At 36.7% G+C, this 61,124-nt stretch overlaps 1 protein-coding gene across 9 annotated transcripts; it reads left to right on the plus strand.

Moving 5' to 3' along the window:
• The first annotated feature begins 1,009 nt into the window (after positions 1 to 1,009).
• ZNF280D (zinc finger protein 280D) lies at positions 1,010 to 51,511 on the plus strand. 9 transcript variants are annotated; one of them, XM_053954614.1, is made up of 18 exons: positions 1,010 to 1,186; positions 4,482 to 4,598; positions 5,789 to 5,940; positions 10,122 to 10,187; positions 10,300 to 10,670; positions 16,646 to 16,763; positions 23,222 to 23,331; positions 24,940 to 25,169; positions 27,115 to 27,272; positions 27,732 to 27,832; positions 27,927 to 28,073; positions 28,628 to 28,762; positions 30,236 to 30,480; positions 31,593 to 31,733; positions 33,384 to 33,446; positions 33,994 to 34,112; positions 34,293 to 34,329; positions 49,019 to 51,511. In XM_053954614.1, exons 3-18 carry the CDS (start codon positions 5,796 to 5,798, stop codon positions 49,650 to 49,652), a joined length of 2,820 nt encoding a protein of 939 aa, XP_053810589.1. In that variant the 5' UTR covers positions 1,010 to 1,186; positions 4,482 to 4,598; positions 5,789 to 5,795; the 3' UTR covers positions 49,653 to 51,511. The 9 variants fall into 9 exon arrangements, 7 of the variants coding, with proteins under 7 accessions (XP_053810589.1, XP_053810587.1, XP_053810592.1 ...); XR_008433195.1 differs by lacking the exons at positions 1,010 to 1,186; positions 4,482 to 4,598 and adding exons at positions 1,537 to 1,801; positions 36,636 to 36,733 and having other exon boundaries at positions 49,019 to 49,106; XR_008433196.1 differs by lacking the exons at positions 1,010 to 1,186; positions 4,482 to 4,598; positions 49,019 to 51,511 and adding exons at positions 1,537 to 1,801; positions 36,636 to 36,733; positions 38,224 to 38,257.
• The last annotated feature ends 9,613 nt before the right edge of the window (positions 51,512 to 61,124 follow it).

Genomic DNA, 61,124 nt, shown 5'->3' on the forward strand with positions numbered 1-61,124 from the left:
AGGGGACATGTAAAATGAGACCAAGTTGTAAAATGAGACCAAGATAAGACCATGCAACCTGGCTTTGAACATGTCCAGAGATGATGGGACAGCCACAATTTCCCTGGGCAATCCATTCCAGAGCTTCACCACCCTCACAGTAAATAATTTTTTCCTTAATATCCAATCCAAACCTACTCTCTTTCAATTTGAACCCATTTCCCCTCGCCCTGTCACTGCATGCTCCTGGTAAACAGTTTGCCTCATTGTTCCCGGAAGATCCCTTCACTTTCTGAAAGGTTGCAAATAGGTTACTACGAAAATCTTGTCTTTTCCAGGCTGAAGAATCCCAAAGCTCTAAAGCCTTTCCTCATAGGTCTCCGTACCTCTGATCAAGCTGGTGGCCTTCTCTGGACTTGCTCCAACAGGTCAGTGTCCTTCCTGTGCTGGGACCCCAGAAAGAGATGCAGTACTGGAGGTGGAGCCTCACCACAGCGGAGGGGCAGAATCCTCCCTCCCATGCTGCCCACGCTGCTTTGGATGTGGCCCAGGCCACGTTTCGCTTTCTGGGTTTTAAGTGAGCATTGACAGCTCATGTTAAGCCTTGAGTCCAACAGCACTTCCAAGTCCTTCTTGGCAGGGCTGCTCTCGATCTGTTCAGTCCCCAGCCTCTGTTAATACCGGCTGGTTTCCCTTACAGCATGGCAGTGACCGTGTGCCCTCAATAAAGCAGAGAGCAGGCAGCACAAGGCTGGGCTGGGGCTGCTGGGCATGAGGCCTGGCCCACGGCAGTAGTGCCTTACCGGGTCACGAGGCCCAAAACCAGCAGCAGTTCCTGCTAGCGGGACTGTGAGGCGCGGGACATGGCGGCGGTGCTATACCAGGCTGTGAGGCCCGACACATGGCGGCGGCGCCGTGCCGGGGTGTGAGGCCCAGCACATGGCGCCGGCCCCGCCCCGGCCCGGCCCCGCCCCGATCGCGGGCACCGCGATGTGTCCGACCCGCGGTTCCCGTCAGGCAGCGCGCGGGGCCGCGGCCGCCCCCGCCTCCCGCCCGCGTTCCCTCGGCGGCGGTGGCGGCGGCGCTGAGGTGGCGCCGCGCCCCGGTGAGGTGAGCGAGGCGCCTCAGCTCACGCTGCCCCATCCCCCGCCGGCCCGGGCGGCAGGGAGTGGCGGTCCCGCCGCGGCATCTACGGACGCGTAGCACGGTAAGGTCAGCCCGCTCCATGCCCCCGGCCCGCCCTGCCGCGCTCCCTGGGTGGCGGGAGCGGCGCTCGGCGGGGACGGACGCGGGGGGATTGTCGCCGGCGAGACCGGCGCCATCTTAGGTCGGAGCGTGGCCTGGCGTCCCCGAGCGGGGCCCCCGCGCTGTGAGGGCCCCCGCGAGCCGCCCGCGGGCCGCGCTGGCACCGGATGGTTCTGCCCTCGAGGGCGGCCCGGGCAGGGCTCGCTCCGCCCGTAGTTGGCCGCGTGGGGCCCTCCATGGGCCCCGGCAGTTAACAGCAGGAGCGGTGCTGGCGGCGCGGCTCGGCTCGGCTCGGCCTCCTCCCCGCCGGCCGCGGTTCTGCCGTGCGGGCCTCGCCCAAACCAGAGCCTCCAGCTCGAACCGAGTGCCGGCGGTCACCCGCGCGGGGGGCGGGACGCGGGGCGGTCAGGCTGGAGCGGCAGCTGTTCGGCTGCCCTCGGGACTCGGCTGCTCCCACGGCCTGGTACCACTGCGGCTCGGCGGCGTGAGCTGCTGGCGGGCTGGCACCGCCGATATTGCCCTTCCCTAGGCGGAGCTTGTGCCTTCTCATGGCACAGAGGGCAGCTCGGCCGCTGAGGTTTGTGTTTGAGGGAAGTGGGTTTATACTTTGTTTTTTTACAATTTTCAGGTGCAGTTTCAGCTTGATCATTGTTTCTTTGCTTCTAAACAAATGCAGCCCTCAATTAAAACCCATTTGTTTCCAGTCCTGGTGGAGCTGTGGATTGCACACCCTTCATCAACTAATGTGTTGCAAAGTTATGCGTCTGTATGGAACTTTATCTGAAAAATACATCATGTAGTCCATTTTATGATCTGTGTTGTAAATAAGATAAGCTCTCTGGGCATTTGAAATGTAGCTATTAAAGTGGGGGGAAAATTACTTGAGTAACAGCAGGAGGCGAGGCTGAGGTCACTTGGTCTGTGCAGCCTAGAGAAGAGGAGACTGAGGGGAGCCCTCATGAGGGGGAGGAGGAGGGACAGACACTGATCTCTGTGGTGACCAGTGACAGGACCCAAGGGAATGGTTTGAAGTTGTGCCGGGGGAGATTTAGGTTAGATACTGGAAAAAGATTCTTCACCCAGAAAGTGGTTGGGCACTGGAAGAGGCTCCTCAGTGAAGTGGTTACAGCACCAAGAAGAGTTTTGTCAGTGCTCACAGGCATATGGTAGGATTGTTAGGGATGTCATGTGCAGGACTAAGAGTTGGACACGGTGATCTTTGTGGGACCTTTCCAACTCGGAATATTCTGTGATTCTTTTATGAAAAGGTGACAAGGCTAGTCTGAAAAATTTCTGGTTCGTGTAAATGTCCTCACTCTTTAAGCTCACTACCAATTTCATTTTAGTTATTTGATTTTAAGCCAGTCCAAGGAAGTTTTGAGAATTGGAAGGCTCACTTGAGCTTAATAGTGGAACAGACAAGTTCCCATTTGAAGATAACTGGATTTTCAATAATTCTTAAGTCTTACTGTGGCTGCATCTACTGTGATTTTCTATAGCGCCGATTTCTGTCCATCCTTATGGTGCTCTTCTACAGATCATTCTGCTGTTTTCACTACAGCTATTACACTCTTGATACATTTACTTAGTGTATCATTTTTTGTTCTTTCTATGCAAGTGCTTTTAAATCCTAACTTTAAAAAAAGAGGTTATAAATACAACTGGCTTTTAATAAAGTTAGGTATTTTTAAACCTAACTGCCATTATAAAGATGACTAAAATAGTGCTTTTAAAACAGTTCTTTCATCAGAAGCTTATTGCTGTTTACGGCCACAAGCTCTCATTTGCAGGTTGTTGATTATTTGTACCTGCCTACTGACTTCCATGGTTGTGCTCAATTTTAGATGGGCAGTTGCTTTTTAAAGCAATATCTTAATATAGTCTATAATGTTATTTTTAAAGTGTTTTAAAGAACTTGTTCACGATTTTGATGCTTTACCTTACAATACTGGTTTCAACACTTTCTTTGAGTCTATGCGTACGGCATGGCATTGGATTTTGGACCTCTCAGTTCCATGGACTGCCTTTAAGGAAATGTGTGTATAAACATGAATATATGCTTATGCACATTAAAAAATGAGGAAGACCGAGTCTATTGTTAGTAGGTTTACTTTTCTTACACTGGTGTCTACACCACCACTGGGAAATATTTGAGCAGAGTGGGGGAAGGATTCACTGTTGGTTTTGTCTTTGAGAGCACTGCTAGCGGGATTTCTAGAATACATCTTGTGTGTTAATGTAGTTAAAGAAGCTAAAAATTTGGAAGGTATTTGTACTCTAAAAATGGATGTAGATGTTTCCTTTGGCAATGGAGACTACTTGCAGGAGCTGTTCCTGTGCATTTCCTCTAATCCAGTCAACTACCCCTTACTGCAGTTTTGATTGTTCAGGTTACAAATTTTTGACCTCTTAGGTGTGCTGTTAAAACTGTTACTAGGTCAGGTTATTTTTAACCTGCCCTGCTTCACACCATAGTTCTGTGCAAAGTTGGGCTGGCACAACTGAGGATGCAGTGCAGGAACAGGGCAGGAACTCATTAGGCCAGCTTTCTTCTCAGGAAAAAAAAAGTCATTGAAAGCTTGGCCTCAAATTATGGCATTGTAATAAAAAAAAAAAAGTTAAAAGATGTAAAATGAATCGCGATACTTGCCTTTTAAAAGATGCTTTAAATTTTTAGTCACCTTTAAGAGTATCTTAATGTGTACATCATGATGCACAAAATGAAATATCCATAAGAGGTATCACTGGTTGGTGTCACTTTCTAAAAGCCCATGGCTATGTTATCAAATTTCTTTTAACTGTATTTAAGAAGAAAATCAGCTGTGTTATAGTGTAGGTGAGGTTATCACATGTATCTTGTTAGGATTCTGCTGACATATCATTGCTTGTGCCTATTTTGTGTTTTCAGTATAACTTGCATTGCATCCTCTGAGCACGTTTTAAAATTTATTCCTTTTTTCCCCTGAGGTCAAGTAAAACTCAATTCCTAAAAACACTGCTCATTTATGTTGTCTGTTCTATAAAAGAAGTCTCTGAAATAGTAATTTATTTTGCTTAAAGCCTCTGTGTTACTAAAAAGAAAAGTGTTCTAAAGAATGTCCTACAGAGAAGAAAAAGTTATAGAATTAGGCTTGATTCTCTTTCCAAGACCTGGCATGTGGCCCGTGTCATCTCTGTCAAGTGGAAATTCACTTCAGAATCTACCTCTTTCCCCCATACAATAATTTAGTTTAGTGTCCTGTTCTCTTCTTTCCTAGCACCATGTCTGACTTCAGCACCCGAAGCTGGTGAGGAAGCAAAGGAGGAGTTCAGCTTTGTGTAGTGAGTCTAGTGCTGGCCAGACACATAATACCCAGCATCAACAGAACAGGCAGGTGGGGATGCAAGCATCATCAAGTCACCCTAGAGCATTTTGCTCCTTTATTTCATCTCAAATCTTAACATGTGGTAACACCAGCAGCCCCATTCTCATACAAGTAGAGGATGATGGTCTGCTCCCCTGTGATAAGCTGTTACAGACTAATTATTTCTGCAGTCTTATTAGATTATTGGTACTCCATGTAAAGAAATAGCAAAATTTCTTATTTGTTTCGTTGTTCAGAGATACAGTCAAGGTTATGTAAAAGAATGTTAAAAGAAGAAAACTTTATCGGCCATCTCTGTTTATTTAAAAATCAAAATCAATTGTGATAAGACATGCCGATGTAAATTTGGTTAATTCGAAAAGGTACATATTTTTCATGACTAGTTTTGTACATGACTTCTTTTAATGCAAGAAAACATCTATAGGCATGAGGGACTCCATCTAATGAGATCTATGCAAATTTTTTTTCATGTCTTAATTGCTAATGGAAAGAGTATGCAATGCATTGTAGGTATGGCTTGGGGATTTTGCTGTTGCGAAGTTCTTTTGTTTGGAGTGTTTTTTGTGGGTGGTTTGCTTGTTCTTGTTAATGTTGTTTTGTGGGTTTTTGGGAATTTTGTGTAGGTTTTGTTGGGGTTTAAAGAAAACCTTCCTTCCTTAAAGAAAACCTTCCTTATGGGAAGCCCTGTCAAAATCTTAGAAAAATTGGGAGGCTGTGGGTTTGGGTGGGGTTTTGTTTTGTGTGTGTTGGGTTTTTTAAGATGCAAAGAGAAGAAAGCTGTAATCGGTGTTTCACTAACTCAGTTATGTGCTTTGTAGAAGGCCTTCACTTGTGAATCACTTACCTGGAATAGGAGTATTTTTTGAAAGACACCTTTCACTGTGGTGTCAGAGGCTTCCTCTGATAGTTACTGGTGTTTTACGCAAAAATTGCTTAAATTCTGTGTAGGATATCTTTGGTCTTTTCTCTTTAATAGCAAAGATGAGCATCCAGGTAATAGTGAGAATGGTGACGCAGCATCAATCTTTGAAGATCTCCTATGTCAGGTCATGTTCAATCTGTAAAGAACATGGAGGGAGGGAGACCATTCTATGGGAATTATTGACAACTGCAGTATTCCTTATTGAACAGTGAAATATTTCATGAAAGTACTGAGTGTTTTGGTATATGTGTTTTTTGTTTTTTTTTTTACTGTCTAGTCTCAAGATGGCAGAATTATTTATGGAATGTGAAGAAGAGGAGCTAGAACCCTGGCAAAAGAGAGTGAGAGAAGTGGAAGAGGATGATGGGGATGATGATGATGAGCCAATCTTTGTTGGGGAAATCACCAGCTCAAAGCCAGCTACTACATGTAAGGCAACACTTTTCCATAATTTAAAACAGATCTTTCGAGGTATAGAAAGTTAAACTTAGTTTGGAAGTATAGAATTCTTAATAGTACAACTTAAGACATTCCCACACCTTAAAGCTATACGTCTCTGTCTTACTGAAAATCAGAATTCTTAAGAAATTCTGTCTTAAATCCCAGGTTTACACAGCTTTTGTTACTTCTAACCTTAAATCTCTGAGGTCAAAATAAGGACATTTGAAGGTTTTAGCATTAGCGACATGTTGTAGATGTCAGCAAACCCAATGGAAACAATGATGATGTCGAACTCCGGAAGGGTGAATGATTTCTTTATTATAATTATGCTATAATATATCAATATACTATATAAAAGGGGATACTAAAAACTACATGCTACTTTCTCTGACTATCATATCTAACTAACTTGCAACTCGTGACCCTCTCGCAAGAGTCCAGACACAAGTGGATCTGATTGGCCATCAGGGCCAAACAATCCACCGTGATCCAACCAAACATTTGCTCTAGGTAAACAATTCTCCAAACACATTCCACAAGAGAAAAACAAGGAGCAGAAATAGAAATTGTTTTCTCTTTCATTTCTCTCTGTGCACCTTGATGAAAAATCCTGAGAAGAGAGAGAAATGTGCTTGCCACAGCAACAGAGTTTAAAAGCCACTATATACAATGCTGAAATCATGCATGCAATTGCTTACAGTATAGTTAAAATTTAGTTCTATATTCGGGAGTGTCTCCCTCCTAAAAGAATGTGCATGAATTTAAGTCTTCCTGTTACACTCCTTTTTTTTTTTTTTTCCTCCACTCCTCATTTCATATGTTGGTGAACATCATTCTGACAAAACCAAGGTAACTGTCTTCAGTGTCTATAATAAAAGTACAGTCTGGAAAGTGAACTAATATGAAAATACTGAAAGCCTGTCTGTGAAGTACAAGATTTTTATTGATAAATTTACCCATCCTTTGTGAAATAGAGTTTTTTCATCAAGTTCCTTAGTTTTCTCCTAAATGCAGAGAATGCAGGGAGTGAGGTTAGGTGGTTGTGATGACAGGAGATGTGTCAGGATTCCATGTTTGTCCTATGCTTGGGCTTTGGCAGGTAAGTAAAGAAGATAATTTTTTTCTTGTTATTTTAATTAACTTTAGTAATGAAACTTTTTTTTGTGTATCTGTCTTGTAGTCAATTTTTTTAAGAGCTGTGACCTAAGGTCTCCCTAGCAGTCACATACCAAAGACTTTGCCTGGTGAGGTTTACTCCTCACAGTTTCTGCCTTATCTCTGCTAATGCTTGTATCCAAGATTTCCATAGTAGTTTCTGGAGGTGTATAATTTGCAGTAAAGGATGTCAAGACAAAATGTTACACGAGGTTGTTTGTCACACTCTACTGCGTGGATTTCAGAGCTGTTATTAGCTGTTCAGTCATTTTAGTTCACAGTACTTTCATCTTGCTTCTATTACTTTTTTGCTTACTAGGATAGCAAGTTTAAGGTTTCTTACACAAGGTTAAAAAAGTGAAAAAAATGATTTTAATTATGAGAAGAATACAGAATCTGATATTTAAGTACTCTCACCAGAAAATATTTTTTTTAAGAGTGAATATTTTAAAAATACTCTGGATACTTTGAAAAATTTGAAGAATATTTTAAAATTATTCTTATGTTTTCTGCAGTTACAAACATATAGAATGTTTGAAAAATACCCTGTTTTCTGGAAGGTCCAGAGACCTCTGGATTGCTGTTGATCATTGGCAGTAGGTCATGGCATACAACAACTATGAAGGCACTAGCATGTGTTGGAACAATAAACATGCCAAGTTTGATTGCAGTTGTTTTAGCCTCGAAGTTTTTTTGTAGTGCAAGAATAGAAACAATTCAGGTGAAAACTATAATTTTGGTATGATTCTGTGAACTTCAAGAACTTTGGTAAAAGATGGAGACTTAAAAGTTTGCTTCTTATTCTAGTGCTGTCCATACTTGGTCCTGACACAAGTAAAATCACTTATGGTATAACTTGTTACTTTATCTTTTTTCCTTCCCTTTCCTCAACTTTTCTCTTTTTAATCTTCTACTTCACTATCAAAAACAGCTATGGAAGAATGACTTCAGTTCTTCTCTGGCTTGTAAGTAGTACTACCTGGCACTAGTCAGGCTTCAGTTTGTTATTGGTGATAGGCAAGATACCGTGAGCTCAGCTTTGCTTATCACTGTTTAGTTTGCACCTGATCAGATGAAAAATTGATGACAAATAGAAACTCACATATAGGGCTTAATTTTTCTGAAAGGTGTGGTTTCTACAACGCATTGCATTTTCTTAGCCTTTTGCTGACAGTACAGTTAATAGTTTTTGTACAGACTGTGTGAAAAACTTGAAGGAAATAGTAAAAACCCCAACTTTGGCCTGCTGTCAGAGAGCCGTATAGTATGAAGTGTCCCTTCTGATCTACTGGAGGATTGTTTTGGCTGAGATGAAAAGTAATTCACACTTTGTTCCCTTTACCTTTTTCTGCAACTGCTCATTTTTCCTGCAGTTACCGCTTGTTGTTCTTGCTTCCTGTTTCATAATGATATAAACCTGTAATTTGTTACTGTTTTAAAATGTTACTCTGCATGTCAGCATGCTTGTGCTTCAGTGCTGTTTTACCTAAATGGGACAAGTAACACTTTGATGGAAGAGGGGAAAGTGCACATCAAGTCTGTGATGAATCAGTTGAGTCATGTAAATGTAGTTTATAATTTCAATTAACTGGCTTTCTGAAATGTTCTTTTTAAAAGCAATAAAATCTATCTTTGTAATTCAGAATGTGTGCACATGAGTTGTCTTAACTATGCTTTGTAAGTCATAACTTCTATAAAAGTTTTTCTTTTGTAGATAGATGATGCTTTAGTTTAATTTCACTCTGGAATTCATGTATGAGGTATAGATTTGTTTACATTCACAAAATGTATGTATTCAGCTAAATACAAAAAAAAATTAATCCTGGTTTGTAGTTACTGTTATGTTAAAGTAAAAATAGTATTACTATTACAGGACCAAATTTTGTCATATCTTAAAAAAATGCAAACCTGTTTGAATATGTTGGTTGCAGTTGCTTTTTTATTAGTATGATCTAAATGCAGGTGGCAGGTTGAAAGCTGTAGTGTTCTGAGCTCTACTGGTATTAGATATCTTTATCAACTGGTGAAGTATATACTAATGAGCCACTGTTGGTGGAAATAACCTTAAGGTTGTTAACACAACGTGTAGATACTCTGAGAGCTATTGTTTGAGAACCTGATGTCATTTGACCCTGGTTTGAGAAGTTACTTCAAGCCTTGCGGGTTAGATATTAGAGAATCAATCTAATTTTGTATGCATATTTTCACAGGTCAGAGCAAGCAACTTGTCAGCAGCACTAATGGAACTGAGAATCTGGGAGTAGAAGAGTATTTTGATTTGATGAATATTTTTGTAACTTTCTGAAATTGTCAGAAATCCCAGAGTAAGACATAAAAGGTCGGGGAATAAGAGTGGCATTAGTTAGGGAGTAAATGTAATTTATGAAATTGCATGTGCTTCTGCTGAGCTAGTACTCTGGATACAGACTACCGTGTAGGATATGTAAGAAAATCAGTGCTCTTGTAATGCAATTCTAATACAACCCCTTTGGCTGCTGATCTGTTGATTTTCCTTTCACATTGGAGAACGGATATCATGAAGTCTAAAATCCAGTTTGTAAGTGCTGTATTTTGCTAATACAGAAGCGAATGATATCATTACTTGTTTAGAGAAAATGCTTCCTTTAATGTAGAGCAGTTCTAGTATTTGGAAACATTATATATATGTGAGAAAGAGATGTAAATGAATGCACTATAATCAGCAAATTGAAATGCTAATGCCATGTCCTTTTTTTGTTGTTGTTTGTATTCTTCCTGTGTGTTAACCTGTGTCCAAGAGAATAAACTTTGTGATTCTTAAGTGAACTACCTTAACCAAAGAGGAGTGGAAGAACATATCCTAATTTGTACAAATGACACTTGGTTTTGCCAGGTTTTTGTTTTAGAAATAACATTTTAATTTATAAGCCATATCCTAATTGGCATAATTAGTGTATATAAATGCAGCTTTTAAATTTCAAAAGCAATGAAGCTATTAATTTATTTGCAATTAAGATAAATGTAACTTTTGACAGATATATTGAACAGAGTCAACCTCAGCTCACCACGAAGGGGGATACAGAATGGTGCACCCAGTAGAGGTACTTTATTGTCCTAATATGGTAATTACCAAAAAAAAAAAAAATCCACAACACTTCTGAAACATTTGACTGCAAAATTACATAAAGATAACTTTGGAATCCTTTGCAACAGGTACAATCACTACATTCAAGTCTGAGAGTCAGCATTACGTGACGCCTGCCTCCAGCCCCGGTGCCATGCCTGCCCCGTCAGTCTTTCAGACTGTGCCCAGACCTGCGAGCAGCTCGGTGGCAGTTCAGCCGTTGGCTGTAGCAGTGAATGTTTCAGGAACTTCACAAACACTGCAGAGACCAATTGCTGGATGTTTGTCGACGCAGCAGGTGCTTGGGTCAAGTTCTGGAATAGCACAGCCTGTTAGCAGACCTGTAACCATTCCAGTGACAACACAGCCAGTATCAAGAAATATCACAGTTCCTGTAGTGGCTCAACCTGTATCCAGGCCAGAGACTCCTGCAACAGCACAGCCTGTAATACTCAATCAGGTAAATCGTTATTCATTTAAAACATAAAAGGTGTGATTACTTTTGAATAAATTAATGAAGAACATACTGACTCAGTCTAGTGCTTTAAAGATCTGGACTAGATTATAAACTAGCATTATGTAAGCTGTAAACATTCTAGGACCAAAACCTTGCACTGGTAAATTAAAATACATATTTGGAGATAGTGATTTGGAAGATGCAAATATGATGGCTTTAGTAAGAGCAAAATGGCATTAAGTGAAAATCCTAGACACTAGAGAAATTAGTACTGTTTAGATTCTTTATATTCCATGGAGAAATGTTGCAAATTCATTCTCTAAATTTTGCAGATTTCTGTGCTCAGAGATTAATCTTCTGCGTTGATAACTTAATTTCATTTTTAAATAGCTTGCATTTATTGTGCAAGGCAACTTTGTGGGGTTTCCACATGGTTTTGCAGTGCCTTGCCTTGGGATTTTTGATTCGTAAGAGAATGCTGTAGTAGTAGTTCCTTAGGTTTTGCTTTTTCATTCATGTGGCACATGAATGAAAGCATTGTGAAACAGTAGTATGGTATGAAGTTTAAGCAACCAAAAGTTGAACGATGGCAGGTGAGGCAGTTTGACAACATACTTGTTTTGCTTGAAAAGCCTAAGGGAATTGTGCACATAGGTATGTGTCATAGATCTTCCTGGGTTGCCACAGAACCCCAAAATGTTGCCATGAGGGAGTTGAGTTAGATGCTGGTTTGTTGCCTTATCTGTTGGACATATGTGAGAGAGAAAGAATGAGGATTAAAATTCCATATTTGTATGAGGCAAACTATGATGCAGTACCTTCATTGAAAATAATTTACGCTGAAACTGTTCAGACCATGTACCTATAATATTAGCTACTATTGTCAGGTCAAAATGAAGCTTGACAGTATGCACCATCTCCATTGTCCATGCAAATACACATACCTGAGGTTGTTTCAGTTGTTAGTCTTTTGGTGTAAATAAAAATCATGCAGCCTAATGGATTCTGCATTTGCTGAGCAGGGCAAGCAGTCTGAATTAACAGTTAATTAGGCCATTAAAACATGAGGATTGGAATTGGGTGTTCTTAAGACTTGTGGCTAAATAATTGCTGATGAGAGGCTGCATTTTAAGAAAAACAGAACTAAAACAAAGCAATCTAATCATTGCCTATCAACTGGCTAGCTGAATCTTTGGCAAATTCAGCAGGAAAAATACTTGTACTTCCAATTTTGAGTCTTCAGCAACTGATTGATAGTTTGCAGAGAGAAATTGTGGGTGTGTCTGGTGAAGCGGGTCAGCTAAATAAGTCTGTCACTAAGAGGCCTAAGAAATTATAGAATTAAAAGTCCAGATATCAGTAGGATATCCAGGTTGCTTCTTTAGTCATCTTTATTAAGCAGGACAGATTAGTACAGAAAGGTTTGGAACTTTACATGATGTACACACATATTACGAGTCTGAAGTTTTTTATAAGTTTGCTGATGACATAGTATGCATTATTAAATCCTCTAAAGGTGTGCTAGTATGTCCTGCAGAATCTTTTCTGCAGAAGAAAGCCCTCTCCTTTACTTCCCTCAACACACATGCTCATGTTTTTGTTCCAGACAAAGCTGGTAGGGGTTTCTACAGTGTTTTTATGACAGAATCCCAGAGTAAACAGAGCTAGGAAAGCTGAACTTTTCCACGGAGTATATGTAGGCTGGATGTAGCTCATCAAGACAGTGATTTCCTTTAAAGAAAGCCTGCAGAGTGTACATCTTTTTGTGGGACTCCTTTCTCATTCATAGAATTTATGTTACAGATGAGGCTTTAGTTAAGTATTCATAGGGCTACTTTGTCAAAATCTGCAGGTTGTTTTTCCATGACAGAGTAGAGAAACAGCCGTTTGAAGAAGTTGCAGCCATAGGACATGGAAGAAGTTCTCTAACCATGTATTAATCAGTTCTGTCTATTCCAGGTTAGACTGACATGCTTTAGAAAGTAATGCATCCTGATCTGGGATATCCCCTGCAGATTCTGTGGTCTCTTAAAGCTTCTGCTGTTTGTTGAAGTTGTGGTCTTACACACTTTCTTTACAGTGTTAACATTTTGATCATGGTTTTCATAAACCCTTAATTTTTTTGAGGTGTCTTAAATGTAGCATCCTGTTCTTTGGATGTTAAAAAATTCTTGAGTACCTTGAAGAAGAGTTCTTTGTTTCCATTTTTTTTCCTTCTTAAAAAATGGTGAATCTTCCATCTCTTCAGCTTAACTTCTAGATTGAGAACTGTATTTTCAGTTTCAGCATTATCTGGATTTTTTTTTTGTTTATATTGTTATTACCACTTGATGGTGTTACACTTTTTATACAGGAAGAAACTTGTCTGTGCCTTTTTTTTTAGAGAGGTACTATAATTTAGTGTCTTGGGCAAAGTTTTGTGATTTTTAATCACTCCTGCCACATGATGTCATTTGCTGTTCGTAGCGTTATATTTATACTTACCTATATTTTAGCTCATATCTTTAGTTTGAATTTTATTCCTTCAAGAGCTCCTTAGGGTTTTTTGATTCCTCAGCTGCTCCCCCATCTAGTGTTTATTTCACTGGGGGCTGCTGTTTTATAGTGATGATTTTCTGCCTTGGACTTTCTGTGACATTTTTGTTCACGCATGTTCTGTTTCTTCCCAACTTGATTCTTTCTAAGTGACAAAAGCTTCAAATAAGTTTTTCTGCGAAGTGTTTAACAAATGGATCTTCAGCTTCCAGGTGTTGAAAGTTACCTTTGGAAATACCATGTTGAGAAGATCACTGTGATGTATAACTAGACACTCATAGGACCCCTTTTTAGCTGAACATCTTTCAGAGTGCTTTTGCATTCAAAATGCAGTGCAATATTTTTTAATCTCAGGATACCAAAAGATTTTTTTTTCTGTGGGAACTGGCTGCTTTTGATTGCCAACTGGGTTGAAACACATATCTCCTCAATTTCTCAACAGGTCCATAATTTGCCTCTTGTCAGTGTTTGGTATTCCAGTTTGATCATTGAAATACCCCTTTCTAATCACAAGCTTGATTCTCTGACTTCCTAAGTAAGTCAGTCTGGTTTTTGTGTTGTTACTGTATTACATGCTGTGTACTACTAACTGCTGTGCAGTTCCAGAAGTTCAGAGTTGATTTTTATTTCAGTCATACAGTTTGCAGCAATTTTAATTCAGTCAGAGCTACTGTTGTATTTCATAGCATAGGACTATCCTCTTTGAGAAAAATTTGTCCGTAGCAGTGATGATGTTCTGTGATTCAGTGCTCTGAATGCTCTCCACTAAGCCACAGCCAATGCTGTCTTTCCCTTACTTACTAGGCACTTTTCTCAGTCCGTGTGACTCAGGTACTGGTTGTTCCTAGGTCATTTTGAGAGAACAAAGGTCCAGTATTACCACTGTAATTTTTCAGGGTGGGTTTGTTTACCAATTGCCATATAGGCTTCCACAGTTGAAAATCTAGGATGCAGACTATGAACCCAATATTGTCACTAGTAGTAATGAGAAATAGTAGTAGTATTTAGTAGTAGTAGTCACCATTACTAAAATAGTGGTATAATACTTCTCTTCACTTGAGCCCTAGGAAATTAACTTACAAAGATGTAGCATTTTGCCTTTCTGCATGTGAGAGCACCTATACATGTTAGTTAATTTTTTTTTTTTTTGGTGGGTTTTGTGTTTTTTTGTTTTTTTATTTCATCAATGTGGTAAAGCTGTTTTGTTTTTTTTAAACATTTTGTTTTCTGAAGCATTGGACAACACTGGAGGATTTCTATGTGAAATGACAGAGCAAAATTATGTTAAAATAATACAAGGACTTTTTGAAAATTAAGCAATGAAATTTTCAGTGTGTCTGTTTTTGTTTTTTTACTTGCTGGATATGTTTAGTATATACTGAGGAGATGTATCCATGCCATCAAAATACCCAAACTGTGGTCTTGTTGAAAATTAAAATATTAGCAGGACACAAAAGCAAAGAATCTACAGACTAGTAAGAAATGCAGTGTTTGTATGTAGCTGTTGTATTGGTCACATTTCAAATGTAAATGGTCTGCAGAGGGCTCTGCACACAGAGCCTGACAGGTTTATCCCCTGAGCATTAGTTGTGCTTGAGATGTGGCCTGCAGACTGAGGTGCTTTGCTATCCTTTCACTGGCTCTTCTGAAACTGTTGTGACTTCAGTAACACCTGCTCTATTGTGACTGCAGCTCATGTAGCTGTTACTCATAGCAAATACAGCACAGAAATTCAGTAACTATTTCCAAGCTACTCCTGAACATCTAGCTTTAATTTGGTTAGAGTGGATTAGGTGACTCCCCAGAAGAAAGAGTGGCTCTTTATTAAGGTCCTGAAGGGTCTTCATTTAAGGAGATGTACAATAAAAAGGCAGGATGGGGAGCAGCATCTTCCTTTTTGTTCTGGTATTTAGGAGTCCTAAACCAGATTATCATACCTGTTTAGGTACTTGTACTCCTTTAGATCTCTTTCCATTAAGTTTGGTGTATATGGTGGTAGTTAAAGATGTGGTAACTTGCTCAGGGATGTTTTCAAATAAGTAGCACAATTGTGAATGGGAAACAGTTTATGAGCTTGATTTCCCCCCCCCCAGCAAAACGTATTTTGGCCTTTGTCTCAAGGATTCACTGATGACAAGGTCTCTGTATGTGTATTGGATGGTTTTTAAAATTTGTTGTTTTTTTTTTTTTTTAGGAAGATAGCCCTACTTTTGTAAATTTTTTTTTTTTTTTTTTTTTTTTTTTTTTTTGCAATACAGCTTGATGAAGTGTAACCATTTGAATTATTTCGGAGTTGAAATTGCCAGTACTTTTCCATTTCTACCTTACTGTTAAAATTAAACCTAACTGTATTACATTTTTTCTTAACTACTTACTGCTATTCCTGAAAATATTTCATGTTTCAGATTGTGCTAGGATGAATGGCCTATTAAAATGTGGCCAGTATTGATGAATCTTGAAGGTTCCTCCTACCTCACCCTCTTAACTTCGAATATTTGTAAGAAGAACTAAATTTCATGTTTCTTTTTCCTCCAAATGGTACCTGTTATAGTAACTGTGGAACTGTTACTACTGTTATAGATCAGTGGAACTCTTTTGTTTTAACAGTTTTCAGTGCTGGAGACAAGAAATGTGGACTATTTAGTTTTTTAGGTTATATGTACTAAAGGGCAGACCTTTTAAACTGAAGGGTGAAAGAATACCTGTACTTGGAGATGCACAAAATTTAATTTAACAAGGTGCTGGGAAACATGAACCAGGTTAGCTGGACTTTGAAAAGAGGGTTTGATTATATTATTTTCAGAAGATCTTCTGAAGTTACTCTACATAAAAGAAAAAAAACCCTTGATGACGTCAGGAATTAGTGCCCTTCCTAGTCAAGATGCTATAGATACCCCTTACTCCATTAAAGCTTGAGCACTTAGTAGAATTTGATCTTAATACCATCTTGCTTTGAGAAGCTTCTACTTGCTTCAAGTTCGTGCTACTTTTGAGTTCTGGTTTTTGATCTTTTGAAATGTAGCAAGATGTTATGCAGGAGTAACAGGCAAATGTCTGAGTTTAGGTTGAAGGAAGAAAGTATTTGGTTTTTTTTAAAAACAATCAAGTATAATTTGAAACATCATCAGACTTTCTGGAACAAAAGCAATTGCTTTACAATTAGCAATTCAAACAGATTAGTGATGTTTCATTAAATGGTCTTTCCCAGGTCTTACAATTATTTTTAGTATTCTGAATACACACCTATAAAAACTAAAAAGCACTGATGAGAATTGCAACTTTATTAAAATGTCAAAAGAAACTATTTTGGGGAGATTGTAATGAACGTGATTTTCTTCTGAGTACTTTTAAGAAATAATTTGTTTTTAAACCCTTTGAAGCCTGCAAGTAAAAAAAAATATTAAACTTCAAATTTCTTTTCCCTCTTGAAAATATCTTATTAGGATTATATTATGGATTCTCCACCAGATGCACCAGATAATACATCTGGTATACTGTTTGGTGTGAGACAGAACTCGGGAGTTCCACAGTACCAGACTGGGCCAGCAGTGAATGTAACAGGTGGGTATAACTATAGTAGTTGATAAAAGAAACAGCCAACCTAATGTCATTTAACTCTAGTTCAGATCTATAGGTTATAACTTCAAATAGGATTTCTAGAATATAGTATAGCTACTTTTCTCTCCCCCCTGTACATAACACTGTATAATGTTTAATGAAATAACCTTTGGGGTCTTGTGTTGTCAGACTTTGCTTTTCAATGCATTAGACTGACTATGAAATCAACTGATGTCTTCTTGTAATGCTCATTTAGATGGGAAAAAGCAGTGCCAGATCCAGTGTATCTTTATTGACAGGTAAAGGTTTGTTTTCAGTATACTCATCACTCTTTGGCCCATGGGAATAGGAGAAGACTGTTAGCAAAAGAGGGGCTGTGAACAGTACCTGAAGAACTGAGTCTGCTGGACAGATTCTCTGTAATGATGATCTTGGTTTTCTGGCTGCTATATGCGGGAGTTGGAGTAGATGGGATCAAAATGATCATTCCTGAAAAGGAGGGGAAGGGAGAGTGTATGTAATTTGACAACAAAACCCTTTTGTTTCAACTAGCTTTTCAGCAGTAAATATTTAATTTAATCTATTTAAAAAGAAGCCAAAAGGCACCTTTTTGTGAGTGTGTCACCGTAGATGAAGTAGATTTGAAGCATGCAGTGTATTCAGTCTTAAGAAGACTACAACTTGGGACTTCCCTCCTCCTTTTTGAAGGATTGTACTTTTGTAATAACTGACCAGAATCCCATTTTTCTGTCTCTAAGTTATGGGTGACAATGATTTCTGATTCTTCCCTGAGGTAACAGGTGAATGGCCTGAGTGGTCATGTTAAGAAGTTACATAGGACAGAGGGATAGCTAGTTTGCTCAGCTTCACGTGATGATTTTGCATTTTTAGTTTAGGCATTCACTCCAGAAATGTATCGGTGAAGGGTTAGCAGTGTATTTTCTTGCTTGTATTCAGCCGTTCCGTTGGTGTCTTGGCTTAAATAGCTTTTTGTCAAGTAAGAAATGGTTTGTTTTTTGCAAATGGTTCAATATTCCAGCCCTTGTTCTCCAGAGGACAGGTATTAAAGTTTAATTGTTTGTGGGTTTGGTTTTTTGAACTTTGGAGACTTGCTTGTATACTTGTATTAGTCTCTGGCTGAGAAAAAAATAAAATGCTTAAAAGCACTGAGAGTTGCAATTCAAAGCATTTAAAATGTGCCATACTTAGTCTATGTATTTTTTATTTCTGTAAGATGGCAATAGGATTTGAAAGTTAAAATAAAAGTTTTATTATTGTAGCTTGAAACACTAATATTTTTGACACAGAAGGAAAATTTAAGATACATTTCACTTTGCAGAAAGGAAGTGTCTGTGTATTGTGTGGTTTGGCTTGCTTGGTGAGGCCATGTAATGAGATTAAATTCATGTTCATGTATGCCAAAGCATACTTGCTTGTGTTGGTGCTATGCTTCCCTAATTCAAATACAGCACTGTGAGCACAAGACATTCTGGAATGTGGTATTTAAAAGCAGAATCCTTTTGGGAACTGGCCTTTGATGCTCTGCAGGACAATATAACTTTTGCACATGGATCATGAAAAACATTTTTTAGTTCAGTATAGCATAAATGTTTCTTTCTGAGGTTTAAGCAGGGAAATGGCAGGTTGCTTATGGACACTAACCAAGCATCTTCTTAGGCTGCTAAATAGGTGATGGTGTTCGCATAAACGGCACTGGTAACTCTTCCATGCAGGTCGGATGGCACTGGGGATGTGTGTAAAATGTAGCTTGCTTTCTGAGAGTATTGAGAGAACATTCTCCCACAAACTTCCCACACAAACTTCACCCACTTGGAGGAACGAGAAATTGCTGTGAACAGAACTAAAATGCAAACCTGTGTATTATTATAGTTCTTCTGAAAGAGAATTTACTAATCAGAGTTGTATAGACTACAATTACTCACCTTTATAAATATATAAAAGTCTTCAAAATTTTTATCACAGATGTGTTAAGCTTTTAAAATTGGAATTATGAACAGTATTTTTAACATATGAAAACAGTCCTTATTTCCAAATAGGGTTTTCTGCAGTCAAATAAAATACTTCACTGAAGATCCTTGTAAACTGTCAGACCTTGTGTCTTTTCCCTAGCCCTCATTGCAGAGCTACACATAGTTTAATACACAGCAGCAGCAGTTCCTGCTGTAGGTTGATGGCTAGATGCTCAAATAGCCTCAAGTGATACAAAGGAATGCTAAGGTCATAGCAGCTCTATGGAAGCCTTTGCTGAGCATGACACATGTCTGTGTAAGCAGCTCATATACTGAACATGGTGAGTGTAGGTAAATTAAACCCCCCTAGGAAGTAATAGCATCTAATTAATAACCTGATAATTTTGTGAATGAATGAAAATTAGGCAAACAATGCATAGGGTGAGACATTTAAGCTTAATATGTTTATTTATGTCAAAAAGAAGGAAAGGTCTACTACAAAGGAGAATGTTAGGATGTTTAGGTATCTGTATATCAAGTGAATTACATTTTCCCATGTTTGAGGCACAGTGTGGCAAATTCTCCAAGAAGTTAATCAGCATTCCCTGCTGGGAGTCTGCCTAAGTGCATTGAATGGGGAGATTCTCCAGACTACTGGCCAAGTTTAGATAGCTCCCACTGAGTAAACATAACTATGGGTGCCAGAGGGCTATTTTGTTTCTTCTCAGAAGTTTGAATAATTTGTTGTGACACAAAGTATCTCTACTTGTTGAGCTTCTTGTTACACCGTGAGAAATCATTGGAGCGGCTATGTCATTGTAGTGGGGAGAATAGACCACAACGTCCTTAGCTTAGATTGTTGTGTCCAGAACTGAGGCCTTTGACGTATTTTATTATAGTCTTAAGACTATTTGCAGTCTGTCATTATGAGAGGTTTACAAGACCTGTGCTGGCACTTCAGACTTCTTGGTTTGTAACTGTCTTTCAGGTTTGCTTGAGGACTGATCACTGCATTGAGTTTGTATCATCAAGGGTAATCTTACAGTGACAGAGACATGGGTTTCTGACAAGATGGAGCTGACTGTTTATGGGCATGTTAATCAGCCACTGAACCTACCAATTTCAAAGTTGTTGGTGGATTTTTTTGTTGTGGGGTGTTTTGGGTTTTGTCTTTTTTTTTTTTTTTTTTTGGTGGGGTTTTGTTGTTGGTTTTTGTTTTGCTTTTTTGTTTGTGGTATTTTGGGGTTTTTTGTTTGTTTTTACTGATTTTCTTCAGACTAAATACTGTAAACTGTAAGGATATGTAATGTTCTTTCAGGAGTAGAGAGCAGATAAATGTGCTGTGGTTGGTCATTAGAAGTTACAACACTTTTTTCATTTTGCATGCAAACTGAAGTTTAGAGAGTTATATAAGAAACTAAAACAGCATTAATGCAGAACCAGAAAAAAAGGACAGGTGTTTTTCATCAGAAGCACAAAGCTTGTTCCAGATAGTGGGCAATTGCAGCTGCTTAGCTTAACTTTATTACTGTGAACTCATCTTGTCTCAGATTAGAGTGGGTCAAGATGTGAAAAGAAGGCCAAATGAATTCAGATGGCCACAGTGTGATTTACTGGGGTTTCAGAGGTGGGTCTGTATCTCTTGCATTTACTCTTTCCTGCTTCACTGGCCTGGGCCTTCAGTCTGAGTTGGATATTTTTTTAACTTCAGTATGGCATATTAGTTCAGGAAAATATTTAAACTGCTTTGTGTGGACTCTAAATTGCAGTCATCACTAATGTGTTCTAATTACTGGGGGAAAAAAATGAGGTTCTTTTAATTAAAGTACTATCTAAATGAGAGTGGTTTTGTGTCTACACCTGCTGCTACTTCTAAAGGCAAGTGTAACTCCAAAACAGACCAAGCTTATTGAGGTTGGTGCTAGAAGCAACTTGGCTGTTGCCAAGTTACCTAACTGTCCAGCAGTTGCACAGGCACAAAATGGATCTTCACATGGTAGGCAGATGGAATGGTCTAGCTGGCAGTCCTGCTTCTGTGTCATGGAAAAAACTAACACATATGTAGTGTTTCAGGTGGTCAGTGTTTTTAATGCTCTTAGGGCAGTGTAAGTAAGTAACTGTTCTTATGCCATAAAATAAAAACAGCTATTCTATGCAAGTATTTATATATCTTTGCAAATTAATTTACCCGAGGTTATTGCCTATTCAAATTTTAGACCTTTATTGTTTAGTAGGTAGGCTTGAATTCTGTAGAGCAGTAATTAGTCATTCGAAGACAGATTATAAAAATAAATGTCCCTGACCTTATTCTCTTAGTTCAGATTTTCTATGTCAAAGACGGATGTAGGGGGTTGAAACTTCAAAACACAACCAACCAGAAAATCAAGATTAAAAGAATTCTTGATTTAATTCTATGACTGCTGAATTTATGAATTAATTCTGATTAGATGAAGGAAAAAATCATTTTAGCAATGCCAGGCAAGGCAGTAACAAATTCGATTGTGGAATCCCCATCCTTGGAGATATTCGGAAGTTGACAGGACTCTTATGCTCTGAGCATAAGATTAGACTTGCTTTGTCTAGGAAGTTACAAAAAACCAGCTCCAAAGGTACAACCTAAATTATTTTGTGATTCTGTACTTTGACTAATTATTGCAAAATGTGTTTTGCAGTTTTCTCTTTTTATTTTTTTTTCAGCAGTGTTTCTGATATAGTTTGAAATAGTAGTGGGTGGGGAGAAGGTCTATTTCAAAGAAACTATGTTATTTGAAAGATTTTTCCTTCCCTGCAACAAGAGAGCTAGTCTGGCTCTTTCAGAGTATTAAGTGCATTTTTGTCCTGAGCCAAAAAGTGCTTTCTAGTGATTGCAACAGGCCAGGATTTATTCTTGACTTTTGAGACAGTTCCAAGACATCCTCTGTCCTATAATGTTAAAATGATTGATTGGAATAATTTCAGATTTGGGTTTTTTTGCATTTCTTATTTAGAGCTCATTTGCTCTTTCCAGATACCAGAAGGACCTGGCTATAACATGAACATTTCAGCAAAAAAATTGCCTCCACCCTCTTTCGGGTGAAATAGATATTGTGCTGCAGCCTATAAGGAAAAAAGATAACTGAAGAATCTTGCTAAATTCAGTAAAAAAAGTAGATTGTATTCACTGAGAACGTTATTTTGCTGAGTTTGTCTCTAAGCCATCCCATGCTGGCATAGCAATTTCTAATCTGTCACAGAATCAAGCACTGAAGCACTGCAGAACACAAGGTTTTGCTGCAGAACTGGTTTTCTTCAACTCTGTTTGCACTTAGCTGTGATGTGTCAAAATGTTTTTCCAGCTGTAATAGTGAAGACTTGGCAGTGCTGTATTGTGGTACAGCTTTTACATGACCATCCACTCATGTGGAGGACTTTCTGCTTAATAATGATTCTTAGCAAAACTGTTATCTTCAGGGAAATTACAGTTTGTTTATGGTCTAGGCAGGACTATTTTTATGTAAAAATGTATAACAGCATTGCATGGTCATTTCTTAACTCATACACTTACTAATTCCCTTATATTTATGTTGTTGTTTTTTTTTTTTTAATTACATCTTTTCATAGTCCTGGCAGGGAACAGTTGACTCTTACTGTTAAGATATTGTCTCCTGTGTTTAACTTCTAAACTACTTACTTACAATGCAGTCCTCCAAATCTTTGAATGACTTGAGAATGCACGAGAATTTCATCTGGAAAAGTAGCTCTTGCTCTGATGTTTTTTGACAGTTTGGAGAAAACTCAAAGCTTAGTTTATTCATTAAAGTTTAAACTAATGCAAAGCTTTAATATCTCTTTTGCTCAAAAGGTATTAATCATTTATGTTGATAAGAGAAACATTATTTCCTTTAATTACTGGGAGTAGTTATTAATTTAGAGGATTTATTCTCTAGGTTCTCCAAAGGCATCTTTGCTTAACAGAAATAATGCATTTGAATAAGCCAGGATTCCAACAAATCTCCAGTGAGAAATAGCCTCATCATTGAGAACCAAAGGGTGAAATTCCTTTCCAAAACCAGTTATCTGATACCTATTGTGATGATGATCAGGTTGTGGCAGAAAACAAGCTTTAACATATTCATTTGAAAAGTTTGTGAAACAAAAACATCAAAAATCCATCCTATCCAGGATGGGGTGGGCTGGTAGTGCACAGAAGAAATGCTTTCTTCCTATCATGCTGCCTTCATCTCCTTGTGTGTTTTATCTTGTTTGTTGATAACATTTTTTTAAAATCTGTTTATCAGTCTATGTCAAACAGGGCAAACTCCAAGTCAGTTTGGGAAAAAGGAAGAATAGTTAACAGATGCTTGTAAAGCCTGCTTATGGTTACTACAGCTTTATTGATGGTAAAAGTTTTCATTTGAAATAGCATATTTTACTTGAATACTACCACTGCTAATAATAAATTGAGTATTCTGCTTGTGAATTCTGAGTCTTTATATTTTCTAATTTTTTCAGGGACAAATGCTGCATCCAGCACCATTAAAAATGGAGGACCTTTTCCACGAGCTTGTCCAAAATGTAATATACATTTCAATCTTATGGATCCTCTGAAAAATCATATGAAGGTAAAATATTTTGGGGCTGGTAAGCATTAGAATAAACTTTGTGGGCTTCTTTTTGGTTATGGAAGAGAGCCATGGTTTGATAGGAAGCTAGTTTGGCTTCTGTCTGCTATCAGCCAGAGCCAAATGCTCAAAGTCGTGCAGTCATAAAGAGCTAGAGAGTAGCAGGGGAGCTCTAAATCTTGCTACCTTTTGGCTCATGTTTCCAATCTGCTGAAGGTAAGTGTCTATGAGAATAGGCCGCCAGGTGACCCACATCTGTAAAAGATTGCAGCTGACACAAAGATGACAGTGTAAACCTACTGTTTTTCTTGATGTATCACTTGGTATAGCAAGATAAAAATACTTGATACGTAATAGATAAGAGTTTTTAAGCTGTGGGGAAGAATTTCATTTGTAGTTCATACTCAAACACTGTGGTAAACAAAACTTTCAGAAACTGAGCATCACTTAATTTGATTGTGGAACTACTTACTACTATTTCTGGAAACATTGTTTCCTGAAAAATATTTATCATTTGGCAAAGAGCCTCACAATTCTCAGGCATATGTATTTCATTTCAGGGACAGAGAAATGGCTTTGCAGTCTGTATACAACGTGAATATCCAAAACAAAAAGGAGTATCAGCTACTGTATAAGACAAATTTGTGAGGATCTCAGTTACTGTTCTCACAGATGGTTCTGATTTACATACCCTAAACAGTAATTGCTGTCTCCTTTGGCTCTGAAACATAATTAAGAAATACAGGTAGCAGTGGAAAAAAACCCAAGGGTTTTAACTTTTTCTAATCATTATTTGTACAGAATAGCTTTTGCACTGAGTACATCAACTGAATGAAGGAACCACTGAAGAAGTGTGTTTACTTAGGATACTGAGTTACAATTCTACAGCAGGAAATTGCTCCTTACTAGTAGGCCTATGGAAAGTAGTCCTGCATGGTAAGAACCATTATTTGGCAGGAGAAAAACTTGTCCTCTGAAACATTCTAATTTTGTTGGAAACTTCATAGCATCTTCTTTATGAAGTACATTTTACTTTTTAAGAGAGAAGTTTCACGAGATGGCTCTTGGACTAAGCATTCTTTATGTATACTTCAACATAAAGAAGCCTGAACAATGTGTATTATGTGACTCAGAATTCAGAACTTTTTACTAATGCTGGAAAGAACTTTTGAAGGTTTCAACATACATTCTTCTCTAAGAAATAAAGGACAAAACTTCCCATTAAGTTCTCAATGAACTTGCGCTTGTCAGCAAAATACTTGCATGAAAGCTGCTTATTTCTTTCTTTTTATTAAATGTAAGTGAAATAGAATTTTTTTGCAAGAATAAGGCAACACTGCTATTGTTTTCTTGATTAAATTTATCTTATGTGAACCTATGCAAATCTTCCTCTTCAGTTTTATAATATGTAGTGTTTTATTACTTAAACACTAGTTAAAGATGAGTCACTGTTCAAAATTGAATATGACTAAGCTCAGTGTGTCAGATAATTAAGCTTTGCAACTCTCATTAGTGCCTTCAGTTTTTAAAATGCTATTGTCATTGATGCAGTTTGGTGAGACTGATCCCTTTGTTTCTGTCCCATCTCTTCTCCCTGTTTGCATCCAGTATTGTTGTCCAGATATGGTAAATAACTTTTTCTCGGAAATGGTCAAAACAGAGTGTTTGAGCACAACAAGCAAGACCACTGAATCTGAGAAAGGAAAGCTGATTATGTTAGTTAATGACTTTTACTATGGAAAGGATGAAGGTGACCTCCAGCAGGTACAACAGGAGCAGAAGACTCATACAACATTTAAATGCATCAGTTGTCTCAAAGTTCTTAAAAATAACATAAGGTATTTGAACTCATTTCCTTAATTATTTGTTAATCACTTAGAGTCTCATGTATTGAAATTTTGTGTTTCTGGAGTACAGTTCCTTTCATACTGAAAACTGATAATATTGGGTGACCAAACAGAAATTGAATTAATTTTTACTTTACATGTATGGCCATAAGTTGAAACTTTTTACAGATTAGAGTATGAGTTTTAGTGGTATCCAACATAAACATAGAGTTTTGATAAGAGCAGTTGTAGGACGTTGGGGTTAGAAAGGGCAACACAAAGGATTTTAGAATTTGCCATCTGGATTGATGGTGATATTGGTAGATGCGAGTGTTAATTCCCTTTAGGGACACACAATGACTAATAGTCAGTAGTTCACTTATGTAACATCTGTTATTTTGTTGGAGTAATTTTACTTCCAAATGCTGATAAAACCCCTGTAAGCTGTTTTAGTAGGTAGACAAGTTTGTGTCATCGTTCCTTTGGAAGTTAAGGTCACTGAACTTTTTTACATGCACTCTTCAAGGGAAGCTGAAGTAGCAGAATGTAAAATTGAAAAATGGGCTATTGTTTCAAAGGGCACAGTCTGCAAGTTAAAATGAGCAGGTTTATGCTAACATTAGACACATATTATTGAAAAAAACAAGTTTTCTGTAATTAAAACAATGACATTTGCTATTAATCATGAAATAGGCACTATTTTCTACTCAGCATTATACTGTAAGCAATTGGTGCCGTGGTGCCTATGTACTCCACAGCAAGTGATTAAAAATGTACAAGCCCTTTTTTTTTTAAATTTCCATAGCATTGACTTTAACCATATTAATTTTGACTGTAACCTTGTAGCTTTATTCCATAGTTCTATAATTCAAGAATTTTTGTTCCGAGGTCTATTTTGCGCCTTTGTATATAGTGGACAAAATAAATACATCTTTACCATCCTAATTAAAGTATAGCTTTTTGGACTTAAATTCAGAAAAGTAGAAAGTGATTCATCATGGTAATCCCCTGCTTTCTTTAAAAGATCTGTGGTTGAACATACCATTGCAATAATTTTCTGTTAAGGTATTATGCAGTAATAGTGTCAGTTTCTTTTCTCTGCTTAGAGAACTAGATAGACTCAGTTGACTTTTTCTGGTTTTCTTGTTTATGTTTTTTAAGCAACTGCATGATAGTCCAGGCTTGAGTTCAAGAGACTATTGCCCTTGCTCATTTGTTTTTTCCAGTTCCAAGGTCTACATTCCTTTTGTGAGTGTGACTTACGTTTAATAGTTCCTTTTCAGTCTGATGAACTGAACATGGGTGCCTGGACTTCTCAGCCAGAATAGGTTCCTACTTCAGACAGATGGACTGATTAATGAGGAAAAGCTGGTGACTTAAAGTAGTACCATACCAGTTTCTCCCACTCTTTTAATGTTGGCTGCACAGTGGCATTTTTGATAACTGTCCTTCATAATTCAACGTCAGGCCTAAATGTGTTAGACAAAGAACGTTCTTGGAACTCCTGCTGTGTTTCACATACAGTTGTCATGTCCAAATTGCAGATACATTCTTGCTATGTAATAGTTTTCAGCAGAGCTAAAGTTACACGTGTTTCAGAATGGGGCTTTGAGGTTGCTGATGGTGAATAAAGTCTGAACAGTTGATGTGTTCTTGTTGTCTTTACTTATTTCCCTATATTTCACGGCAAGAATTTTGTCTAAGAAAACATGAGAAATGTAATCCATTTAATTTTAGAACCATGTTTTAGACTTTGTGTGTGTTCCTTAAAGTCAAGATTTCTAGTCAGCTTTAAGTTTGTTGCCTGTTTTTTTAGCAAACACTTATTACTTAATTTTTTTTTAATTGAGAAGTTCTTACAGAGTAAAATATCTAAAGAATCCTGTACATCTTGCATATGATATGTATAGGGAATGTTAAAATGTAGTTTTTTGCACCTGTTCACTATAATTTAAAGGTTTATGAACCACATGAAACATCACTTGGAGCTTGAGAAGCAAAGCAGTGAAAGCTGGGAAAGCCACACCACCTGCCAGCACTGTTACCGACAGTTCCCCACGCCATTCCAGCTGCAGTGCCACATCGAGAGTACACACACGCCTTATGAGTCGTCCAGTGAGTTGGATCCTGTCACATTGAATTTTTTTCTAAGCCAAAATTTTTCGAAATTTCCCAACGTTTATTTCCTGGATTGTAATTTCAGAATAAATCTATTGTACTTGAATAACAATAATCTTGAGATTTAATAGAGGAACAGAGCCCATTTTTTTTCTTTTGAGAGCAATATATATGCAAAAAAGTATTTTAAAAAGCCTTTGCTTTTTTTCTTGCATTTTTTGTTTATTTGTTTATTTTTAATTGAAAGCTTTACTTTAAGACCACATGTTTAAGGCCCTTGCCTTCCTGGCTTTCTGAAACTGTACAGGGAATTTCTTCTAAAGAGTAGAATAATCATTAGATTTCTCTACCTTTAGTGATATATACATTTCACACACATATATATATGTATTATAATTTATGTACATATGACCCCTATAAAATTTTTACTTTTTTCTTGTTTTTCACTTTTTCTAGCAATTTGTAAAATCTGTGAATTATCATTTGAAACAGAGCAAGTTCTTTTGCAACATATGAAGGACAATCATAAGCCAGGTGAAATGCCGTATGTTTGCCAGGTATCTGACAGTGACTTTTGTATTTAGATTACACCACTCCCCTGTCTTCACTGTCAGTAAACTTGTAACAAATAAATCTAACTTCTTGTTTTAGGTGTGCAGCTACAGATCCTCAGCTTTTTCAGATGTAGAAACACATTTTAGAACAGTTCATGAAAACACAAAACATTTGCTATGTCCATTTTGCCTCAAAGTTATTAAAATTGGAGCACCGTATATGCATCATTACATGAGGCATCAGGTAAGCAGATCTTTTCAATCCTTTATGCTAGAAAAGTGCTAAACACATTTAAGGAATCTCTCTTTGAAAAAACAAACGTGACTGATTTGTATGGTTGTTACTGGGTAAGAGTAGTTAATAAGAATACATTAGAAGAATTTCAGAAATCTTTAAGGGAATTGTCTTGTTTTTGTGTGATAGAAGCTTCCTGTTTAAAGTAATCTCTGAATATCCTTGGAAGAATCTTCTTGCTATTTGTTTTTTTCATTATATTGTAGTGATTTGATTCTGCTTTTCTTGAGGTTACTAGCAAACCTGCCACTAGTTCAAATAAAGAAAAAAAAAATGTAGTGTCTTGTAACTGGGAATCTGATTCCTCCTCCTCTTAGTAACTGTACTGCCTTGCATTTTCAAGTATCTAATTCCTACAGGGTATCTTATCTTTGCATAGTATTAGGGGTTCGTTTGTTTAGATGATGTTTTAGGAACTGCATGAGCATTGCTTGAGACAAGCTAGGGCTAGAGTTTTGTCATGCCACCCATGCTTACTCTAAATTGTCATTTGTCTTTAACAGAAAAAGGGAATATACCGTTGCACTAAATGCAGACTGCAGTTTTTAACATGCAAAGAAAAAATGGATCACAAGACTCAGCATCACCGAACATTTAGGAAACCCAAGCAATTAGAAGGCTTGCCTCCTGGAACAAAGGTGAGTGTTCATGCAGGAAAACTTAAGGGGACAAAGGAAAAAAAAAGGTCTTGGTAGAGAAAAGAGTAGAATAGAAAGAAGTGCTTTTCTCCTTTTTTTTCCCAAACAAAGTGTTGGGATTGTACTGTTTTGTGTGTGTTAGATTTTGTTTTTTTTTCTTCATCTTTAAAACTCTAAAAAATGTTCCTGTTTGAAGAATCACCAGGCACAGTTTGTGGTTTCTTCCTGGTGATGCGTGGTTTGGTTTCTGTCCCATTGTTCCATACACCTACATATATGCCAGTAGTCCAGCCAGAGCTGCTGCTTTCTTGAGCAGATGGTTAATTTGTGCTTTCCCATTTATACTTCCTTGCTGGGAGCTCCTTCTGCATCATTTCTTGTGAAAGATTTTCAACTTAGGGAAGGTGATGGCAAAAAACCATATAAAAATGCAAGACCTACTTCTGCAGAGAATATATATACTTAAAACTGGGTTCACCAGGTCTTTAGGTTCAGCATTTGAAGGTATATGAGCAAAACTTGGGTCCCCTCAGACCACTTATGCTGTCTTTAAGTCAGTCTTCCATTTCTCAAAAAGGAACTACTTAGACGAGTATTTTCTTGTAGCTTTTGGGACTATTTCCAACAGTTTTTTAGTAGAGTGTCAAAATATATGTCCGTTCAGTTGCAAGGAAGAAGAGAAGTTAACATTTTGATCAGCTCTTCACAGTTAATTTGCTGTAGAATCAGGAAGGGAAAATTACTTCAGTTGGTGTTGATTGTCTTGCTTGGCAGAAGGAATGTAAAGCACCAATTCTTTACTCTGCTATGATATCTCAATTTTTTAAAGATTTCAGGGTCTTCATCACCCAGTAAAAGTTTAGATTATGTTAAAATTCATGTTAGTAGACCTTGACAGGATGCAAATGATAATACTGAAAAAGGAGTCATATTGTGAGTCAAAACCACATTTGAGAGCATGACAAAGGAGTTCAAGAATAGCAGATAAGAGGTCAGAAACCTTGGAGTTCTAGGATGAGGAGCAAACATATCTGAAGGGAGTAGACTGGCTCATCATGAGGCAGTAAGGCACAGGACTATTTTGTTAAATCCAGGCACTAATGGGGTGGTTTGATATTCTTATTAGTAGGGCTGATTGGCCTGACACTTCTGCTACATTTCTTTCATTTAAGAAAGCAGGATCTAGCCAGTTGCAGCTCTGGAAAGAAAACAGCATGTTTTGCCATGACTAACTATTTCAACCAAAATGAACTGTTTAAGCATCCAGTTGGCTATTAGAGGTTAACTCTAGTCCAACAGTGTTTTCAGTGTTTTGTAGTTTTCAAAGTAAACTACAAATCAGGAGAGTTTAATCAGGAGAGTTTCTTGTGCTATGATTTGTGCTGTAAAGTGGCTTAAACTTTGAGACAAATAGAAGTAGGAACTTGGAGAGCTTATATCTAAACAGAATTTTTTAAAAATTTCATATTGTAGGTGACTATTCGAGCGTCTCTGGGATCTCATCAGTCAGGATCATCAGCTACATCTTCTGTTAGTACGAGCAGTTCCACATTTCAGTTATCACCTAAAGCTAGAAATACAACCACTAAAAATCATAACAAATCTAATACAAGCAAGTCAAGAGGAAAATCAAAACAATCTACATCGAGGAAACAAAATGCATGGACGAACAGCAGAAAAAAAAAAGAACCTACAAATATAGCATTTCATAATCTAAGGTAAAATACTAGCATTAAAATTGTCTTTAAGTACAATTTGAACATAAATAACTAATCATTTAATGGTCTTTCAGTAGCTTTAATATTGTAATACAGAAGATCTGGCACCTCAGGTTTGCCAAGAAAGCAGATGCATAAACTTTCCAGCTACTCTTACTGTGGTTGTAATTCTGAATCTTCATTCACTGGTTTTGGTGATGGCAGACTACTTTATGAGGGAAGAACAAGCGTTCTGGAAACTTCTCTGTGCCACAGTTAGAAATTTTCTCTGCATGGAGCCTTTTTTTCTCTCTTTTTTTTTTTTTTCTTTTTTCTCTTTTTTTTTTCCCTTTTATTTTATTTATTTGAACCTGTTAGTTAAAAGATAAAATCCTGTCTATCCTAGGAGATACAGCATTTTAGGGAGCTAATTAAAAGAAATGAAAGAAGTAAAAGCAAGCTATTGGGAGAATGCTGTCCTTACCTTGACAATTTATTGGGGTTTACTGTCCTTATGTTACAATTTTCTGTTGTATGGACTATTTACTACACTGGAGTGTAATTTCATTGGTTATGGTGAGTTAGCATGAGTTAGAGATGGAAGATGTCACCCCTCCAGTTTCTAACTTTCTCAGTGGGTAGCTCTGGGAGAGATTCAAAAACAGTCAATGAAACTGAGGAAGAGCAGGATTATATTCTTGCTTTGTAGCTGTTTGAGAGTTTGTGGGTTATATTGGGGTGATAGAAAAGCCAAAGGCTTTTTCTGTGCATTGTGATGGATGGAAATAATTATTGGAAATACTTCTCAAGTACATAGAGACAACAGCAGCAGCTGAAGTTGGAGGTTCTCATCCACTGCATAATCTCTTGTTTCCAGGAGTGGCCAATAACGGATGCTTATATTAACTTTCGCTTTTTTCTTAGGATCATAATGAAATCATAGTTCAAGTAAAAGCAAAGTTTTTTTCATTTGTGCTAGTGTAACTTTTAAGCATGTAACTGATGCATTTTTAAGTTCCTCATTTTTCCCTGGTATAGGCAAGCTTGCTACTTACTTAAAGCAAAAAGTGTGAAATAGTTATCTCTTCTGAAAGTGTTGCTATTAACAGATAACCTTTTCATGTTACTGTTAGGTATCACGTGGGAACTCACAAATGCATTGAGTGTTTCTCAGAAATAAAAGATTTTGCGAGTCACTTTCCTGCTTACGTCCACTGTAGTTTATGCAGGTACAACACCAGCTGTAGCAAAGCCTATGTGAATCACATGATGAGGTGAGAACTCTTCAAAGTTTTTACTGGCTTAGTAAATAACTTCCTAAGTTCATGTAAGGTGTGAAGTGTTTGTTAGGTGAATTTTGAACTGGGTCCTCAGACTGGCAGGGAAATGCATAAGGTTGGATTTTTTACTTTTTAGCAAAGTCTTAAACTCCACATTCTTTTTTTGCTTTAGAAATCAAATGGTTCAGGCAGTATTATACCTTTGCTTCAGAGTTTCTGTGGTATCTTCCATAATCACTTCAGCCTGACTGGGCAAATAATGACTAATTATTGCATGTTTTCTGGGTTTCAGTTGAATGGCTCATCTGATTTTGCAAGTGCTGAATGCATACAGGCCACAGCTATCCCTAGTGAGGTCTGTGCTCAGATTTGAAGGATATCTCAAATAGCAAACTCATGTGGATACTTTTCCTTACACAACTTCTGGTCATCAATAGAAATAACATCTCATTTTGTCAGCAGCTGTGGGGCAGTGTAGGGTATTAGTGATGACAGCTGTAAAAAAGCCTGTTAAGAAAACAAATGCATTGTTTTCAGAGCCACAGAATTACACTATACAATAATTAGATACAGATCACATAGCAGTGACAGTAAAACAAAATTTTAAAACCCTACTTGTTACTCCTGTGCCCTGAAGGAGCCAACTGTATTGTGGAAAATAGTAAATGTGATTTTCTTTCTGAATTCATATACATAGGAAATGCCTTGGCATTTGTGAACGCTAGGGTTCTTGAATCTGTGATCTGAGTTTTTGGGTACACTTTATATTGACCTATTCATACTAATTTCAATGCTTGTAGAAGTCCTAGGCTGAAATACTTTACTTGCTTTTATGTGTGTAGTCTATTGTTGGCATGCTTAAAAAAAATAATGTGCTTAATTCTAACCACAGAATAAAAAATTTACTCTGGGAGGGGAAAGAGGGATCTAAGATAAATTATTCCTATAGTTGCCAGTGGTCTGGATGGCACATCAAATTCATCGTCCATGCAGTAAAATTGCCAGTCTTTTGTCCTTTGTCCTCTTGATGCACTAATGCATCTCCTCCTAATAAAACTGTGATCCTTTGCAGCACCTACCATCACCTCTTTGGTGAGTGTAAGGAGAAAGTGATGGTGAGGAGGGAGGGTGTTTGTGGAGGAGTAGCCCCTGTACTTGGCTGCCTGCACATTGTTCCATGGCAGAGAACAGTGTTGGCACATACTTAACCTGCATAAGAGACAACTTACAGGTTATCTGAAAATTTCATTTCTCATTGAAAGCCATCTCTTTAGGAAGCACAAGTTCAGCCAAGTTTTAGCTTTTTTTTGTGGTGCACTCTATAGCTACAGCCATGGTTCTTCAAAAGCTGAGTTGCTGATGGAAACAGTAAAAGTATGTTCTTCCAGGGCTGTGCCAGTAAGTTTAGCTTTTCACCTCCCAGACTGATTTACGAGGGAGACAGTGTTATAAATGAGAGTTGAGATTCACAAGTTCGTAAGCTTTAAGCAATTTAATGTTTAAGAATCATGCAGTTCAGTGACTTAGGCTTCTATTTTCATGTTTTGTCATAAGCAAATTGCAGTACCATGACTAGTGAAGGGGTTATATGGAGTAATGTATTGAAGAAAACCAGTCTAAGTGGTAATGTTTTCATATATTCAGTTTTCACAGTGCTCGTCCAAGTAAAAGGTTTTGGATCTTTAAGAAGCATTCAGAAAAGCTACGGTAATTCAGCTTTTTTCACTTACAGATCATTTTGATTTTACTTTCTGATGTTGAACTGATAACTTAGGTTGAAGTTATAACCTCCTTAGTTTTCAAAATTTAGAGCAGAGAAATAAAACCATTAGGTTTTCCAATAGCAATGTTCTGGTCAGTGACAAATACTTATTTGTCCACATTTATGAACTTAATTCTGAGCAGTTTTAATTTTTAAATTATTATTATTTTTTTTAATATTCATAAGATGAAAAATGGGGAGGGGGTCAGGGAAAGAAAAAAACAACCATCCAAACAGAAACTCATGCTCTATAGACTATAAATTTCTCTCTAAAGTCATGTTCTTTGTACTATATCCAGCATGGAGATGCCCTGCTCATTGATGGGAATTTCCTGATACTAGTTGCAGTAGAAAAAGTAAGATTATGTTTTTGTGAATCATCTCATCTGAAGTTGATTTTTTTTTTATAGTCTGTCCAGTTGCTGTAAATTAAGAAAAGTGTTTCCATTACCATGTTGTAATTACACTTCCTTTTTGATTTTTATTTCCTAGAGGTGTGACTGTAGTGTGTCTTAACTGTGATTTCCTGGCTGATGTTTCTGGCTTGGATAACATGGCCACGCATCTGAGTGAGAACCAGACTCATACTTGTCAAGTTATCGTAGAGAAAGGTGAGTACATGAGGTGTTTTTTTCTTATACAGTATATAAATACTTACATGTGGATGTCCCTTGTGTTATCACATTCCTATTTTGAGTTGCATGATTTCTGTACTTGCATTTAACAGTGAGTACTTCTGTATTTCCACATTTTAAAATATTCTTAGTTAAATCCTTTGTTTTTATTTTCAGTTTCCACAGATAATGCAACTGCTGCACAAGTGTCTCAGTAAGTTTTATTTTACTGCTTAATGTTTTTTTCTATTAATTTAGTGATAGATGGCCAAAATTTGCACTTCGAACTTGGGTTTCTTTTAAATTCCATAGAATTTGAAATGTATGGATGAACATAGGCCTTTACTGTACTAGTGCTTTTTCATCTTACCATGTCCACAACTACAAGAATGAAGAGATAAAGCAATTACCTATTGCAGCTAAAACAAAATCAGGCGTTTGTTCAATTTGAAGAAAGATTAATAATCATTGCAATATTGGAACTTCTCAATTCTGACCTGTCTATACACAATGAGATTGTTACTTCTACTTAATACTAGCTTTATAAAATTAGTAGTTTATATTCTTTATGTAATATGAATATGAATATGAAAAGGAATGTCCTTTACTGAAGTAAAGCAAAATTCAGTCTTAATATTTAAAAATACTTAGGAATTATTTAAAAAACTATGCTCTTCATATGATAAAGGCATACTGTTTTGTATTAGCTTTTTTATTCTGACTTTTGAAGATGAATTAGTATGTATTAATCAGGGTTTTTTAAAGATTTGAGGAAGAATTTGCAGTATTGTGGAGATTGTGTTTCAGATTGTGTTAGTTTGGGGTTTTTTAAACCTTAGGAAAATCAGACATGCCAAGCTCTCTGTGATTATCCTGGAACAGTTTCTGAGGCTTTACAATGTAGTTTATCATCAGCCTGTTTATAGCTTAATTCAAGAGTTAGAGGTGTGTCAGTTAAATCAAACATTTGTGTTTTCTTCATACCATTTCAGAATGCAGAATCAAAAATGTCAGACAGCAAAGAAATATTTTAAAAGATAGAATGAAATGGTTTAACCCTGATAACCCATCTAGCCTTTAGAAGGATTCTAAAAGCAGTTTAGATAGTCTCATGCATGGTGAGAATTCTTCTAACAGAATGATAAGTTCTTAGGCCTTTAAGCATAAATCAGCTTTCACTGAGTTTTGGTGATATCCCAGATAGATTATTTAATATTTATTAAGTATTTTCTTTCTTAGTTTCCAGGAAGTGGCAAGAGGGAGTCCTCTAGTAGTTTAGCTTTCAGTGAAACTCAAACAATGACAAAATGAAGTGTTGAGCTATGATACTTGTGGAAACGTTAGCTTTTGTGTTTGGAGCTGGCATTAGGTGTTGGGAATTAATGCCTGCTGAAGTGCATGGAAGGAAAGGTTATAGATATGTTGAATGGTGGCTGAAGATGTACAGCTTATACACTGATACAGCTGTGGCAGGCTGTTATCAGTACTGCAAAAGGATCTTGCTCTCTTGAATACATTGCAGAGACATATGGAAATATGTAAGAATGTTGGATATATATGTACTACTCAGAAGCAGATGGGTGAGCACTGAAAAGATTTGAAGTAAAGTCAAGAGTGTATGCAGGTTTATTTCTGCAAGATGTTAGAGTAGGACAGATGCAGATAGCCATTATTTTTGAGAGTTCTGATGCTGACATAAACTTAGTTACTGGTACCACAAGAAGTGATAGAAAATCCATGATGGTGTTTTTTGAAACTGTCAGGCTCATAGACTTCATTATTTTCAGTGAGTCTTGTCCTGTTCCATATGCTAGTTCTCTGATACTTTGGACAAGAATATATCATTGCTAAACTGAAGAGTATGAGTATACCTCTGTAGCAGATACTTTAATTCATAATTTGCTGTACAGAGTACAAAAAAAAAAATGTTCATCTTTTTGTGGGCTGGTTCCTAGTGGTACTCTCTGGTTTCTTTGGAAGAAGAGGAACTTGCAGACAATGTTCATAACTTCTATATAGTTTCTCAATGATCTTTGAATGTTTCGTCCAATTCTTTGACCTATAATTCAATGACTCGTTTATGGGACTCTTCAGAATCACTTCATCATTGGAAACAATGACTCAATTATGATCTTGAACACTTTTGGATCTTCTCTTGCATCTCTCAGATGGTATCTTTTGGTGTCTTTTATTATATATTGGATTGTCTGTATGCGTTTTAAAACTCATCTTTATTGCTAATGATCAGACATGTTCCATGAACTCTGTGTACTGTTACAGAGCCTGTCTTTGGACCAGATTCCTGCCATTAGTAATACAGATAACCTAGCTGGGGATGTGCCAGCAGAATTTGTTTTTTAAATTTTTACAAAAGTCTCCTTGTTTATTTGGTGATCCACCTTGTGCTGAGGAAGTAAGATTTAATAACTATACGAGTACTCTTCTAATTGCTCAACTCTCTGCTTTGCACAACCATTAACATATTTTTAAATGAACTGACAGCAGACATTTTTGTTGCAGGGCAGTTGAAAGTGAGCAGGTATCCTATACTGCCTTGGCTCACTGATACATCATTGTGGACCAGAAAATTGAACCCAGTCCAGCTTGGGATTATTTTGGTATGTAAGCAAACAAGGATCTGACCAGACCTTTTCCTTTTTCTTCATGAATTGAAGCTGTGGTATTCTCTTCTTGAATCTCTTAGACAGCAGGTCTGGTCTTTTCTCTCAATATTTTAGTCAAAGGCCCTTTTTGATAATGTTCTCTGCTTTACAGCATTGATTGGCAGCTTTTTGGAGGCTGTACTCTGTTGAAGAGAGGCTTACCAGGAGTGTCACTTACATGATGCAGTATTCCTTTGCTGCTCATGTGCAACATTTCTTCCTTGTTCCAGTCTATCAGTATTATCCCAAGCTAGAGTAGTGAGTAAATGGTGATGTATATGGGCTGATGTTAAAGCCCATTTTGTTCTGAACTTGATCCCACCTTCTGAAACTAAAAGGCTTTGTTGGTTTTTGGGTGTTCACTAAAGCATACAAATCCTGATCTATTTAACATTCAAGTAAGTTACATTTTTTTGTGCCAGTGCCTTTATGATACATAGTGGCAAAATATGCTTTGAATGTCTTCTTGTTGCATGTAACTACATAAACTGAATCTTGGCCAAAGGAATTTATTAGCTGCTTTGTGCTCTGATAGCTAAGCTTCTTTTTACTCCAAAATACTGTGAGAGGTGGAAAACATGTAATGGACGTACATACATTTATTGAGCCTTGATTCTGAGGGTGGAGCAGCTACAGTTCTGGTTGATTTCACACCTTGTTCTTTTGATATCATCTCTCATCTTCAAGACTCCTCTACTCAAGCTGCTGGGACATTTGCTGCTTTTGATTTTACTGCTTCTGATTTTGTCTTCAGTTCTAGATTATCTATGGCAAGTTTATCCATCAGGATATTCGATGAGCTTTGCTTTTGCCATGATGAACTTGTAATGTTCCTCCAAACTCAGCCTCCTGTTTACTGTGGATATGTTTTGGTTGAATCTCTCATTTCCTAGCCTGAAAACAGCATAATAGATAAAGCTTACCTCACTTTGGAATCGGTCACTGATACAACTTCCTAGCTGTGAGAGTTCCGTTTTGGTGAATGCAAGCTGTTCTTAATTTGCAGCACTTTCTTTTCCTGAATAATTGAATTCTTTGAGATTTAATTCATTTTGACCAGTTTTTTTGTCCTCTTGACTTTTAGTACTCAGTCACAAGTCTGGTGATAGTGAGCTTCTGCAGCTGTTTAGTGTTGCTAATAACGGCAAGGATCCTGTCATCCATTGTCTCTTCCACATACTTTGTGACTAAGCATCTGCACACTTACTCAGTACTCTAAAGTCTTGCTATTTTTGCTGCCTTTTTTCCTTCTGACAGAAGCTGTGTTCCATCTTGAATGCTGCTGTTCAGCTTCAAGCATCACTTACCTACTACAGGTTTTTCTTGCAGGATTTAATTCTGTTTTGACACAGCAGCATTCAAAAAAGCATAGTGGGTTTGTGTTTTCATTGTGAGCATGCTGTTCATTTCAGAGGAAGTTGAATTCGTATTTCACTTTCATTCAGGTTTCTGACAACAAGAAGAATGGAATGTGATTGCAGGTTTTTGTGGCTTTCAGAAACCTTCTCTAAGAATTTCCTGGAGGTGACACTAGGTAGACACTTGGATTTGAAGTTATGTGAATTCTACGTCTTCTAAATGCTTATTTGAAATATTGTCCTTCAGTTCTTTTGCAGCTTTGCTACAGAAATTTAAGTTTCAAACTTGCATTTTAAACACTTATTAGGGTACTTACAGATCTGAGAGATTTGTGGAAATGGTTCATGTAGAATCAATTGGCCTTGTGACATCCTGTTTGCATCTGTGTGAGGATCTTGAAAAAGTTACTCGTGTGGCAAACTCATAAAAGCACTTCTAAATCATGAAAATAAACCTGCCTGACTTAGTATTAAATCTCTTATGATCCCAACAATTTACATGAATAATGCAACATATTGGACCATATCTGCAAGGGCAGAGCATGAATATGCATGATATAACCAGTTTAGCTTGTGGTCAAAGAATTAAGATTTCATTTGTATGTAGCTTAACCTATCTTTTATTATTTTTAGGACATTGAATGTCACTGCTTGACTAGCCAGTTATGTCTTATCTTTCTTTGAAAAGTTGTACAAACAAAGTAAATGTTTGTTTCTGTTATTCTGTAAAATGTAACTGTGTCATTTAAAGTTACATCTGTCAAAATCGGGAATTTTTGCAAGAAGGTGGGATTAATTTAAAAAAAAAAAGCACCTAAAATCCCAAACCCAATGACCTTTTCATTCTTTTGGGTGCAAATAAATTAAAATTTTTTAATGCTGTGTATGATTCAAATAAATTTAATTTTTTAAATGCTGTGTATGATTCAGTTGAGTGTCTGGAAGATACCTTGAGCTGCACAAAGTTGATTTCTAGAAATTCTTGAAGCTACAGTTATCCCAAAAAAAGTTACTTTTGGTTAGGTGTGGACAAAAAAGAAATGTTTGGAAAAGATTCCAGCTGAGTTTGTTCTGCTTACCCAGTGAGCCTTTGATTGTAAGAAAACATGAGAGATTGCTGGGAAGACGGTGGCTCATGATTTGAGCTTTGTGTGTATGTGCAAATATATACAATTTTATTGTGTGAGAGCAGGACAAGCAATGAGACTGAATTTCAGAAATGAGGATACTCCTATTTGTGCTTAACTGCATTTTAGAGTCTAGCTTTTGTTACCGAGTCCAGATCTCTTCTAACAGTCCTAGGTGTCTCTTCATCTATCAAATAAAGTTTCAGATCAAACTGAATGTAGACTTCAAGGTGTCTAAATCAGTGTTCTTACTTGACTTTTGCTCTGAGTCTCTTTGGTTTTATGGCTGATCCATTCTGTTGACTATCTCAAGGTGAAATTTTGTGCTCAGCCGTTCCTTTTTTATGGGCAACTTTTTTGAAGGATTGACAGTTAAAGGGCATTTTTTTCATTGTTATTAACTAGAAGTTCATGTAGAGTGAAGAATTCTTGGAGACTTCTAGAAAGGTTTCAGAGTTGCTCAGAACTGTTGGACCAGCAGGCTGTACTTACTGGAGGTGGTCACAATCATTGGTTTATTTTCATAATGTTCTTTCCAGAAGCACTGCAACTTCACAGATGTGAGAAAGTATTGCCTTTGTTGATGGGATTTAACATTTCTTGTATCATAGAAATGTTGGGAACATCACAAGGTGATAATTTTCTATGGTTTAGTGTCTATTCATGCAATTTCTGCCAATCACAAATTAGAAGGAACTGCTTTCTAAAACTATACCCCAACAAAATTAAGGTAGAGAGTACATCATGAATCCAAAGTAAACCATAATAACAAAGATGTGGTTATAATGAAATGTTACAAACTCTGCTCATTTCCAAACCAACATAAATGAGCCAGTTGGATTCTACTCTATAAGATATAAAACATGAACACAAAAATCTCTCAAATTTGATAATGTAAAATAACATTTATAATGGATTTAAAATAATCTATAGATATTGGATCCAATTCACACACATTTAATTTAGTGGCAAAACTTTATTGAGACAAGAAAAACAGTATGTTTTGTCCTTGGATACGCAATATCTGATCTATTCATGTCTAAGTGAGTCTAACAGGAGTGATATTTTTATGACAGGAATGACTGTTTTATGACAAATGGCTATTTCCAACATATTTAAGTTCTCGCATATAAATCATTAAAGCAGTAATGCTAAATATTTGGTGTTGCATCATCTTATACTGGTGTGCTACTCATGATTAAATACTTCAGAGTATTTAAAGTCCTGACCCAAAAAATATGTTCTCATTCGATTCATCCTGATTATTTCTCTGTTAATTTGAAGAGTATGTTTACAGTGGTACTGAAACCAATCCTTTTTTGTAGATATTTTTGCCATCTATTGTTGCAGATTAAGGTGTAATAAATAATAATATGTGATTGTTTATGCTACAGTTTAAGATGCTGCTTAGCTGCTAGAACATCAATATTAGAAAGTATTCATGGTGTACTGATACTATGTGCTTAAATTCTTTAAAAGGTCTGGGGTTAGACTGCTTTTTTGGATTTAGGAAAATACATGTGGTTGATCAAGCTAATATTAGTATACAGTTTTCATAAAATTTAAGTGGTAAAACTGTTTTTTATGTCAAGTATTTCGCACCCTGTAGACAACCATTAAGACTCGCTGAGGTTGTGAATAATTTAATTTATGATTAATAACATTATCTAAATATAATACAGGCAGAACCATACTTCAGCAGATTAAATTTGCCTTTAATGCAACATCAACAAAGAAGATTTAGGCATAAGCAGTTTTGAGGGGTTTGTTTGCTTTTTCTTTTTTTCTGTAAGAAACCTTTGAAAGGTTAGGTTTTGTTAGAACTGATGACTTAACAAGTTTGTAGGAGATACTTCTTGCTATCTCTGCGATAACATTTTCTTACAGAAACACAGAAAATCAATTTTGGTGATGTTGTGATAAGCTGTTTAATTAATGTGGTTTTCAGAGTCAATAAATTTAAATAATTTATAGCTCATCTGATGTATGGACTGTGCCTGTAAAGGTATTTTGCAAGAAACATCCCCTCCAGATAGTAGCTGGAGGTCAGCTGCAGTGTTTTACAGTTGTCCTAAAGTAAACTACAGCTCTGTTCTGGGTGTTTGGGTTAAGGCAGACAAATGAAAGAAAACTGAACTTAGATGAGGATTGTTTTTGTCAGGTAGCTTTATGCACTTAATTTAGCATTTCAGATCTTAAATTACTTCAGTCGTGATTTAAAAGGCCTTTCTGGTGAGGAGATCATTTCTCAGGTAGAATTAGAATAAAAGTAATGCTCACTATCTTAAGACTGTTGGTTCCTGGTTTTCCTGAGGCAAGATAACTGGAAGAGCTTACATGAAACAAGTTTCTTATTTCTGTACACTCAATAAAACACTTCAGAATTCTGAAGTATGTTTAAGCTCAGCATAAGTATCAACTTTAAAAGTCAGTTTCAGATTATGCAATTGCTTTCTAACTGCAAGTATCTTCATCCTTATCTCTATTTCAACCATACAGTATTTTAAAACATTGAATTCATTATCCACACCAGAATCTCCATTAGAGAGAAAGAAGCTAAGCTGAGGGTAATATCTTGGCTTTTCTACACATAGTCTGAGAGCATCTCTGAACTTGGTATCTAGTGTGAAGATCCAAGACAATTCTTTTTTAATTATACATAAATTACTGGTCATGGTGTTCAGAGGATCTGCATAGTATAAGAATCCAGCTTTCTGTGCCTTACTGCAGAAAGCTGGGCTGTGTCAGAGGCACACCTTTGGTGGGGCTGCCACACCAGAGGTGTGCAGGTTGTAGTTTATAGTCAGTCCCTTTGGCTGAGTTGAATGTCAGCTTCCAGTGAAGGAATGGTTTCCCTTCCTTATGTATCTTCATATTCAGAGAATGTGGAAATTGGTAACTGTGAGATCTGGATTAATATTGACTCTGAACTGTAATTTTTGGAGGCCTATCAGAATCTAAATGATCTTAAATATTAATCTAAATCAGAATCTAAATGGTCTTAAATGTATTGGTAAATATTCTTAGTGTTTTTTTCAGAAATATCATCCTTGGATTCTGATTTTACAGAGTTTTTTTCAGAAGTTGTCTTTTTGTTGCCGTTCAGAAAGGGCAGTCTTGTTACAGAAATCCCTGATGGTAAGAGAGTGAGAGAAGTCCTCAGACCTAGGAAAGATCTGTCTTGTAGCATTGCTTGCCAGCTTTCCAAAATACAGAGGGTTTGGTGAATTTCTTTAACAGAAGCAATGGTTTTGTGGAAATGAGAAGACCTTTAATTTTCATTCAGAAGTGTTAAGAACGATTGTCTTACACAGACACACCTTTTCCATAGATTCCGTTACTACTTCAGGTGTATTTTCCTTTAGTTTTTCTTTTTTATCCCATATTGTTGTTCAGCATTTTAGAAGGTGTCTGTCAAAATTGCATTTTTTCTCCATAGAATTGTGTTCCATAATACTGGCTTTTATTTAAAAAGTAAAACAAAAAATGCAACCTCCTCTGTCTAAACTCCAAATAAAAACATAGTAAAACCCAAACTCGACACCGTAGCCCTTACATTTAGAAAAGACAGAGAACACAGAAGAGCAAAAGCTACTTTGATGTTAACTGACTGAGCTTACAGAGCACCTGAACCAGGACCTTTCAGAACAGTGAGGTGCTGTCTGGCTGTGTGGTCTGGGCATTTGGAACCTCTGGTTGTTTTTCCCAAGGTGCCATGGAATGCCTGTTACTTTTGCTGCAGCCAGATGTGACATTTTGGATGTTTATTGAAATACGCAGCAGGAGGTCAAAGGACAGACCCTTAGGGTGCTGAAGAACCAAAAATACAAATAGACGAATCAGGTAGTTGAAAAACATCACATTTAAAATTCCGAGAGATAAGTCAAGAAATCTTTCTCTCCTGGTAGTTCTTAAGGGCAAACAGGTCAGCCAAGGCAGAGGAGAGGAGAAGGCAGAGTGCAGTAATTCTGAGTTGGAAATTGTTTCTTAGCATGGCTCATGTGTGTTTGGGTTTTGTACAAAAGCCATATTGCAAGGAGTATTTTAAAATCTAGAAGAAGCTTAACTTTTGCCATACAATTTTCAAATATTTGCAGTGTAATTTGGCCTCATTGAAACAAAATACACCAGTTCTGTGGGGGAAAAATTACTTTGCTGAAAGTATTTATCATTGTTTATGTAGTTTTAAATACGAAGTGATAGAAATGATAATTTTAAATGTTCATCTTTATGTACAGTGACCTCTCCTATTTTTGAACCAAAATTAAGTTACAGTTGTATTGACACAGAAAAAAAAAAAAAAACAATTAAGTAATTACTTTTATCACTTAAGCACTTAGGGTTTCCTAAGTAAGAATAAGTAAGATGCCCTGTAAGTGTATAAGATGCTTTTAGAAGACTGATTGGCTGTTTCTAAATGGCAGTTTTCATTCACATGGTTTTCTACTGTTCTAAAAATTGAAGGAAAAATTTATTCATATTTTTTAGAATTCAAAAGTTTTTTTCATTGGATAAGTTTTAATAGAGACTCAAAAGTTTCTTCTGTGACAAGCATTCTCTTGAGTCTTCAATATGTTTGCTCTTAATGTAATAGCATTTGATGGGCTCAAACCCTGTGTAATGCTTTAAAAATGTATTAATTTCAGCTTGATTTTCCTTCACTTTTTTTGCCCTTTTTGTGCTAGCAAAACACAAGTTCAGTTCAGGTATTTTTTCTGTCCAAATATAAAAGTGTCCAGACTTAGTTTTCACTCTGTTCACTAAGGCATAATTGAAATTGTTTGTTTATGGACAAGGCTACAATAGGTGCTTTCTAGTTTTGCTTTGTTTCTGTGGGTTTTGGTGATATTTTTTTTTTTTTTTTTTTTTTTTTTTTTTTTTTAAATTTGGAAGACTATTTGGAAACCTCTTTACTGAGATCTGTGCTCAGTCTCTGCTACATAACAGATTCATGGGAATATTAGTGTGAAAATATTTCTACAACTTCATATTGTCATCAGCTGCTCATGGATGTAAAATCAAAGAAATATCATTAATTATTACAGAAAATTTCAAGACCTAGTTTATCTGAAGGAAAAACAGAAATACCAACTTTTGAAAGGTAAATACAATGATCAGTTGCATCTTGAAATCAACTACATAAAATAAAACAAAACATGCTGTGTTATTTATCAGGTAACTGGGCAAAAAATGTTTGATTAGTGTTTTCATGACATTTCATATGATAGAAAATTTTCAATGGCAGTTGAAAGGTACTTTCTCAATAAGACATGGAGAATTTATGTTCCAAGTGTCAAAATAGATTGTAAGTAATGCTTAAACAGCAAATTTATCAAAATTTATAGGATATTCAATAATTTGACCAGATAGCTAAAAGAAACTTTTATTGTACTGAGTTAACAGTATTACTGGGGCAATTGGGAAACAATTTTAAAATACAGTATAAAGTGTTAATTCTTGTCTATTTCTTTAGGTCTTTAAAAACCTATGTCATTTATAGAAAGCATACTCAACCAAATTCTTAGCAGAGCAAATGTGTGAAATTGTTGAGTAACTAGTAATTACAGGTCTACACTTAAATTATGTCAGTCTGGGGAAAGAATTGAAAGTTTATGCTATTTATTGGTATATATTGTGGATAGACTTGTGCTTCATATTACTCCAGATTCAACAGCCTGAAATATAGTATCCCAGTTAGTGATCTTCCACAATTGTTGGTGCAAATTTAACCTTTAAAAACTTAGTTAAAACTTAATTGTGATTATTTGTTATATAGGCATTTATAGTGCCTCTAAAGAAAAAAATACTGACTGCTTTCAGAATAACTCTGTCTGCTTCATCACTTTTTATTCTGTCATACACAGTTTGGGTCAAATTATTTGAAATTCTACCTTCACTTAAAATGCTTGCTTAATAGACTAAATGGTTCAGGTAGAAGTTCTCTCTGTCTTTAGGCTACAGATTAGTAAATGGTCACTGTAATTCTAGTGAATATGATGTACTATTTCTTCCTATCCTTGTGTCGAAGTAGACAAAAATTATTTTAATGTATCAATCTGTTCTGTGCTTTCTGCTGAAAACTTTGATGCTGTTTCATAGGCTTTAAGACAGACTTTTGGAGTCTTGTAACTAGCACTATAGATTCTTAGTCCTCACACTTTTCTCTGTTATTAACCCAAGGTAGTTATGTTGATATTATCAAATAATTAGTGCCCCAGGAGCAGATCAGTAGATGAAAGCAGTTGACACTGAAAATGCTGCATCTTTTCACTGCACTGAGGTTCAGAGGGGTTATTTCAGAGCAGACTGGTGTTCCCCTGGACAGAGTGCTCATGCTGTGCACACACACATGGAGCTGCCTGGAACATCCCGTGTTGGTTTGGACTCTTGAGGACTCAGCTCCATTAGGGGTTGGAGCACTTGTGGATCAGAGTTTCCAGTTAATTTTCCTCAAAAAAGAAACGTAGTTTGCATGCCCCAGTACTGCCTTGTAAACCAAACTAGTTATGTGGGAGCAATAAGGAATGGATCACACCAAACTGTTAATGTAAATGCAGCTGTAATACAAGTTTTGTTACCTGGAGAGTCCTTTTCCACTGTCTGAAGGGAGTGTTTACACACACTTTGCAACTACTCTGTATGCAGATGTGTGAATGTCACTTGTATAATAGGGTTGAGGTTTTTTCTTTCTTGCTGTAGAATTTTTCCTTGAATTGTTTTTAAAATCCTAATATGAAATAACCAATATAAAATAATAAAATACTCTAAATAATGCAGCAAAAAGGCTTGAGCTAGTAGGATTTTGAAACACCAAGTGATAAGAGCCTAGCTTTCCTCTGCCTCACTTGGCACCAAAATCTTCCGTTTTCTGTACAATGAGAAAAAAAAAAACTAAATTGCTTTAGTTTTTAAGCTTCTGTGTCCTGAGGTGGGGGTATTTGTACTTGGTAGTCTCATCTCTCGCATTCAGAGCTATGGCTTTTGCTGCTCCCTTGAAGTGGTGTTATTGTAAGCCCTGATTTCAGATAGACTTGATGGCAGCCAGTTCATTAATATATCCCATACTTGGTGGTCAGGTCATGAACCTGGACTCCTTGGTTTCATTAAACAGCAGTCAGATTTTGCATTCCAACTGTTCACTGCCATCCTCTTTTCTGTATAATACAGCTGTTAATATTCTCGCATTCTCCTGTAATTTGATGGCTGAATTTCCAGTTTTGTTAACTGCAACCAGTCCTATTTGCACACAGAGTGTTAGAAGAGTACTTTTAGTTGCTAGTACTGGATAGAAGGCTTTTCTTTGTCAGCTACTGACATACTAACAGAATGAATTCTTGAAATATTGTATGATTTCTCTTTTAGTGTGGTATTTTAGATTATCACAATCACTACAGTCTGCTGATTCATCTGCAGTTCATTGCAGAGGGAAATTATTTCTTTGGAGAACTGTTCTATCTAAAGGAATTTACTGTTGTGCTTAGCGATCTGAAAGATTATTGTTGTTTGTGGGTAATTGTTTTCAGGATGTGATTGTTGCACAACAATATGTGTATATATTTTTATTTTCTTCCCCTACCACTTGTTTTTCCCTTTCTGTGTTTTGGCAAAAATGAGTGAGAAAAGGGGGCTGGGTGGATGAAGCTGAGATTTTGTTACTAGAAGGTGAAAAAGATTGTAATCAATCTGTTTTATATGTTTTGGGCATATTTGTTCTTTGAAGAGTTTCTTGATGTGAATCTTGTCTCTGTGTATGCACGTATATATAATCCATCTGGGTTTTTCAGTGTGGAAACACTGTTCTTTGTGGGATAATTAGTTATTAGTCATCCCTTTATTTAAAACTTTTTGTTGTTGTTTTTGCATGTCTGTTCAAAACTTCCCATAAAGCACAATACTGTGCCTGTTAGCTCTGCAACTCATCTTGCCCTCAAGCTGTTTGTTGAAAAATAGCAGCTAAAGGTCATATGTGTATGCACTGCTTCATGAAGAGTTGACTAGATTTTCATATGAAAAGAGTTCTAAATATTGAACCAGTGTATATATGGCTCTGTATAACTGAAGTGTTTCTCTGGAATAGATGAAGAAATCAGGAACAGTTATGATAAATCAGTTATGTCAGCCTCAGCTGACGGGTGCTTCTGAGTGTTGCCTTTTGTACTGGAACTTAGTCTTGAGTTCTCCTTCCAATATTACCTTTTTGCCCTTTTCTTTCTAGATATTTGTGAGAGAACTTGGATACATAAATTGTGTATTTGAGAATGTCATCTACTCTTTAGCTACTTCACTAAATGAGGAAAAAACCCCAAACCCTAACATTTCTGTTTGATGAAAGTAGCAAATACAGGTTGTAATCTGGTGGAGTTTGGCCTATCTCTTGAGTTCATTCCTTATAATAAATGGAAAGTTAGTGTAACAGGATTAAAAGATTCCTATGACTACCCCAGTGACCACCAAAATTTCACCACTGAAGGATATCCCAACAGTTTTTTGTTCCTGCTCAAATTATTCTTCTGACCTAGAGCAGAAGTAGGAAATGGCATATTCTTGGATTTGTTTACTTAAATAAAAGTAAAACTTGAAAACAGATTTCTGAATGGTTGTAGCTTCTTTTCCAGAATAGCCATTTTCTGTAGAATTCAGTATCATTTATCATATAAGTGAATCACTGGAATGATTTTTAATTCCTTTAAATTAAATTTAAAGGAGGAGTAGAACATATGTAGGTTTTCAGCTTGAAAATATGTGAGAAAACATGTAGCAAGGAATTAGTTCTTCTTTTAAGAGCTCTGAACTGTGTGTTGCTATCAGAATTTGAGTCGCTTTAGCCAAAAGATGTTTAAAACCACTTGAAGAAATAAAATAAAAAGACATTTTGATTAATGAGCTAAGTGGCGATACTGTGTTTCTCACAGATTTTTTCCTGCATGTTACTGTTCATATTGTTACTTTCCATTTAAATTTTAGAAGTTCATTTGAGAGAATTTGCTCTTCGTTTCACTCTGTATATAGAATTTATATCTGAAATCAGACAAGTTCTTGTTCTTCCAGCTTTTTCTTTCCTCTCCCCCACACTTTCTTTTGTCTGTCACCATCATCATTTTAGGTAATTCAATCTGCTTATCATTCTGAAAAACTTCAGATTGATTAAAAATTTTATTAAACTTTTACCATTTAATCTTTATAGAAAAAATTGAACTTCTCTATTTCTGTGCTTCCTCTTTATAAACAGTTTTACTCTGAAAGGTGACTGAAAATGCTGCTTCACAGATTTACTTTTTCAGTGAATCCAGATTGTGATTGCTCAAATAAATTTTGGATTTGTTGATTTAGATTTCCAGCTGTTAGCTTTATTCTCGTGAGTATTGCAGAGTCAGTTGGTGGTAAAAGGTAAAAAGCAATTTAATCTGCATCTGTGTCAAAGAGGCTGTGCAGGTAGAGGAACTACAGGTGTTATTTTGGGAAAGTCCATGTGCCACACAAAGGCAACTGTCCTTTCTGGAGCTGAAGTACAAGAACTAGAGTATTAATTGACTGCTGAATACAAAGCTGAGTTTGTAAGTAGATGAGAAAAATGCAGCTGTTAGTTAAATTCTGCCTTTCTGGCTATGAGACCTCATGACAAATCCCAAAGAGGAAATCTTTACTACCCCTCTGAGTGTCACTTCGCAGAACATAGCCAGGCATTGCTTTATTTCATTTATAACATAAAATTATAAAAATCATATCTAAAAATAACTTGTTTTGTTTTTCTTCAGCAAACAAGAGCATGACTCTTCAGATGAAACAAAAGAATGCAGTAGAAATCAAACAAAAAAAGTTGCATCCGTTGAAAAGAGGGAAGACTCATCACTGTCAAATACGGAAAATGTTTGTAGTCTGGAACTCCCTGGCAACAGCTCAAAGAATTCTTTGCATGAGAAAAGAGCATACTGTGATTCAGCTAATAGCAAACAGTTAGTAGATGACAAACAAAAATGTATTAATTATGAAAGTGAGATGAAAATGTGCCAAAGTTCAGGTGACGTTGTCCTGAATGAGCAGACTAAAGTGCGTACCTGGGATGAAACTGCGCTTTCAGCCAAGAATGTGAGGGACTTAAAGCTGACACTGGGTGAAGATGTCAGTTTTGAGCAGTTCCTGAGAAAGAGGGATGAACCTGAATCTGTTAGTTCAGACATAAGTGAGCAAGGCAGTATTCATTTGGAGCCTTTAACTCCATCAGAAGTACTAGAGCATGAAGCTACTGAAATTCTCCAAAAAGGTAATGTCGCACCATCATCAAAGAAAGCGGGACAGCTCGCTGAACAAACAGATGAGACTTCTAGAGAAAGCAATCCCAGCAGAATGGAAACAACTGCAAACAAGACAGATGAGAATGAAGCAAGCTGAAATTGTGTTAATTTTGTTTGTTTTAAACTATGGTAAGAACACCATGGACCATTCCTGATGAGTGTGCTCGTGGATGCTAAGGACTGAAAATTTTAAAAGGGAGAAAGAGACACCAAAGGGAAGTTTGCATATGGAGGTAGCATGTATGTGTATGTATGACTGAATTCATTAAGCTTCAGAAAGGTAACATGTTAAAATATATCTTCCTGTCTCTTGGATGTGATATATTATTAGATTGATACTTGAAAAGAGGTATAAATTCTAATTTTTTTATAGTTAACTAGCCCAGGATAAGGTGATTTGTTCGCCCAGAAAGTATTTTTCTAAATTCTTTAGTGTGAATATTATTGAACTGGGGATTGAGTAGGAATTCACTTCTGATGCTGATATGGAGCACACTTATAATGAAGGTTATTGGTCTGCTGATAGTTTAGGTAAATATAAACCTTGGAACTTGGTGTCACATTCCTGTCTGTAAAAGCACGTAAACAGAAGTGTATGAATTCGTGCACCTCCGTACAGGTGTAATCCTGCCAGGCTGTAAACTTACCTTAATAAACTTTCAGTGAAAGTGAAATTATTACAATAGAAAAATATATTTGTGGGGTTTTCACTGTGCAGGCTGTGCAGAAATACCGAACATAGCTGTACAAAGTAGGACATAATGCTGAAAGTACTGTAGCTGTTAGGCTTTTACCATTGGTTTAATTACTCTTAGCCGTAGACCCGTAGGAATGGTCTGTAAGTCACACCAAAGTGTATGGTTTGATGTAAAAATGGTTTTAAGCAAAATAAGGAAAACTCCAAACTGGAAACACCACCTGGGATGCATTTTGCCATTTTGCAGCTGCTACTGGCTAACTTAAAAATAGGACACAAGGGCATATAAAGTAGAATTGTACAGTTCAATTTCAGGACTTTTTGTCTAAGTTATGTACAGAAAGATGGCTGCTGGTTTTGGTTTAGTTTCTTGGTTTTGGGGGTTATTTTTGTCTTCTAGTTAGCTAGATATAGGAATGCATATGATTAACAGTAGCTTGCTCCTTTGATTTCATTGCTCCATTTGAAACATTCAGAATGTGCTTTTGACTTACAGTTTTGTTTTTAATGAATGTTAAATGTTTTGAACAGCTGTTAAAGTACTGCTGTAAATTATTACTTTTTGAGTAAATATTTGCAACAAAAATTTGTCTTTGTGTATAATTTCATGCTCAACCTGAAACTTTGGGCATAGCCTTCTCCTATTTTTAAAAAAGATTTAGTGACAGTTCCCAAAAAATAAGTAACTTCATTTTTGTGAATTTTAGAACTATGGTTCATTGGGGATTTTTGTTTGGTTTTGGTTGGTCTGTTTGTTTGTTTTATTTTAGAACTAAATGAGCAAGTGCCTATGCATAAACATTTTTTTGTACCTGTGTATTGTGATACAATGTGCTAACCTTTCCAGACTGTACAGATATTTTTCTGGCCCATCAGCCTGCAACTGAAGTTTGCTCTGTCCTCTTAAGTTCACCAAGCTCAGCTGCTAAGTGAGTCTAACAGTATTAAAATCTAGAGACTATCCAGCTTACTATTGGGACCTCTAAATAAACCAGATCTCAACAGCCTCAGAAGTTCCTTCAAGCTCTAAAGAGATATCTAATTTAAATTTTGGACTGCATCTTCGTTGTCATCCATGCACGTGCAGAAGACTTTTAAAAAAGAAAAGTGGAACAGTTTAAGTACTCACAGCTCTTTGAGATCTGCCTCTTGAAGAATTTCAAATACCACAACACATGAAAAAGCTGAGAAGAATAAGTTGCATTATTCCTTTGTTCTTTAAAGATTTTAGTGAAATCATTAAATAGTGGTTTGGTTAACTAGTCTGATGTCTTCATGCTTTTACACATGCAAGGTTACTCAGTGTGAAGCTTTATTTTGTGCAGTTTAAAGGAGGTAATCAACTACAAAACTGGATGAGTATGTTACCAAGGGAGTTCTGAATGCATCTGTGTTGGAACCCAGGGAAATCTGTAGTATTTTAATCTGGTTGGTGATATTCCATGCAAATTATATATTTTGAATAATGCTCTGATATGTGGTGTTAGAAAAGATAAAGTTCAACTGGAACCAGCTGCGATACTTGGAATTTCCATACGTGTCTTTTATTATGCATCTAAACTTTTAAAACATCTACCCTTTTAATAAGAATTTGGAAGGATTTGGCTACATAGTGTTGAGAAAAGGTGGTAATAGAACTCAAACACCTGCGTATTTGGCAGAATTCCATCCATATCATCTCAGCTGCTTATTACATAAAATGTCATTTGTTTCAAACCATGTTGACAATGCTTATGCAAAAAGTAATGTTATGTAAAAACCACTCAAATATCTTCTGGTCCTTCTGAAAGAAGAGGTGAAAGAATTTGATTGTTCTAGCAAGATCATCAGATAGCTTTTCATATACAGGGAAGGAATATCATGAAAATACTGGCATGGTATTTTTGTGAAGGAGAAAAACTAAAACTCGTTACTATTTTTCCTATATGAAGTAATAGATTTGCTCATAAACGCTGTAGGAAACTGCACAAGTACAAAGATAAATTTATATAATGTTATCTGGGAGGTTTTCCACAGAAGAGATAAGTTGAATTGGTACTTCTGGCAGAAGCTGCTGTGGAGGGTCAAGTTTCATTAATGCATTTTCAGTTAACTGAACATAACTGCACATAATTCAATTTGTTATTTCTGGGTCATTTAAAATTTGTTTTTTCCATCTGGCCATCAGTAGTTCTTACAGTGTGTCACCTCTCTTTTTGTCCTGGAGAAGACATTTCACCTCCAGTTTTCATTGCCTTACCAAAAAGCAGTCACTTAATTCTTGCTGTCCATAGTAGAATCACCCTTTCCCCTCACCTCAGCTTGTTTGTGTAGTGTTTATTTTTAAGGAAGTCATGTCCCATGTGTATGCTGTCTATATTATTGACATTTAATAGAAAACTGCAGTCATCATGATGATCTGTGAACATTCAGCCACTTGGATTTTCCTCAAGTGCAACCAGTGTCTGTCTGCCTTGTGCAGCTTGGGAGAGAAGCTTTGGTTCACCTGTGGTTCAGATTTTCTAAATGGAATGGCTGAGTAAATGGAAAAAAAAAATTGTAGCACATACTGAATTATAAATATTGGGTGATGTATTTTAAAGAAGGAAGTTTTTATAACAAAACTATCTACTTTTCTTTTCCTTGGGCAGAGAGAAAAGAGCCTTGGGCAATATGTGTTAAATCTCATTTCTGTTGTGCTACTTTGAGAAGGAATCAGAAACTAAATGTCAGGGTAAAGAATCTAGAGAAATGCTTGTATTCTGCAACACCTTAAATAAAAGATCTTAAAGCTTTTCTGCAGGCATTAAGCATTGTTATTTATATGCTGGCATGCAGAAAAGTCAGGTTTTTTATACTGTCAGATACATAAATACTCCACTAAAGACTGTGACCATAGGCTGTGACAGCAGAATTTTGCTACAGACCACTTAGATTTTTTTGGGGCAAATTTATACCTAATTGTTCTCTTTTTGTTTTCATTAGTGTTGGTTTTTGCAGCTTGTGTACTTACTTTGTCTAGTTGTATCCTGTATATTTTGATGCTTCATATGACCTTAATAAAAGAAAAAGGTAAGTATTTTTTATGATTACATTGAATGATTTTTGCTTTGAAGAAAATGTTTATTCCAGTTTTAATATAGTTCAAAAGGACAGTTTTGAGTCCCTCAATGAAGGATGGCATGATCTCCTTTGGACATTGTTTTTATGCAGGATTTTGACTCTAATTTTCCTAATTAATTCTGTGCTAAAAGGGAAGGTATGTTGACTGGTATTTCATACTAGTTTACAGACACTACACAGAGTTCCTTTGAGTTTTGGATCACTGTTACAGCTCTAAGACAGCTAATCAAAATTTTGCGCTCAGATATTTCATTGACCCAAATTAACCTTGTAAAGTTGGTATTTCCTTTTTGGACCAGATTAAAGAAAACAAAAAAGTGGAAAATGTTTGTCTGTGAAATACTTGGAGGGAGGTGAATGTAGTTGTGCCTTCAAGGTGCTATAAAATTAATGTGCTTATTGACATAAAAATGTGCTGGGTTTGTTATGGGGCTCTTTCCTGTTGAAACCATTATATCAGAGAGGCTGAGTTTTTTTCTGACAACCAGAAAGATAACTGAGATGTTATATCTGCATTTATGTTTGGGCAAATTTATAATCATATTAAGGAAATTGACTGCTCAAATTACATGTGTGAGCTGTAGTCAGGCCAAAATAAGATCAAGTCCATGATCAAAACCAGTAGCTTTTCAGCAAGCAATTCTCCATTTTTAAGCAGCATTGCTAGGTTGCTTATGTTATAAATCTAATGTAAATAAACTGCATTTCATACTCAAGTTCACTAAAGTCTCAGTGTTAGGCAATTATGTCAAAAGGGCTGTTTTCTCCAAAAATTTTTGTGAATAAAGTGGTTTCTTTATGAAGGAAGCTGTCTCATACAGACAGTATTGAAAGTGTAACCTTCATATGTTTTGCTCATAAATAGTGTAATTAAGAATTAGTCCTTTTGATTAAAAGAAAATCACCTGCAGGTCTGTTCCTTACAGCCTCTTGTGAGTTTTTCATATGGATCTGTCATGATATTCCAGCAGCCAATTGAAGCCCTTGTTTTCCTCTCTTCTACTGCTTTAGAATTGGAATATGAATGCTTAATAGTTTTTAAATTGTACTTATTTAAATTACCTGTGTGTTTACTGCCTGAAATGAGGATTGAATTTCGTGTACCAGTTTCTCAGATTTTCAGGCAAGATTTGTCTTTCCACCTAATCTTGGAAAGACTTCACTACTTCTTGGGGCTAGCAAGTTGAAGGCACATAGTATTATTTCCCTGGTTATTTAATGAAATCCAGTGTATTTGTTAGGTATCATTTAAGTGGGAAAGACTAGAGGCAGTCAAAATGAATCCCAGTACTGTGAGTAATTAGGAATAATGCAGCCTTAAAGGAAAACTTAAGAAACACAGAACTTGATAGAAAAATGGTGGCAGTGTAGGAAGTCATGTGAAGCCTTAGCTACATTGGACTATTACTGCATTCCTATTACTTTTCTTTGTGTACACACACACAGAGTTATGTGCAACTATAATGACAACATAACTTGAGTTTATTTTCCCTGATGTACCTGAACAGAGTAATAAAACACAAAGAGGATCTTGTTTTTATCACACTAAAAATGAGAGTTCAGCAGCAATCCTTAGGCTATTTTGAGCATAAAGTTGTCTAAACAGATTGTTCTAAAATTGCCCTTATACTGGAGTTGGAGCATTTTTCTAATCCAAGCACTCTTCTTGACTAGGTGAGCTACTCAGCTATCTTGGAAGCTTTTAACATGTTGTTGCCTCTTAATTGCTATTCATATTTTGACAGTAATAAAAATCTGTTGTCCTCTCACATAATTATGGTTTATATTAATATATTCTTTATTTAATGTGTTGGTTCTTTCCATCAAAAACATGTATTGTTTGAGAGAGCTTACAGTCTACTTACGCTGTTATGAGAATTTCTTGGTCACATCTCTTTTATATGTATGTTAACCTGCAAAACATATAGGGAACAAGGAGAGGGAAACATGAAAAAAATGTTTAGAAGGTCAATCTTTTGCTTATCCTTAATTAGAGTGGATAAAATATATCCACTCTGAACTGACTCCCTGCCATAATAGCTGTATTCTCTTCCTTATAGGTGATGCTAAAGGTGATAGGAATTCTGAACAGAATCTCCAGAGAAAATACAAAGCCACAAACAAAGAGTGTTACTGGATTACTAAGATGCCTCGTTGCAATAAAAGATCAATAAGAAGCAGCAGAAAATGGGAACTTTACTGTGAGTGGAATTTAGATCATGTACAAGCAAAATGCTTCTACTTTTAGTCTTCTATTTAATAAGAGTTTGGTTAATGAGAGTAGACATCCCTATTAAGAAATGAGATTCTGTGCAGCATCAGACAAAACTGTTACCAGTCACATCACAGCACGAAGATTTTACCTGACTGTAAACTGATATTCTTGAGTTTAATGTACACCAATTAGTTAAAGATCAATAATTGCTGAAGTTCACTTGGTCCAAACATAATTCCTGTCCATCAAGTGAAATATATATCATTCCAATGTATCTATGTATCTGTATGGGGAGGTGAAAAGCACTTTCTTCACCTCACCTGTATTATCCACTATCCACTTTCGTCTCAGGCTTGGGGTCAGCTTCATTTACCCTGCTGAACATACAGAGAAGGACACATTTATGCTTGCTGGAAATCTAGAGAAAACACAACAAATACTTGGGTATAGAAGTAAAAAAATTTACTTCCCCACTGTGCCAGCAGGCAGAATGCTGTGATTGTAGAGGTCATGTCACAGAACCATTGATCAGGCTCTTCCACATAATGACCAGTGGAGCTCTAGAGGTAGTTACTGAAGCTGAAAACAGCTAAAAAAAAAAAAGCAGATTCATCTGTTTAGGTTTCACAAGAGTGCCCTTTAAAATTCCAGTGGGTTCTGCATCAGATGCTTGTATTTTTGTTATTCCCATTGTCAGCAAGTTCTGTGATGCAAATTGTGCATGACTAGAAAAGTCAAAAGGTAAAAGTTGATCAGAAAAAAGTTCACAGAAGTATTCTTTTGTTCCACACATAGTTGTGTGAATAAACTGGCTTGCCTGGGAACCCGCATGCTGAAAGGCTCTCCAGGCAGGTGCTGACGTGGAACAAAGGTGTGAGCAGCCCTTCTACTGCCTGGGAAGGGCTCTGCCTGCAGCTGCTCTGAAGGTGAAGCAGACAAGCCATTGCTCTGTGTGTAGAGGGATGGCTGCAGTAGGTGCCTGTGAAACCACAGCTAACTGGTATTTTCACCCTTCCATGGACTGTTGCAGTATGTGGTGGGTAAATGAATTGCAGGGATAACCAGTGACAGTTGTGAAATGGAGACATGCTTAACTAGACGTGATATGAGAGATCAGAACTGGAGTCCCTACAGGCAATCCAGGCGATGACTGCTCCTATTAAAGAGGGTTGTTTAGGGTTTTTTGTTTTGTTGGTTTCAGGTTTTTTGTTTTGTGTTTGTTGGGGTTTTTTTTAACAATACAATATAATTTTCAAATTATGAGTGAAAATTTGGGTGAAACTGAGCTTCAGCAAACTCAGTCATGAGCTAAGACAGCTTGGTTTGCAGTAGCTGTAGTGGTGATGGAGTCAGTAACCATTATAAGAGGATATTAGTGAAACTGAAAATAGGAGTAATTGGACCATGTTCAGATGTTGAAAAACTTTGCAAAAGGGCAAAGAAAACAACTGTAAAATATTTTGGCTTTCCTAAAATGGAATTTGAGAATCTTCTTGTCAATGAAACATGATAAGTTTATTAAATATGTTACAGAATGTATGAGAAAGTTGGTTTTATCTGCTACAGTTTTTTTCCTTAATTTCAGCTGTATGTATGCTACTGCAGCTTCAGAACATCTGGGTACAGTGATTTTTTTCTTTTCTGCACCTGCAAGTGTAAGTACACACATAAACAAAAAAGAAATTAAATCTTTCACAGAGCCAAAGAGAAAGAAAAAACCCAACCAGGCATGAAGCTCAGGGGAGCAGTATGACAAGTGCTGAGCTGTAAACAAGCTTGAGAGGGATTTAATTCTTATGACAAGCACCAGTGGTAGCATCTCACATGGATTCAGCATATGCACACATTTCAGAGGAGGAATCACAGAGGACTTAATGCAAATATAAAAAAGCTCAGAGCACATCAGCCTATGCTGTTCTAAAAATAGCCCAAAATCAGGATGAGCAAGGGTTGTAATTATCTTGATTTTTCGGATTTTTGCCACTTGTAGGAGGTTTTGTGGTTTGTGCTCACATTATAATTAGGCTTTATAACATGCAAACTACAAACTCTTTAGGATAGGGATTGGTTCATATATTTGTAGGGCAAGTTTAGCAAGACCTCATTGGGTGGTATTTTCAGGGTGATAGTACAATACAGCCACTGAGTAATAGCTGCTGTTCTAAGTTTTAAAGAAGCTTATTTTAGGTCATAGGATTTTTGTTGTTTGTTAAGGAAAGAGAAATAAGATGTAATTTGGTATTCAGATTAAATTTTAAAAGCCTTTAATGCACATTTCTTCCCAAATTACAGTCAAATCCTTTCTGTCAAATACACTTGTAACTGCCTCATTTCTCTAGCAACATTCTGAAGAGTACACACTGCAAACCATCCCCAGCACTCTGTACTTAAACAGATTTCTCCATGGCAGTTGATGAGTTAGTGCTGCAAGATGTAGCCTGTTTTCACTTAACCTTCAAACAGCTTTGGGATGAGTAGCACATGCTCCCTGTGCTCCAGCCACTGGATAAGTTTGGCTCATTTAAGAAATTAAGAGTAATGCTCTATTCACCTTAGATCTTCAGTTTGATGTTTTCTTTTCTGCTTTCCTCAGTCTGCAAAAAATTAATTTAATGGTTACATTAAATTAAATGGTTAGCAAAGGGTTAATAATCCCTGGAGCTCTGCAGGCTTACCCAAATACTATTGTGTTATAGTTAGCTAAAAAACTAGTTTAACCATAGTTTAGATATCATTGCAGAAGGTGGGCTCTAGGAAGAGAGTCTCTCTTGGACCCAATTTTCCTTGCTCACTTAGATGGTTGATAATTAGGAAAACATGTTACTTAACAAAAGTTCTGTTATGTTTTAAATATGCTGAATTTTAAATAGCAGTTTACAACACTGATGTTTCTGGATTAAAATGTGAGATTTTATGTATGTGTGCAAATTACCTTTCATTTGTATGATGGTTCTTAACCTGTTTCTGGACATGTGTCTGTTATTACAAGTGATAGAAAATGGCCCTTCATTTGCAATAGTTGTGGATAACCCTCAAAATAACAACCTGCCCGACTTCACCAGTGGAGTAGTTTGTCACCTTTGGCACAGAAAGCTAAAGCTACTCCTTCTCTCACAAGCACATTAACATCAACTGTTTTAAATGTTTTTTATTATTATTTTTATTCCTATAATTTTTCTTTTAAGGACAAGTGAGCATGGGAGGGGCTCATTTTGTTCTACAGTGAGTATTCTAATGGGTTGCAAAACTGTTAATAAGCATTATGTCTTCCTGGAACTGTAATTATTTACTTTACTAATTAAAAATTACCTGGATAGATCAATGAATAGAAGAAGAACACAATATCAGAATCCTTTTTTTTACCAAGTGACTAGAAAGAAAATTCTTTGTTACCAGAGCAGATGGAAACTCTGTCTCAACTGTCCATTATTTACAGAAATTTTGAGAATGTATGTATAGTTTAAAATACTGAAGTTGTTTAACCAAGCATTAAAATTCAAGCATCTCTGAATCTTGAATGACAAATCCTGCTGTAATTTGGATCCTGTAGTGTTTATTTTCTGTTTGAGTATTGATTATAGTGCTTCATATTGCAGAAAGCCACACAGTTCTTTGCATAGTTCTTTACAAATATCTCTTCTTAAGGAGGGTCTCTCTCTATATATATTTTTTGTAATTAACAGAAATTAAATTAATTGAACATTACTGTATGCTCTATTATTGAGCCTAGCTCACATTTCTAGTGGGGTAACTAAACCAAATGAATAGCAAGCTACCAGTAACTTATAATTTAAATCTTGCTACATTTAAGAGTGAGACAGTACTTTTAGTCCTCTGGTTGCTTATATTGGTCTGATAAGATTTCTCTTGGTAAAAGACAGGCATTCATTCTGGATGATGAAGATGAGTTTTACCAGAATGCTAAATTATCCTAAACCACTGAGTTTAAACCTTGCTGCATTAATTTCAGCCCTCTGTGGATGCACAGGCCAAACATCAGTAACCTGCAAGATTTGTTAAAGGCTTTACTCTTCTAATTCCCACTGGGGTATTTTAATGTTGACAGCTGTTAAATTTCTCAAACTGGAGCTTCACATCAGTATTCTCTTCCTCACAGACACCTGTAATGGGATTTATCCGTTTTCTTCGTTATTCCCTTTGCTCATTTAAATGTATTGTGCATTTCTCATCAGACCACTGGATTATTCTATATATATTACTAAAATACACAGATACATGAACACACATATGTTTGCCCCAGAAGAACAGAGCATGGTATTTTGGATGTGATTAAAAAGATGGAAAAGGATAAATACAGCACTATAATCCTTGTGCATTTCTTTAAAACGAAAGACATTTTTTTCTTACGTGGCCAGGAAGGTGCAGTTTCTTGAAGCTCCTGAGATTTTAATCTTCCCTATCTCCTCATCACTGAGCTGTGTTCTACCTAGGAGTGGAGAAATTAATTCTATTTATACTTCTGGTGCTTTACCACCAGTCACGGGCTCCTCCCCGACCCTCCAGTTCCTCTCTTTTGATTTATATTAGTTGGAATTGCAGCTTTGGTAACTGTATTTTCCTGAAGGATTTAGCCAGATATTGGGCTAGTATTGTATTGCTTTAAGGATCACTAATTCCAGGGCCTTTGTTGTGCGAATTATGTGTAAACAGATGTGCTAATGGGTGTTTTCACCGGATGTCTGATTGAGCTTCCTATCGAACCAGTCTTGCCTGCCTTGGTTCATCTTCAGTGCAGGCAGCTCAGGGTGCCAGGCGTGTATCTGCCCGTGAGTGAGCTCCAGGCAGCTCAGGTGGGTGGCTGCGGGGCTGAGGGAGGGCTGGCCGAGCAGTGCCGCACAGAGCTGAGAAGCCGAGCAGCACTGGCACTGCCACAGGCCGGCCCGGGTGGGGCTTTGGGCAGCCTGGGCTAATGGAAGGTGTTCCTGCCCATGCAGGGGGTTGGAGCTACATGATCCATAAGGATCCTTCCTTCCTTCCCAAACCATGCTATGATTCCATGATCATATTTGATTTTACAGCCTTTATATGAGAGAGGCTGCTTCCTTTTCAGTCAAGGCTCACTTTTTGTGATGAAGTGGTACTTAAGCACTTAGATGTTGACAAAGACAGGCATAGACTTCGGTAGTTTAGTAACTGATCTATGGTCTTGTGAGGGGAAAAAAACAGTAATGTAAGGAAAAGATGTAAAATACTTCATCTGAACAAAATCACTTCTAGTCTGCCCTTGCTTTTTATTTTAGCTACTTAGGGAACTGGTAATTAACAATGCTATTTTAACTGTGCAACTTCAGCCTTCAATCCCAACCCCCGTTATTGTCATTATTCACTTCACAGCTGTGTGCAGAAGCCCAAGCCAGTATACATGGTATACTTTTTGCTAACTAGGTAAGAAAAAACTATACTATATAAATATTACCTGCTTAACAAAAAATCCTGTAAGAAGTTGACAGTGGGAGTTTGGAGAAAGGAAGGATTTTAATGGATCCAAGTCCGACATATGAAGAAGAAGCAACTTTCTAAAATTAGCCCTTGAT

The sequence above is a fragment of the Vidua chalybeata genome, chromosome 13 (genome assembly GCF_026979565.1).
Source record: "Vidua chalybeata isolate OUT-0048 chromosome 13, bVidCha1 merged haplotype, whole genome shotgun sequence".
In the NCBI taxonomy this organism is placed as follows: domain Eukaryota; kingdom Metazoa; phylum Chordata; class Aves; order Passeriformes; family Viduidae; genus Vidua; species Vidua chalybeata.

What these genes read in the sequence shown, in the direction of transcription:
- ZNF280D (XM_053954611.1), top strand. Translation starts at nt 1,773, where the DNA reads ATGGCACAGAGGGCAGCTCGGCCGCTGAG. An exon ending in GCCAGCAGTGAATGTAACAG is followed by an intron (nt 16,764 to 23,221) that starts GTGGGTATAACT and finishes TAATTTTTTCAG; the next exon opens with GGACAAATGCTGCATCCAGC. An exon ending in AAATGCCGTATGTTTGCCAG is followed by an intron (nt 27,833 to 27,926) that starts GTATCTGACAGT and finishes TTCTTGTTTTAG; the next exon opens with GTGTGCAGCTACAGATCCTC.